This window comes from Somniosus microcephalus, chromosome 5 (assembly GCF_052327205.1).
Source record: "Somniosus microcephalus isolate GS21.2 chromosome 5, FLI_Smic_1.0, whole genome shotgun sequence".
NCBI lineage: Eukaryota > Metazoa > Chordata > Chondrichthyes > Squaliformes > Somniosidae > Somniosus > Somniosus microcephalus.
Window position 1 is genome coordinate 275009417 of NC_140991.1, and position 72089 is coordinate 275081505.

General features: G+C 48.2%; 1 pseudogene; it reads right to left on the reverse strand.

Moving 5' to 3' along the window:
• Positions 1-23946: 23946 nt before the first annotated feature.
• On the reverse strand, positions 23947-52179 carry LOC147117744 (uncharacterized; annotated as a pseudogene).
• Positions 52180-72089: the final 19910 nt, after the last annotated feature.

The window sequence follows — 72089 nt, forward strand, 5'->3', positions numbered from 1 at the left end:
GTTTAAGGTGGTGGTTTGGGTGCCAATCAAATGGGCTGCTTTTTCCTGGATGGTGTCTGTAAAGTCTGTGGGTTGTGCAGTTAATTACGACACAGACTTCAGGAGTAACATACAACAGGACTTTACTATTCGAAGGTCAGGGCGAATCTGCCCTATAAATCATGCCACAGCACTTATATACCGGTGTGGTCACCGTCGGTATTACCGTATACAGAAGCCAAACAAGTAGTGCCACACCTAAAATAGTTCTCTTAAAGGTGAACGGTTACATACAATAGTCTCTTAAAGGTAGACGGTTACATACACTACAATCCTCCCTTTTTAGCTTACAACATACTATTTCTCATTAACATACATATATTCAACTTCAGGTAAACAATTTACAGATATAGTCTCTGTGGGAAACAGTTCACAGGTTCAGTCTCTGTGGGAACAGTGTATAGATTCAGTCTCTAGTCTTGACTCGGTCCGAACAACATCGCTGTGGTGTAGCCGGTTCACATTGCTAGCGTGACTCCTCCACTAGTCTTCCCCTTGACGTAACAGCTTGAACTCCCGTCCTGCTGAACCAGCAATGCTGACTTTTACAAACAGCTGTATTGCCTTGGTAATTTTCCTTACTTTCCACTGATTTATCTCCCTTTGTAGGGCCCACATGCATGATCTGGTAGGAGTGATAATGATTTTGATGGTTATCATCTTCTGCTTCTTTTTCTTTTCTGCTTCTTGGAGACTCTCGGGGCTCCCTTATCAGCTGCCAGCTGTAGCGCCACCATCTCTCTATGTTCCTTAGACTTTAAGTGCTTCATCCTGATTTCTGCACTTTGGGAGTTTTCATCACAAGCTGGGCAGACCAGATCCTCGTAATATTCAGTGTCACTCAACAGGTCATGGTAATATTCGGTGTCGTCCTGAGCTAGTCTAGCGAGAGGGCCTGCTACTTCTTCCGTACCCAACTGGACGTTAGCCGACTGTTGTTCCCTCCCTAGACATCTTTTCTGAAGAGACTTCTTCATGCGTTCATATTCATCCCGCTCTTCCTGGGTTTCCTGCAAATCCTTCACTAATGACCTCGTTTGTGATTTCAATACTTCCCCTTCCCTCGGGGATTGATTGATCAGGCTATTCAATCCTTCTACTGGAGCAGCTGTTTCAACATTCTGCTGTTCACATTGACGTGATTCAGCGTACTTTTGGCATCCCTGTAAAATCTGTGTTGCAACCTCAGCTATTTCCATAACTTTTGAGAGCTCCGAACTCCTTCCCTTTGAAGATTGAAGCTCGTGTTCAGATTGTTCCCATTGTAGAGTCTTGTCCTTCAGCATATGAAGGAGTTGGCTGACCGTTAACTCTTCCACGGGAACACTGTGGGTCAGAGTCTTCTCCATTTCATCCACCTTTTCCTCCAATGCTTTCACCTTCTTTTCCTCTTGTACTTTGGCTTCCAGCGCTCGGAGAAGTTGCGCCTTGATGCTCTCTAGCTCATGTTCAGAGGCCATTCTTACAGTCTCTGTGTTTCTTACAGTTCCCTTTTCTTCCACTGAACGGATTCCCAGTTGAATCTGTTCTTCAAGTTGTTGAATCTCGGTCATTGCCGCCCCATATTTGTCTTGGGTTTCCTTTAATATTTTTATGAGTTCTTGTACATCTTGTCTTTCAGGTTCTGCCATGTCTTTCACCTCTAATTTCTCATCTATGGATGGAACTTCTACCGATGAGTCTGTCTTGGCCTTGAGCTCATCAAGAATTTCCTGCAGCCTTTGGACTTCTTGCTCATGTTCAACCTTCAGTTGCTCATATGCTTCCACTGAAACTAGCTTTTCGGAGGTTGCCGAGTTAACCCCTTCCAGAATTGTAGCCTGGGCCTGTTCATACTGTTCTTTCAACTTCTCACACTCTGCTTGTAAGGAGTCGTAGAGAAGAACTGGAATAAAATCCTGGCTTCCTGAAGATTCCTCTTCATTTGCTTCTTCCTGCAAATATTCTAACTCCTGAACAGCATAAGGGAGATGTGATCGGTAATTGGTCACGATGGCTCTATGGTCACTCTCTGCTTGAGCTAGCTGCTCCTGTTGTCTTTCCAGATTCTCCCATTCGGTGTCATAGAACTTTTTCATTGTTTTCATCTCTTGTACGAGACGGTAACTCAATTGTTCTAATTGTTGTCGTAATTTGAAATAAGTTTGAGTCCGAGCTCGGTGTTCTTCCGTCATGGATATGTCCGTAACTTGAACAGGCTCAGAATTTTCTGTCGAACTAGGTTGTCGTTGTTCGGTGGAGTTCTGTTCTGAAACTTTGTTCTTCTCTGGAGCATAAGCCTTTATGCATGCCTTCGTTTTTCCAACCTTCGTCGGCAAGTCCATTTCAGCCTTGTCTTTCATATTTGGGTTGGTCTTATCGTCATCCGTTTCAGAATCTGAGCTGATTGTCTGCACCGAGTCCTCACTCGTTATGGCTTTTAGATAGTGCCATTCCATGTCTATTTTCTTGATCCACTCCCGTCCTAGAAGTGGTGGTCCTCCCTCATGTAGTACGTATAAGTTCATTCTTGGGTGTTCTTTACCCCTATCTCTCACTTTGACTCTTATCTTTCCCATGGGGTATACTTTATGCCCCGTGTATGTCTGCAATACGAACTTGGTATCTCTTAAGGGTATATGTGAGAATAGCCGGTGGTAATCCCTTCGATTTATGACTGATAGAGCTGATCCAGTGTCCAACTCCATTTTCACTTGGATTCCAGCTATTTTTAGCATGACCCAGATAGTTTGTAGGTCAGCTTCCTTACTCACATTGTGAATTCTCAGACTACCCAGCTCCTGGCCGTTTGGGTCTGAGTCTGAATTCTGTTCGTCTGAACTCTTCTCAGCCACCTTGTGTACCTTGTTGTACTTTTCCTGTGATGGCTTCCTTTGGTTGTTGGTCTTCTTCCCTGACCGGCATACCTTAGCTATGTGACCCAGTTTGCCACATTTCCTACATTCCTGGTTCTTAAACCAGCATTGGTTCTGGTCGTGTGTTGTCTTCCCACAACGATAGCATTTTGTTGTTGTCGAGGTAATTTGATCCACACTTAGTGCTGCTGTCTTTAGCTGCATTTCCGCAGTTCCCTTCGCTGCGGCTTCGTGCGATGCTGCAATAAGGACAGCCCTGTCAAGTGTAAGGTCGTTCTCTTCGAGTAGTCGCTTTTGCGTTCCTTCCTTTGCCAACCCGCACACGAACTTGTCTCGCAATGCCTCTGTCAGATTCCCTCCAAACTGGCAGTATTTCGCTAGTCTACGCAGTTCGACCAAGTATTCTGCGTTGCTTTCGTCTTTCCGTTGCGTTCTCGCATAGAATTTGAATTGTTCCGCCAACATCAACGGTGTAGGGTTCAAGTGGTCCTTCAGGACAGCCACAATATCATCGAAAGTCTGATCCGCCGGTTTAGCTGGTGCTAGTAGATGCTTCAAGAGCCCGTATGTCTTTGCGCCCATCGAGTTCAGCAAGGTTATAGCTTTGTCATCTTCTTCTATTTTATTGGCCTCACAATAGATCTCAATGCGTTCCACGTACGTGGCCCAGTCTTCTACCTCGGAATTAAAATCGTTGATGTTACCACGCTTAGGCATCTTCCTCTCTTTGGGAACAACACAAGTATTTCTTTAAATTATTATTTCTTTTTTTTTCTCTAAGATGGCGGTTTTCCCGCGAAAATGGCGCTTTCCCGCTCTTATCTTCTCTCCCCGCCCACTTCAATGGCGGTTTCCCGCTTCTGTCTTCTTCCCCGCCTAATGGCGGCTTCCCGCGTTTCTTCCCTGGCGCGAGGGGTACACTTTCCCCACGGGCGACGGCCGCTGGCTTTCAGGTTCACAGCCTGCGCGTCGGCTTCAAGGCTTTCCCTTTTTTTTTATTTTATGGCAGGGCGACCGGCTCTGGGTACCCCATTGACGGCGAACAGGTTCAGCCGCTGGGCTGGCTCTCGCATAGTTCCCCTTGCTCGGCTCTGTCTCTCTCCCGCTCGCTCGGCTCTACCGGCGCTGGGTACACCCCGTTGACGGAGGACAGTTCAGCCGCTGGACTGGCTCTCGCACAGTTCCCCTTGCTCGGCTCTGCCTCTCTCCCGCTCGCTTGGCTCTACCGGCGCTGGTTACACCCCGTTGACGGAGGACAGTTCAGCCGCTGGACTGGCTCTCGCGCAGTCTCTCTTGGTCGGCTCTGCCTCTCCCGCTCGCTCGGACCCCAATCGCGCCTCCCAGCCCTCTCGCAGTCCGGTGCTTCTCTCCCCGGCTGCGGCTGAGTTTCTCTCTTCCCGCGCCTACGCTCCTGGTCGCAGCGCTTCATGGCTTCGGTCACCGCCCGGCTTTTCCCGCCGGTCGCGGTCTCTCACGACACCGTTGGACCCGACTTTTTGTCCGGCTCCTTTTCCCCCTCGACCGTGGTCGAGTGCTCAGCCCTTAACCTCCGGCTATTCTTTTCACTTTCCCCTACTCACAGTCACCGTGGCAGAAGGGACAGTCAGTGCCTGTTGCAGATGGAAGTTTTCTGTCGCTACAGTCTTCCTCCTTTCTATTGTTGCAGTCTTGAGTTTTCTCCCAGCCGAATGACAAGGGCGGTTGCCTCTTTTCGACGCTCTTTCGTTGCTTTGAAAGTAATGTTGCCGCAGGGTACGATCGGACTCGTCACCACTGTAAAGTCTGTGGGTTGTGCAGTTAATTACGACACAGACTTCAGGAGTAACATACAACAGGACTTTACTATTCGAAGGTCAGGACGAATCTGCCCTATAAATCATGCCACAGCACTTATATACCGGTGTGGTCACCGTCGGTATTACCGTATACAGAAGCCAAACAAGTAGTGCCACACCTAAAATAGTTCTCTTAAAGGTGAACGGTTACATACAATAGTCTCTTAAAGGTAGACGGTTACATACACTACAGTGTCGAGCTTCTTGAGTGTTGTTGGAGCTGCACTCATCCAGGCAAGTATTCCATCACACTCCTTACTTGTGCCTTGTAAATGGTGGAACTGCTTTGGGGAGTCAGGAGATGAGACACTCGTCACAGAATACCTAGCCTCTGACATGCTCTTGTTGCCACAGTATTTATCTGGTTGGTCCAGAAAGTTTCTGGTCAATGGTGACCCCCAGGATGTTGATGGTGGGGGATTCGGTGATGGTAATGTTGTTGAATGTCAAGGGGAGGTGGTTAGACTCTCGCTTGTTGGAGATAGTCATTGCCTGGCACTTCTGTGGTGCGAATGTTACCTGCCACTTATCAGTCCAAGCCTGAACGTCGTCCAGGTCTTGTTGCATGCGGGCATGGACTGCTTCATTATCTGAGGAGTTGTGAATGGCGCTGAACACTGTGCAATCATCAGCGAACATCCCTATTTCTGATCTTATGTTGGAGGGAAGGTCATTGATGGAAGCAGCTGATGGCAGTTGGGCCTAGGACACTGCCCTGAGGAACTCCTGCAGCGATGTCTTGGGGCTGTGATGATTGACCTTCAATCACCACAACCATCTTCCTTTGTGTTAGGTATGACTCCAGCCAGTGGAGTGTTTTCCCCCTGATTCCCATTGACTTCAGTTTTACTAGGGCTCCTTGATGCCACACTCAGTCAAATGCTACCTTGATGTCAAGGGCAGTCACTATCACCTCTGGAATTCAGCTCCTTTGTCCATGTTTGGACCAAGGCTGTAATGAGGCCGGGAGCCGAGTGGTCTTGGCGGAACCCAAACTGGTCATCAGTGAGCAGGTTATTGGTGAGTAAGTGCCGCTTGATAGCACTGTTGATGACACCTTCCGTCACTTTGCTGATGATTGAGTGTAAACTGATGGGGCGATAATTGGCCGGGTTGGATTTGTCCTACTTTTTGTGGACAGGACAAATCTGGGCAGCTTTCCACATTGTTGGATAAATGCCAGTGTTGTAGCTGTACTGGAACAGCTTGGCTAGAGGCGCGGCTAGTTCTGGAGCACAAGTCTTCAGCACGATAGCCGGGATGTTGTCGGGCCCATAGCCTTTGCTGTATCCAGTGCGCTCAGCCGTTTCTTGATATCACGTGGAATGAATCGAATTTGCTGAAGACTGGCTTCTGTGATGGTGGGGACCTCAGGAGAAGACTGATATGGATCATCCACTCGGCACTTCTGGATGCAAACGCTTCAGCCTTGTCTTTTGCACTCACATGCTGGGCTCCACCATCATTGAGGATGGGGCTATTCATGGATCCTCCTCCTCCCGTTAGTTGTTTAATGGTCCACCACCATTCATGACTGGATGTGGCAGGACTGTAGAGCTTTGATCTGATCCGTTGATTGTGGGATCGCTTAGCCCTGTCTAGAGCATGCTGCTTCCGCTTTTTAGCATGCATGTAGTCCTGTGTTGCAGCTTCCCCAGGTTGGCACCTCATTTTTAGGTACACCTAGTATGCTCTTCTACACTCCTTATTGAACCACGGTTGGTCCCCTGGCTTGGTGGTAATGGTAGAGTGAGGGATATGCTGGGCCATGAGGTTACAGATTGTGGTGGAATACAATTCTGCTGCTGTTGATGGCCTATAGCGCCTCATGGATGCCCAGTTTTGAGCTGCTAGATCTATTCCATTTACACGGTGGTAGTGCTACACAGGGTGTCCTCAGTGTGAAGACGGGACTTCATCTCCACAATGACTGTGCGGTGGTCACTGCTACCAATGCTGTCATGGACAGATGCATCTGCGACAGTTCGATTGGTGAGGATGAGGTCAAGTAGGTTTTTCCCTCACCACCTGTCACAGACCCAGACTGGCAGTTATATCCTTCAGGACTTGGCCAGCTCGGTCAGTAGTGGTGCTACTGAGCCACTCTTGGTGATGGACATTGAAGTCCCCCACCCAGAGTACATTCTGTGCCCTTTTGCTACTCTCAGTTTCTTCCAAGTGGTGTTCAACGTGGAGGAGTACTGATTCATCAGCTGAGGGAAGGCAGTAGGTGGTAATCAGCAGGAGGTTTCCTTGCCCGTGCTTGACCTGAAGCCATGAGATTTCATGGGTTCCGGACTCCCAGTGTCACTCCTTCCTGACTATACCGCCACGCCTGGTGGGTCTGTCCTGCCGGTGGAACAGGACATACTGATGGAGGAGTTTTGGGACATTGGCTGAAAGTTTGTCTGTGGGACAGCTCTCCCAATTTTGGCACAAGTCCCTAGATGTTGGTGAGGAGGACATTGTAGGGTTGACTGGGCTTGGTGTGCGTTGCCATGTCCATAGCCAGTGCCGGGTGGTCTGTCCGGTTTCATTCTTATTATTTTGTTTTGTAGCGGTTAGTTATAACTGAGTGGCTTGCTCGGCCATTTCAGAGGGCAGTTAAGAGTCAACCACATTGCTGTGGGTCTGAAGTCACACATAGGCCAGACCAGGTAAGGACGGCAGGTTTCCTTCCCTAAAGATAATTATTGAACCAGATGGGTTTTTACAACAATCTGATAGTTTCACGGTTACCATTACTGATACCAGCTTTTTATTCCAGATTTATTTAATTAACTGAATTTAAATTTTCCAGCTGCTGTGGTGGGATTTGAACTCACGTTTCTGGATCATTAGGTCAAGCCTTGCTGGATTACTAGCCCCATGACATAACCACTACGCTACCGTTCCCAGTTACTTGCTCTTCTTGAATGATCTCCCTTGTAATGGGTTTTCTCCAATGACTTGATTCCAGCGCTAAGCCGTTGCGTTGCTTCGGCCTGTGCTGCAATAGCTGCTGCCACCTCACCCATGACGCGCAGCATGAGGTCTGGGTCGCCATGGTCTCTCTGCGAGTCGACCATCCTCTGCAAACTGCCAAGGATGGGCTCGATGGTGTGAGCAGAGCTGAGTGCAATGTTGGAGGCGGACAGCTCCACGCTCCTAGCCAGTGCATCCATGCTCTCGGGCACCCATGAGCTCAAGGTGCATGCTCATCACCTGTGTGGTCAATGCCTCCACATCGAGGTGTTCATCTGAGTCCTGTGCAGCAGAACTCACGCGCAAACTCACCCTCCGGGGAGATGGCCTTCAAGCTTCCCTTTCCCCATGGCATTGCTCCAGCCCGCTGGGTCCCAGAGCTTCATCCACATCAGACCCATTTCCTCTGCTCCCCTCCAGCGACCGCATCGCCCATTATCGGCTCTCTCGTCCTTGGGAGACACAGGCAATGAGGCTGTGGCTTGTTGTTCCTCCTCCTCTCCTGCGTCGCTGCCAATGGGAGGCTGAGGAACAAGCTGCTCAGATGATGGCTGATTATCTGAAAGCAGGAAGGTACAAGGGTGGGGTTAAGGTCAGGGGAGGGGGCGCTGGAAGGGAACAAGGAATGGAGACAGTAAACTCAGATAGAAAATGGGAATGGCTTGTGTTGTGAGGGGGAAGTGGTATGAGAGAAGATGGAGTGATGATGAACATACCGTTGTTGTCCCCAAGGGGGTCGACCTCTCGATGGCCTCAGTGTCTACGACCTGGGCCCCAATGATGCTGCGCACTTGCTCCTCCAGGTCTGTAAGTGGATGCAGCTCCACCTGACCTCTGTCCGTGCATTGCTGCTCCCTCCTGTTATGAGCAAGCTTAGCCTGCAAGAAAAAGGACAGCGTGTGAGTGAGTGTGCAGCCATGTGTTTGGCAGATGTGCCTACCGTAGTTGAATAGCTGTTAATTTATGCAAGGTGTGAGATATGGATGTGACTTTTAGTAGATGGGCATAGTTGGTGGGTGAGTGTTGGGGATTTGGCAGTTTATACAGTGTGTGCACAGAGTGAGGTTGAGATGGTGGGATGTAGAGGTTTTGGAAGCATGCGCTCACCCTGACCACCCAAGTGAGGTCGGTGAACTTCTTGCGGCACTGGGTGAGAGTCCTGTGGGCCACACCTCTGGCCGAGATATGCTGGGTGAATTCCCTTCACATCCTCCTGAAGTCCTGCGGTAATGGCCTCCTGCCAGTGTCCGGGAACATCACTGCCCGTCGGCATTCTACGGCCGTGACCAGAGCCTCCAAAGCCTGGTCGCTGAACTCTCGCCCTGGGCCTCTGATCAGCCATGAGATTTGTCAATGATGGTTTGCAGCTCCTTGCAGGCCCAGGTCACAAGCAGCAATGATCAGAGTGAGGCTGTGCATCATGATTGAACCTCCCCTTTAAGAACTAGAAGGTGCCAGTCTGTCTGAGTACTTGTAATTGACAGTGCCTGAACTTGAATAGCGCTCTGCGGTAGTGCCCTGCTCTCCGACGTTAGCGCCCTAAGAGGAGCTTGATTTAGTGTTCCACTTCCCTCTTGGGGCACGAAAACTGAATTTCGTGGTCGCCGACGCTAATTAGCACCGGGCGCTAAAGTTAGCACCCAGGCGATGTTCGCGCCGCAAAATGGTCAATACTGAATTGTGCCCTAAAAGGGCGCTAACGGGGCGCAAAGCAACTAGTGCCTGTGCGCAGCACCACTAACACCTCCCGCGAAATTCAGTGGAAGGTTAGCGGCGGCGGTAACTGTTAGCGCCCCGTGGCGCTGCGCCTCCTGCAATGACATCATTGCCGTGCGCAGCGCCCCGCTCGTGCCCCGGCTGCGTTCTTCGGTAGCGCCCCCTGACTTACCGCCGGACAGGGTCAAGGGGGCCTACCTGCGGCCGGGGCGGCACAAATTAAAGGGGAGGTGCCGGGCGGCCATTTTTGTTGCTGGTCGCCTGCCAGCACCTGCCCCCATTGCTGTCCCCGGCCTCCTGTGCAGCCCCACCACGGGGTGTTGGCTACGCTCCGTGAGCTCGGCACTTCTCTTGCATGCCGGGCTTTTTTGCCGGCACTCTGATCCCTGGTGGTCCAGCTGGGCCCTGGGTCGCACTGCGCCAGGCCCCTCCCCTTTAATAAGGGGAGGAAGGCCTGCAGTATCAGCGAAGATTCACCAGACTGCTACCTGGGATGGCAGGAATGACGTATGAGGAGAGATTGGGTCGATTGGGCTTATATTCGCTGGAGTTTAGAAGAATGAGAGGGGATCTCATTGAAACTTATAAAATTGGAACAGGACTAGGCAGACTAGATGCAGGAAGGATGTTCCCGATGGTGGGGGAGTCCAGAACCCCAGGGGTCACAGTCTAAAGATAAGGGGTAAGCCATTTAGGACAGAGATGAGGAGGAATTTCTTCACCCAGAGAGTGGTGAACCTGTGGAATTCTCTACCATAAAAGGCAGTTGAGGCCAATTCATTAAATATATTCAAGAAGGAGTTGGATATATTTCTTAAGGCTAAAGGGATCAAGGGATATGGGGAGAAAGCAGGGACAGGGTACTGAATTTGGATGATCAGCCATGATCTCATTGAATGGCGGAGCACGCTCGAGGGGCCGAATGGCCTACTCCTGCTCCTATCTTCTATGTTTCTATGTTAAGTACCGTGGCGAGATATGCCGCAGCGCATGGTGCTGCTACATGTAGTGCTGCGATATTCACTCACAGCGCCCCAAGAGGGAGGCGGGGCGCTTCCTCTTGGGGTGCTACCAGTGAACTCCGGGCGCAGGGGTGCTAACGTTTTCGGGGTGCGAAAAGTAGCGCCCCGGCGAAGTTAGCGCCCCAAAGTGAGCGCAACCCAATTTGCCCCCTATGATTCTATGGAAGATTCTATGGTGGAATTGTGTAACAGCTCTAACTCGGGTATGAAGTACTGGTCCTTTACATAAGATAAGAACATGAGAATTAGAAGCAGGAGTAGGCCATACAGCCCCTCGAGCCTGCTCTGCCATTCAATAAGAGCATGGCTGATCTTTGAGCACTCACATCACCTGTCTATGTCCCTTTGCAGGCTCTTTGTGTCCTCCTCACTGCTTACTTTCCTATTTAGCTTTGTATCATCAGCAAACTTGGATACATTGCACTCGGTCCCTTCAGCTAAGTTATTTTTATTCATTATGGGATGTGGGCATCGCTGGCAAGGCCAGCATTTATTGCCCATCCCTAATTGCCCTTGAGAAGGTGGTGGTGAGCTGCCTTCTTGAACCGTTGCAGTCTGTGTGGTGAAGGTACTCCCACAGTGCTGTTAGGGAGGGAGTTCCAGGATTTTGACCCAGCGACGATGAAGGATCGGCAATATGTTTCCAAGTCAGGACGGTGTGTGACTTGGAGGGGAACCTGGAGGTGATGGTGTTCCCATGCGCCTGCTGCCCTTGTCTTGCTAGGTGGAAGAGGTTACAAGTTTGGGAGGTGCTGCCGAAGAAGCCTTGGCGAGTTGCTGCAGTGCATCTTGTAGATGGTACACACTGCAGCCACGGTACACCGGTGGTGGCGGGAGTGAATGTTTAAGATGGTGGATGGGGTGCCAATCAAGTGGGCTGCTTTGTCCTGGATTTTTATAGTTATTAATTCATTGATATAGATTGTAAATAGCTGAGGCCCAAGCACTGATCCTTGCGGCACCCCACTAGTCACAGCCTGCCAACCGGAGACTGACCTCTTTATCCCTATTCTCTGTTTTCTGTCCATTAACCAATCCTCTATCCATGTTAATATATTAGCCCCAACCCCATAGGCCCTTTCCTTGCGTAGCAACCTTTTATGGTGGTAAACCACTGTTTGTATTCCTGTTTGTCCTGTTTGTATTCCACTGTGTACATGCCTGGACATGCCTCGGCTGACTCCTCCCACAGGTCCTAGTATAAAGGTGACTGCTCCCCAGCCCTTGGTATCCTGGACCGGTCGACCACTCGAGGCAGACCTCCATTCTGTTGTTAATAAAAGCCTTTAGTTACTCTTCTAACTCTCAGTCTTTTATGAGTAATTGATAGCGCATCAATTTTATTAACAACATTTTTATAATGGAGAAGATCCTCACACCAGCATGCCTGGACTTAGATCATCGGGAGGCGGACTCATCCACCAAGTTTACTCACTGGCTTAAGTGTTTCGAAAAATTCCTGACCGCCTCCGAAGCAATCAAATCGGACGAGGACAAACTGGATGTCCTGACCTCCAAAGTGAACCACCGAGTGTACTCGGTCATCCAAGACGCGACCTCGTACGCGGATGCTATCAAGCTCCTCAAGGACCAGTACACGCGCCCAGTGAACGAAGTGTACGCCAGGCACCTCCTGGGGAGTCGTAAACAACAACCTGGGGAATCGACCGTGGAATACCTTCAGGCACTGTCTGTGCTTGGCCGGGCCTGTGGTTGTAAGGATGTAAAGGCCGCCGTGTACACAGAGGAACTTATCCGGGACGCTTTTGTAGCGGGCCACAGATCCAATTACACACGACAGCGACTGTTGGAGCAGAGTAACCTCGACCTCAACAAGGCCTCTGAACTCGCACTATCGTTGGATGCAGCCTACCAGGGCATGGATGCCTACTCCTCTGCACCGTGGACGCCGCGGGGAATGACAGCCTGGGACACGGTAGGACCGCCTCATAGCGCCGTGCCACCCCAGCCACACCCCAACAACGGCCCAACTACCGCAGCAGTGTCCCAAGGCCAGACAGCAGTGCCCCAAGGCCAGAAATGCTACTTCTGTGGCCAGGCAAAACACCCCAGAGCGCGCTGCCCGGCGAAAAACGCGATCTGCTCGGGCTGCGGGAAGAAGGGACACTACGCTAGCGTCTGCAGGGCCAAAGCCACCCCGAACCCCAGCAGCGCCGCGTGTGGGCCATGCGGGCCGCCATTTTGGACCTCCCCGGCCGTGTGCGAATCACCGGTACAGCAGCCATTTTGGACGCCTCCAGCCACATGGGGATCATGGACGCCGCCATCTTGGACGACAGCCGGGACGCAGCAGGCCCCCGACACCGCCTCATCTGATACCCGCAGCGACACACCGACCCCTACGCTGGCATCCGTTACACTGGACCAAGCGAGACCGCACCAACTGGCCAGTTCCACAATGGACATTAAGGTAAATGGTCACGATACAATCTGCCTTTTTGACTCTGGGAGCACGGAGAGCTTCATCCACCCCGACACGGTGCGGCGTTGCTCTCTCCCAGTCCTGCCTGCGCAACAGCGGATTTCTATGGCCTCCGAGTCCCAGTCGGCGGACATCGGCGGCTACTGCGTGGTGACACTCGTAGTAGACGGGACCGTGTACGATCATTTTAAACTTCTGGTCCTGCCTGACCTCTGCGCTGCCGTCCTGCTGGGGTTAGATTTTCAGTGCCACCTTAAAAGTGTTACGATGGCGTACGGTGGACCCCTACCCCCACTCACAGTCCGCAGCCAGCAGCTTCCAAATTGCCCGCCGCGCACCAGGTGCAACCTCTCCACACTCAGAGTCACCCCCCCACCACTGTTTGCTAACCTCACCCCCGACTGTAAGCCCATCGCCACAAAGAGCAGGCGATACAGTGCCGGGGACAGGGTTTTCATTAAAACCGAAGTGGAGCGGCTCCTGAAAGAAGGGATTATTGAGGGCAGCACCAGCCCCTGGCGAGCCCAGGTTGTGGTCGTTAAGACCAGCGAGAAGCAGCGCCTGGTCATCGACTACAGCCAGACAATAAATCGCTACACCCTGCTGGACGCCTACCCACTCCCCCGTATAGCTGATATGGTCAACCAGATCGCGCAGTACCGCGTCTTCTCGACCATTGACCTGAAATCAGCGTACCACCAGCTCCCCATCCGCCCTGAGGACCGCCAGTACACTGCCTTTGAGGCAAACGGCCGCCTCTATCACTTCCTTAGGGTTCCCTTTGGCGTCACCAACGGGGTCTCCATCTTCCAAAGGGAGATGGACCGGATGGTAGATCAAAATGCGTTGCAGGCCACTTTCCCATATCTGGACAATGTGACCATCTGCGGCCGTGACTTGCAGGACCATGACGCAAACCTCGAAAAATTCCTCCGCACCGCCCAACTCCTAAACCTGACATATAACAAGGAGAAGTGCATATTCCGCACAAACCGCCTCGCCATCCTTGGCTGTGTTGTGGAACACGGAGTCATCGGCCCCGACCCCGACCGGATGCGTCCCCTTATGGAACATCCACTGCCCCACTGCCTCAAGGCCCTGAAGAGGTGCCTAGGGTTTTTCTCCTATTACGCCCAGTGGGTCCCCTACTATGCGGACAAGGCCCGTCCGCTGATCAAGTCCACCTCTTTTCCCTTGACGGCAGAGGCCCGCTTAGCCTTCCACCGTATCAAGGAGGACATTGCCAAAGCCACCATGCACGCAGTGGACGAATCCATCCCCTTCCAGGTGGAAAGCGACGCGTCCGACTTTGCCCTGGCCGCTACCCTCAATCAGGCGGGGAGACCCGTGGCCTTCTTTTCACGAACCCTCCAAGGCCCGGAGACCAGACACTCCGCTGTTGAGAAGGAGGCCCAGGCGATTGTGGAGGCTGTGCGTCATTGGAGGCACTACCTGGCCGGAAAACGATTTACCCTGCTCACTGACCAGCGTTCAGTTGCTTTTATGTTTAACAACAAGCAGAGGGGCAAAATCAAAAATGACAAGATCTTGAGGTGGAGAATCGAACTTTCCACCTACAACTACGAGATCTTGTACCGGCCCGGGAAGCTAAATGAACCCCCGGATGCGCTATCGCGTGGCACCTGCGCCAGCACGCAGATCGATAGACTACGGGTCCTCCACAATGACCTCTGCCACCCGGGGGTCACCAGGTTCTTCCACCTCATCAAGGCCCGCAACCTGCCTTACTCTACTGAGGAGGTCAGGACCATGACCAGGAACTGCCAAGTCTGCGCTGAGTGCAAACCACACTTTTATAGACCAGACAGGGCCCACCTGATAAAAGCCACTCGCCCCTTCGAGCGCCTGAGCGTTGATTTTAAAGGGCCTCTCCCCTCCTCCGACCGCAATGTGTACTTCCTCAATATTATTGATGAGTACTCCCGTTTCCCGTTCGCCTTCCCCTGCCCGGACATGACCAGTGCCACGGTCATTAAATGTCTGAACAACCTCTTCACCCTGTTCGGCTTCCCCAGCTATATCCATAGCGACCGGGGCTCATCGTTTATGAGCGACGAACTCCGTCAGTACCTGCCAACTAGGGGTATTGCCACAAGCAGGACCACCAGTTACAACCCCTGGGGGAACGGACAGGTGGAAAGAGAAAATGCGACAGTTTGGAAGGCCGTCCTGCTAGCCTTAAAGTCATGGGGCCTTCCAACCTCCCGCTGGCAGGATGTGCTCCCCGATGCGCTCCACTCTATTCGGTCACTGCTCTGCACTGCCACTAACGCCACCCCTCATGAGAAAATGTTTGTCTTCCCAAGGAAGTCCACATCAGGGACATCGCTACCGCCATGGCTGACGTCCCCAGGGCCGGTCCTACTGAGAAGACACGTGAGGACCCATAAAACGGACCCCCTGGTCGAGAGGGTCGACCTCCTCCACGCCAACCCCCAGTATGCTTACATCGCATACCCGGACGGGCGGGAGGACACAGTCTCCATAAGAGACCTTGCACCCTCGGGGACCACAGTAACCCACTACCCACTACCACCCCCCCCCACGATCCGATATCCAGCCCCAGCAGACGGCAGGCCTGGGCCCCGCGACCCGCTCGACATCTACGAGGACGACACGCCTGTGCCACAGCCTACGCTGGACTCGACGCCGGAAGCTTCACTACCCCTGCCGTCGCCACGCCGATCACAGCGGCAGACAAGACCTCCGGAGAGACTCCAATACACTAACTTTTAATACACTTCACCCCGCCGGACTCAATTTTAAACAAGGGGTGAATGTGGTAAACCACTGTTTGTATTCCTGTTTGTCCTGTTTGTATTCCACTGTGTACATGCCTGGACATGCCTCGGCTGACTCCTCCCACAGGTCCTAGTATAAAGGTGACTGCTCCCCAGCCCTTGGTATCCTGGACCGGTCGACCACTCGAGGCAGACCTCCATTCTGTTGTTAATAAAAGCCTTTAGTTACTCTTCTAACTCTCAGTCTTTTATGAGTAATTGATAGCGCATCAATGTGCCATCTTATCAAATGCCTTTTGGAAATCCAAATATACTACAAAATAACTGATTCCCCTTTATCTACCCTGCTAGTTACATTCTCAAAAAACTCTAATAAATTTGTTAAACACCATTTCCCTTCCATAAAACCATGTGGACTCTGTCTAATCATGTTATGATTTTCTAAGTGCCCTGTTACCAGTTGCTTAATAATGGATTCCAGCATTTTTCCGATGACTCATGTCAGGCTAACTGGCCTGTAGTTCTCTGTTTTCTCTCTCCCTCCTTTCTTGAATAGCGGGGTGACATTTGCTACCTCCCAATCCACTAGGACTGTTCTAGAATCTAGGGAATTTTGGAAGATCACAACCAATACATCCACTACCTCTGCAGCCACCTCTTTTAGAACCCTAGGATGTGGGCCATCAGGTCCAGGGAATTTGTCGACTTTTAGTCCCATTAGTTTCTCAGGTATGTTATCTCTATTGATATTAATTACTTTAAGTGCGTCACTCTTATTAGCACCTTGGATTCTCACTATTTTCGGTATGCTTTTTGTGTCTTCTACTGTGAAGACAGATACAAAATATTTGTTTAAAGTCTCTGCCGTTTCCTTATTCTCCATTACAATTTCACCTGTCTCAGCCTCTAAGGGACCAACGCTTACTTTCACTACTCTCTACTTTCACTACTCTCTACTTTCACTACTCTCTACTTTCACTACTCTCTACTTTCACTACTCTCTACTTTCACTATTCTCTACTTTTGCTACTCTCTTCCTTTTTACATACTTGTAGAAGTTTTTACAATCTGTTTTTATATTTCTTGTTAGTTTACTCTCATATTCTCTTTTCTTCCTTTTTATCAATATTTTTGTCATCCTTTGCTTGTTTCTAAAGCTCTCCCAGTCCTCAGGATTCTTCGCAACATTATAAACCTCTTCTTTTAATCTGATACTATCCTTAAATCCTTTAGTTAGCCACGGATGGATCACTATTCCCATGGAGTTTTTATTTCTCAATGGAATGTATATTCATTAAGAATTTGGAATATTTCTTCAAATGTTTGCCACTGCTTGTCTACATTTTAATCTAATTTCCCAATCTACCTTAGCCAACTCATCCCTCATACCTATGTAAATGGCTTTATTTAAGTTTAAAATTCTCATTTTGGACTTAAGTATTTCACTCTCAAACCCAATGTGAAACTCTTTCATATTATGATCGCTCTTCCTCAGAGGATCCTTTACTATGTGATTACTAATTAGCCCTGTCTGATTACACAATACAAGATCTAAAATAGCCTGTTTCCTGGCTGGTGATTACGTCTGTGACAAGTGTCTGCTGCTACAGGAACTCCAGCTCCGTGTTGATGAGCTGGAGTCTGAGCTTCAGACACTGCAACACATCAGGGAGGGGGAGAAGTACCTGGACTCTGTGTATCAGGAGGTGGTCACACCTATGAAGTTAATTAATTCAGATGTAACCCATGGTCAGGGACAGGACGGTGTGACTACGAGTGAGGCAGGTACGGGGATCCAGGAGGTAGAGCTGGAGGAGCCGCAGCCCTTGCTCTTGTCCAGCAGGTTCGAGGTTCTTACTCCCTGTGGGGACCGGAGCAGGGACTGCAGGGAGGATGAGCAACCTGGTCACAGCACCGTGGAACGGGGGGCCATTCAAGAGGGGGGAGTAACTAGAAATGTTGTAGTAGTAGGGGATAGTATTATTAGGGGGATAGATAGAGTTCTCTGCAGCCGAGAGCGAGAGTCCCGAAGGCTGTGTTGCCTACCTGGTGCCAGGGTTAAGGACATCTCCTCTGGGCTGGAAAGAAACTTGCAGTGGGGGGGGGGGTGGATCCAGTTGTCGTGGTCCATGTTGGTACAAACGACGTAGATAGGACTAGGAAGCCGGTTCTGTTAAAGGAGTATGAGCAGCTAGGGGTCAAATTGAAAAACAGAACCTCAAGGGTAATAACCTCTGGATTATTACCTGAGCCACGAGCGAATTTGGCTAGGACAAATAAAATTAGAGAGTTAAATGCGTGGCTCAAAGACTGGTGTGGGAGAAATGGGTTTTGCTTCCTGGGACACTGGCACCAGTACTGGGGCAGGAGGGAGCTGTTCCGTTGGGACGGGCTTCACTTGGCCAGTGCTGGGACTAGCGTCCTGGTGGATCATATAACTAGGGCTGTAGAGAGGGCTTTAAACTAACTAGTGGGGGGGAGGTTCCTAGAGAGCAAATAATACAAATGACAACAGAGAAGGTCATACACTTAGGTAGCAGTGGGGAAATTAAAAACCAGAGGGTGTCATGAAGGGGCAGAAGGTATGGAGTAAAAGGTAAAGTAATAAAAGGGCAAAAGCAGGAACTAAGTGTCACAAAACATATTTGAAAGTTTTCTATCTGAATGCACGTAGCATTCGTAACAAAATAGACGAGTTAATGGCACAAATAACTACATATGGGTATGATCTTGTGGCCATTACAGAAACATGGCTGCAGGGTGACAATGCCTGGGAATTAAACATACCAGGTTATTTAACGATCAGGAAGGACAGGCAGGAAGGAAGGGGAGGTGGGGTGGCTATGTTAATAAAGGAAGGAATCACTGTAATACAGAGAAATTATATTGGGTCAAAAGATCAGGATAATGAAACAGTTTGGGTGGAGGTAAGGAATAATAAGGGGAAAAAAACACTAGTGGGCGTAGTCTATAGGCCTCCAAACAGTTGCAACTATGTTGGACGGAGTATCAATCAGGAAATAGTTGAGGCTTGTAATAAGGGAACATCTATAATTATGGGGGATTTTAACTATCATATTAATTGGACAAATCAAATTGGCCAGGGCTGCCTTGAGGATGAATTCATTGAGTGTATTAGGGATGGGTTTCTTGAGCAGTATGTAACTGAACCGACCAGGGGGCAAGCAACCTTAGATCTGGTCCTGTGTAATGAGACAGGATTAATTAAAAATGTCCTAGTAAAGGATCCCCTTGGAATGAGTGACCATAACATGGTTGAATTCCATATTCAATTAGAGCGTGAGAAGGTTGGATCTCAAACAAGCATGCTAAGCTTGAATAAAGGAGACTATGAAGGTATGAGAGCGGAATTGAATAGAGTGGATTGGGAAAATAGATTAAAGGGTAAGACGATACATGATCAGTGGTGTACATTTAAGGAGTTATTTTACAACTTCCAAAAAAAAATATTCCACTGAGAAGAAAAGGGTGTAAAAGAAAAGACAGCCATCCATGGCTAAGTAAAGAAATTAAGGATAGTATTCGACTAAAAACAAGGGCATATAAGGTAGCCAAATCTAGTGGGAGGATAGAGGATTGGGAAAACTTTAAAAGACAGCAAAAAATAACAAAAAGATTGATTAAGAAAGAGAAGATAGATTATGAAAGTAAATTAGCAAAAAATATAAAAACAGATAGTAAGAGTTTTTATAGTTATATAAAAAGAAAAAGGGTGGCTAAAGTAAATGTTGGTCCCTTAGAGGATGAAACCGGGAAATTAATGGTGGGAAATATGGAGATGGCAAAAACACTGAATGAATATTTTGTATCAGTCTTTACAGTAGAAGACACTAAGAATATCCCAACACTGGACAAACAGGGGGCTATGGGGGGGGAGGAGCTAAACACGATCAAAATCACTAAGGAAGTGGTACTCGGTAAAATAATGGGACTCAAGGCGGATAAATCACCTGGACCTGATGGCTTACATCCTAGGGTCTTGAGGGAAGTGGCGGTAGGGATTGTGGATGCATTGGTAATAATTTTCCAAAACTCCCTGGACTCAGCAAAGGTCCCGGCAGACTGGAAAACTGCTAATGTAACACCCTTATTTAAAAAGGGCAGTAGACAGATGGCTGGAAACAATAGACCGGTTAGCCTAACATCTGTGGTAGGTAAAATTTTGGAGTCCATTATTAAGGAGACAGTAACAGGACATTTGGATAATCATAATTTAATAGGACAAAGTCAGCATGGTTTTATGAAGGGGAAGTCATGTTTGACAAATTTGTTGGAGTTCTTTGAGGAAGTAACATATAGGGTGGATAAAGGGGAACCAGTGGACGTAGTGTATTTAGACTTCCAAAAGGCGTTTGACAAGGTGCCACACAAAAGATTATTGCTTAAGATAAAAAATCACGGGATTGGGGGTAATATTCTGGCATGGATAGAGGATTGGCTATCTAACAGAAGGCAGAGAGTTGGGATAAATGGTTCATTCTCAGAATGGCAATCAGTAACTAGTGGTGTTCCGCAGGGGTCGGTGCTGGGTCCCCAACTCTTTACAATCTATATTAGCGATTTGGAGGAGGGGACCGAGTGTAACATATCAAAGTTTGCAGATGATACTAAGATGGGAGGGAAAGTAGTGAGTGAGGAGGACATAAAAAACCTGCAAGGGGACATCGACAGGCTAAGTAAGTGGGCAGAGATTTGGCAGATGGAATACAATACTGGAAAGTGTGAGGTTATGCACTTTGGCAGGAAAAATCGTAGAGCAAACTATTATCTTAATGGCAAGAAACTGGAAAGTACTGAAGTACAAAGGGATCTGGGGGTCCTGGTGCACGAAACTCAAAAGGTTAGTATGCAGGTGCAGCAAGTGATTAAGAAGGCCAATGGAATGTTGGCTTTCATTGCTAGGGGGATAGAATATAAAAATAGGGAGGTATTGCTTCAGTTGTACAAGGTATTGGTGAGACCGCACCTGGAATACTGCATACAGTTTTGGTGTCCATACTTAAGAAAAGACATACTTGCTCTCGAGTCAGTACAAAGAAGGTTCACTCGGTTAATCCCGGGGATGAGGGGATGGACATATGAGGAGAGGTTGAGTAGATTGGGACTCTACTCATTGGAGTTCAGAAGAATGAGAGGCGATCTTATTGAAACATATAAGATTGTGAAGGGGTTGGATCAGGTGGATGCAGGGAGGATGTTCCCGATGATGGGTGAAACTAGAACTAGGGGGCATAGTCTTAGAATAAGGGGCTGCTCTTTCAAAACTGAGATGAGGAGGAACTACTTCACTCAGAGGGTGGTAGGTCCATGGAATATGCTGCCCCACAAAGCTGTCGAAGCTACATCATTACATAAATTTAAAACAGAAATAGACAGTTTCCTAGAAGTAAAGGGAATTAAGGGTTACAGGGAGCGGGCAGGAATTTGGACATGAGTCTAGGTTCGGATCGGTCATGGCCCTGTGGGTAGCGGAGCGGGCCCAGGTGCCGTGTAGCCTGATCCTGCTCCTATTTCGTGTGTCTAATTCTGTTAGATTCAGGAGATGGTTCTGTGATATTAGATTGGCGGTTAGGATCAGATCAGCCATGATCTTATTGAATGGCGGAGCAGGCTCGAGGGGCCGATTGGCCTACTCCTGCTCCTATTTCTTATGTTCTTATGTTCTTATGGTTCCATGACATATTGTTCTAGGAAACTGTCTCGAATGCATTCCATGAACTCATCCTCCAGACTACCTTTGCCAATTTGATTTGCCCAGTCTATATGAAGATTAAAGTCCCCCATGATTATTGTATTACTTTTGTTACAAACTCCAATTATTTGTTGATTAATACTCTGTCCAATGTTATAGCTACCGTTTGGGGAACAAAAACTACTCTCACCATTGTTTTCTGCCGTTTCTTATTTCAGATCTCCCATTAATTTTTATTAGCACAGTGGAATGGCAGAATGTAAAAGGGTTAAAGGCTAACACACATGTGCAACAGAAAAGCAGGTCTATAAATTTATCCCACCAGTATGGGCAGCGCAATTAGCTGTGGCTCAGTTGGTAGTGTTCTCGCCATTGAGTCAGGAGGTTGTGGGTTCATAGTCCCACCCCAGAGATTTGAGCACAAAAAGCTAGGCTGACACTCCAGTGCAGTGCTGAGGGAGTGCTGCACGGTCGGAGATGCCCTCTTCCAGATGAAACGTTAAACCAAGGCCCCACCTGCTCTCTCAGGTGGACATAAAAGATCCCGTGGCACTATTTCAAAGAAGAGCAGGGGGTAACCTCACTAGTTGCAACCTGCCAACCCAAAAATCACCCGTTTATTCCTAATCTGTTTTCTGTCCGTTAACCAATCCTCTATCCATGCTAATATATTGCCCCCACTCCCATGAGTCCTAATTTTGTGTAATAACCTCTTGTGTGGCACCTTACCGAATGCTTTTTGAAAATCCAAATACACTATATCCACTGGTTCCCCCTTATCTACCCTGCTAGTTACACCCTCAAAAAACTCTAATAGATTTGTCAAACATGATTTCCCTTTCATAAATCCGTGTTGACTCTGCCCAATCATATAATTTTCTAAGAGCCCTGTTACCACGTCCCTAATAATAAATTCTAGCATTGACCCTACTATGGATATCAGAATTTTAATATTAATGGATGGAGCATCATGCGGGCTGCAAATTGGGCTAACTTTCTTGTGTATTCAAACTGCCGACAAGCAGTCCTATCATGTAAAGCTCCAGAACACGCCTTCTAAATCCATTAAGGACTGTCCTGTTCAATGACCTTCCTTGGCAAATTATAATCTTATCTAAGTGAGCAATAATATATCTCCAGAGGCTGATAAAAGATGAAACAGGCCGACACTTCAGAACTGGAAAATTAAAAAAACAAATTGGCTTTATTAAAAACTGGTGGCTTGGATCCAGAGCCGAACATTGTTACTGGGACAGTTAGCCATGGCTTAGTGGGTAGTACGCTCACCTCTGGGTCAGAAGGTTGTGGTTTCAAGTCCCACCCCAGAGACTTGAGCACAAAATCCAGGCTGACACTTCAGCGCAGTACTGTGGAGTACTGCGCCGTCAGATGTACCGTCTTTCAGATGAGACATGAAACCGGCAACAGAAGAGCAGGGGAGTTCTCCCCAGTGTCCTGGCCAATATTTATCCCTCAACTAAACTCACTAAAAACAGATTACCTGGTCATTATCTCAATCCTGTTTCTGGGACCTTGCTGTGTGCAAATTGGCTGCCGTGTTTCCCACATTATAACAGCGGCTACACTTCAAAAGTACTTAATTGGTTGTAAAGCACCTTGGGACATCCTGAGATTATGGAAGGCGCTATATAAATGCAAGTTCTTCCATTCTTTCTTCCCTCTGCCTCACAGGCTGATCACCCTGGGCTTTGTGTAGCTTGGGGCACTTTCGCAGTACACATGGCAGCATTTTGTTCATGTACAGACCCAGTTTATGCAGTCTCTTGTCATGTTTTCCTTGGGTGAACGTGTTCTGTTTGATTTTTGAATGTGTTTCCTCAGCATTAATGGCAACCATCAGATAACTGATCTTGCATGCTGGTGGTAATGGGCTGCTGCCAACTGGGGCACAATAGGGTAACTGTATGATAGGAATGGTGTAATTGATAACAGCTTTCTAAAATCATTGCTAATTTAAGCTGGTTGCTAAATAATATCTCTTTTGTTTTAATGCCTTGCAGTGTAAGCCTCATCCATTCTTTATTGAACATCTGACTAATCGTTGCAGGCCAGATTTTCAGATCAGCTTTATTTTAATGGTACAATCAACCACTGTTAAAATTTAGGTGTGATTCTTGACAATGAGCATTGGCAGGAGGAGATCACAGGCATGTCTAAGTGTGTTCTCACACAATTCACATACTTCCCAGTAGAGATCACCAGACTAGCGGTCGGAACCCTTACTGCTTTTTCCTCTCCCTACCCCAGTGACCAGTTGCAGCTAACTTTCTTTCGTTCAAGTCCTAATAAAAATAACAACAAAAAATAAAGAACTTGCATTTATATAACGCCTTTAATGACCTTGGGATATCCCAGAGCATTTTACAGTTTTTTTTGTTTCAAAAATATACTTTATTCATAAAAATTTTGTTCAAATACATTACAGTACAATCCAAAGGTCCTATTTTATATTGTACAGTCCAGGTTCAATACAATACATGGCAGTCTCATTCGTTTCATGCCAGTTACATTAAAAAATGTATTCAAATACATTACAGTACAATCCATAGATCATATTTTACATCTTACAGTCCAGGTTCAATACATTACATGGCACTCACTTTCGTTTCATGCCAGTTACATTTCAAATGTTATGTACAATTACATTTCAACAATTTGATACATACGGCCCAAGGGGTTTTTATACTGGTTCCAGTCCCTCGGTGTACACTGGCGGGAGGGCTTTAAACTGTGGCCCTTCCCCATTGTGCCTTTGCGGCGGCGGCACCAGCCTTTAGTGCGTCCCTCAGCACGTACTCCTGGACCTTGGAATGTGCCAATCTGCAACACTCGGTCATGGACAACTCCTTGCTCTGAAAGACCAGCAAGTTTCGGGCAGGCCAAAGGGTGTCTTTCACCGAGTTTATGGTCTTCCAGCAGCAGTTGATGTTTGTCTCGGTGTGCGTCCCTGGGAATAGTCCGTCGAGCACAGAGTCCTGTGTTACGGAGCTGCTCGGGATGAACCGCGACAACGACCACTGCATCTCTTTCCAGACCTTCTTTGCAAAGACACATTCCAGAACGAGATGGATGACGGTCTCGTCCCCACCGCAGCCGCCTCGAGGACAGTGTGCGGTGGAGCTGAGAGTCTGGTAGTGCATGAAGGATCTGACGGGGAGGGCCCTTCTCACCACCAGCCAAGCTACGTCTTGGTGCTTGTTTGTAAGTTCTGGCGATGAGGCATTCTGCCGAATCACTTCGACAGTCTGCTCTGGGAGCCATCTGACAGGATCCACCATCTCCTTTTTTCATAGGGCCTCCAGGATGTTACGTGCTGACCACTGCTTTATGGCCTTGTGGTCAAAGGTGTTTCCCTGTACAAACTTTTCCACGAAGGACAGGTGGTCCGGCACGGTCCAACTGAATGGAGTGTTCCGCGGCAGCTTAGCCAGACCCATCCTTCGCAACACCGGGGACAGATAGAACCTCAGCACGTAGTGACCCTTGGTGTTTGCGTACCGAGGGTCTAGATGTCGTGTATTGATTGCGAGTTTGACACCAGTCAATACGGTAATGTAATGTGCGAGTTTAACACCAGTTAATACAGTAATGTAATGTGCATTGCATTATGGGAATTACCGGGGAAAACGGCAGTCCGCCATTTTACAGAATAAAGAGAACATCGTAGTTATAAGCTTGTCTGCCTGATTCTATGCTTTAATGCGTTCATACAACATTGGCGATGAGGATAACGAACGGAATCATTTTAGATAGGTAGTTGCCCAAGTTTTAGCTAGCTAGGATGGAGAAGACCAGCATTCAAAATTTTGCATGCTTCGCCGAGCCAGTCACGTTGGGTCCAAGATGGACGAGGTGGTTAACGTCTTTTGAGCTTTATGCCGACGGCAAAAGACTCATTATTGACGATACCTCTACAGCTGCCACAAAGCAGAGGAGAAGAGCTCTACTTCTACACCTAGCAGGACCAGATGTCCAGGATATCTTTTCGACTCTCCCAGACACAGGAGAACCAGCAGACTACACGGTGGCGGTTAGTGCTTTGAATCACTACTTCGTGCCCCAGGTCAATGCAGCATTTGCTAGACAGACTTTTCATAAGTTGTCCCAGAAGGCAGGTGAGACTGTGCAACAATTTGCTACTCGCTTGTGGCAGGCTGCTAAAGACTGTGCTTTTGGGGGGGCTGCGGATAATCAAATAAGAGACGCTATCCTGAGTAGGTGCACGTCAGCCTATGTGCGGAGGAAATTGCTAGAGGAAGGGCAAGGTCTAACGCTCGCCCGCACGTTACAATTGGCCTCACAATGTGAAAACGTCGAGGAGCAGATGTCAGCCATGTCATGTACAGAGAAGGCGGAGATAGATACTGTTCGTCGTGTTACACAGAAAAGAGGGTATTATGCAAAAAGCTCGACAGAGAAACCAAAGGGAAATGGCGATAGGAATGAAAGCAAATGTTACAGATGTGTACACACAGACCACATGGGCAGAGATCCGAAATGCCCAGCACACGGACAAACGTGTCATAAGTGCAAGGGAAAGGATAATTTCTCCAAAGTATGCCGCACAAAGGGTCCAAAGAAACACAGTGTGAACAATGTAGAGGAACAAAATGACTTTGCATTTGCTGTTACCAGAAATAACGTGAGAGAGAGACTTACCTTTTGTGTGGGGGGAGTAAACCTGAGAATGTTAATTGATTCGGGTGCAACTAATAATGTGATAGATGAGAATACATGGGAAGGATTAAAGTCAGAACACATTAAGTGTCAGTCACATGTCCCTAAGACAGAGAGAAAGTTATTCTCTTATGCTTCTAGCCGACCACTGTCAGTTAAAGGTGTATTCACATGTGGGGTTACAATAGGTAAGAGAACTGAGCAGGCGGAGTTCATTGTGGTTAAAGGCCATGGAGAGCCATTGCTAGGAAGGGAGACAGCCATGAAACTGGGAGTTTTAAAAATAGGCGCAGATGTCTCAGCTGTGGTAGATGTGTTGTGTATGTACCTTTAAGAGAATAACTGGTCTCAGACTGCAGTACCGGCAGTGACCACCCCAGTATAAAAGGCGCTAGTGAGCCTCTGTTGTTTTCAGTTTCACTATTGACTTCCATCAGTAAAGACTTGTTTTGTTCAACTCCTGCTGTCCGTGTCTCAATCATTCACGGACGTAATACTGGCGACGAGCAGATACGAACCTACCTACAGTCTGCACCACCTCCTGGGATCCATTCCTACAGCGAAGTGAGCCGAGGTCGAGGCCAGAAAGAAAAGAAAGTAAGAGGCAGTAGAAACGGGCGTCAACCGCGGGCATCCGCCCCTGTGTTTGCGGAGTTGAAGATTGCTGGAGAAGCTGTCGGAAGCGGGGCCTGGTTCCTGTTGATGGTGCTTCAGCTAATCGGGCTGGTGGCAGGTAGTGCACTGATCCTTCCTGGGCTGCGGCGGTCGCGAACTTGAGCGGGTGGTTTGCAACGGGGCCAAGCAGCGTTGTCGGGAAGAAGAGAGAGAGAGGGTGGAGCACACAGGGTGCGGCCAGTGCTACGAAGCCGGGCTGCGTATAGACCCGCGAAGAGGGAGGCAAGAGTCCCACAGGGTTGTTCCACGACGGGAAAATAATAAAAAAAGAAATATTAAACGCGCAAGAAACCGCGAGGAGCTGCAGGTTGCAACGGGAACCGCGGAAAGCAGCGCTAACAACAGCGGGGAAGAAGGCAAAGCACGGGAGGCGCCATTTTGTTAAATCGGGGAAGAAGGCAAAGCGCGGGAGGTGCCATTTTAGATTTGCAAGATGCCGAAGACTGGCTGTATCACTGCTTTTGATAATACAATAGAGGACTGGACCACGTATGTGGAAAGAGTCGAGGTATATTTCGAGGCAAACGAAAAAGCGGAGGAGAAAAAGGCATCGATATTGCTAAACTTAATGGGCGCTAGAACGTACGGCCTATTGCGGGACCTGATTACTCCAGCCAAACCGAAGGTGAAGAGTTTTAACGAAATTGTTGCTGTCCTACAGGAACACCTAAACCCTGCACCGCTGTTGATAGCAGAAAGATTTAAATTCCACAGGAGAACTCAGCATAAAGATGAGAGCAATGCTGAGTACCTTACGGAACTACGCAAGCTATCAAAGCACTGCCAGTTCGGAGCAGGACTGGCAGATACCCTACGGGACAAATTTGTCTGTGGACTCCTGAGTGAAGGAACACAGAAGAAGTTACTCTCAGAGAAAGAGCTGACGCTAGATAAGGCTTTCAGCATGGCAGTATCGTATGAAGCAGCAGCCAGGGGAGCTGCAGAAATTCAACAAAAACCACAGGAATACGGCACCCACGAAATGACACGGGGATTTGCAAAATGTTATCGCTGCGGCAGAACTAACCATGACCAGAAGGACAGCTGGTCCAAAGACAAAATATGCAGGCAATGCGGGAAGATGGGACACAATGAACGAGTTTGTAGGTCTGGGAAGAAGACCAGCGACAACAAAAAGGCTACTAAGGAACCGTACAAGAAAGTACAAAAGATGACGGACAGTAGTTCCGAAGACCAGATGAGCGATAGTGAATCCGGGAACAGGAGACTAAGCTGTCTCAAACTTCACAACGTAATCGCAAAAGAGGATCACCGAACCATTTGGGCCACCCTCACGATAGCAGGGTCCCAAGTTAAAATGGAACTGGATACAGGATCAGCGCTAACCGTCATGAATCGACGAGACTACGAGCGGCTATTTTCACACATACCCTTGAGAGAGACATCCATCATCTTGACGACATATACGGGGCAAAAAGTATACCCCAGAGGAAAAATAAGGGTGCCTGTCGAATACAACGGCAAGAAAATACGGAAATTGTATCTCTACATACTGCCAAATGGTGGACCACCGTTATTGGGACGGGAATGGATCAGGAAGATAAACTTAGATTGGCACACCATTCATGCAATGACGGTAAAAAAGATGAAGACGTCACTCCTGGATGATTGTCAACAATCTTAGCTAACGCCAAAGAGGTATTTCAACAAGAACTGGGCACGCTTAAAGGCGTAACCGCCTCGATAAAAATAGAAGAGAATGCAGTTCCCAAGTTTTTCAAAGCAAGACCGGTACCATATGCAATTTGCCCAGCCGTCGAGGCAGAGCTGGAGAATCTGGAGAAGGCAGGCGTGTTGTCTAAGGTCGATTGGAGCGAGTGGGCGACACCCATCGTTCCTGTCATGAAGAAAACGTTAAGCAATAATTCTGGGGAGCCAAGGAAGATTCACATCTGTGGGGATTTCAAGGTGACGGTGAACCCAGTCCTTCACACAGTACAATATCCTCTTCCAAGGATAGAAGACATCTTCGCCTCACTGTCTGGAGGGAAGCGTTTTACAAAAATTGACCTAGCACAAGCATATTTGCAGATGGAGGTCGAAGAGTCCTCTAGGAAGTATCTCATGATAAACACTCACAAAGGTCTTTACCAGTATCATCGATTGGTATTCGGAGTAGCATCGGCTCCGGCAGTATGGCAAAGAGCGATGGAACAAGTCCTGCAAGGGATTCCGGGGACTCAGTGTTACTTGGACGACATCCTTGTGACAGGTGAAGATGACAGTGAACACCTTAGCAACCTAGAACAGGTGCTCACTAGACTACGGGAACATGGGCTGCGAGCCAACCGCCCCAAGTGCAAATTTTTTAAGAAACAGATATCGTATTGTGGCCACGTGATTGATGAACAGGGGTTACATAAGTCCCCTGACAAAATTGAAGCAGTTGTTAAGGCCCCAGTGCCTGAAAATGTGTCGCAACTGAGGTCATTCCTCGGATTGGTGAATTACTACCATACGTTTTTGCCGAATTTGTCGACAATTCTGCACCCACTGAACGCCCTGCTACGAACGGGGGTAGCATGGAAATGGAGCGATGATTGTAAGCGGGCCTTTCAGAAGAGTAAGGACTTAATCACTTCAAGGGAAGTATTGGCTCACTACAACCCAGCACTGCCGATCAGACTGGCGTGTGATGCGTCTCCCTACGGCATTGGGGCGGTACTGTCACATAAATTCCTTGATGGTTTAGAGAGGCCGATAGCTTTTGCGTAATGCTCGTTAACTTCTGCCGAGCGTAACTACGCCCAGATTGACAGAGAGGCCCTCAGCCTAGTGTGGGGGGTGAAGAAGTTCAATCACTACCTGCACGGTCAAAAATTTACTCTACTAACCGATCATCAACCTCTTGTCTCCATTTTCAACCCTCAGAAGGGCGTACCGATAATGACAGCACAACGGCTGCAGAGGTGGTCCCTTTTCCTAGGGGCACACCAATATGACATCGAGTACAAAGGAACTAAACAGCATGGAAATGCTGATGGATTGTCACGCCTACCATTGCCGATGGTGGAAGAAGAAGACCTTGCAGTGGATCCAATGGAGTTATTCCACTCGACCATAGTCGAATGTCTCCCTGTGACGAATGCAAACATAGAAAAGGAAACACGGAATGACCCGACACTATCACGGGTCTATGATTTAACGGTGAAGGGATGGCCAGCACATGGCGAACCACTGCTGCCAGCATTCTCGCCGAGAAGAGAACAGCTGTCAGTGTGCAGAGGAACCTTGATGTGTGGATCCAGAGTAGTAATTCCACCTAAGTTGACAGATAGAGTGCTCAATGAGCTTCATGAGGGTCATCTGGGTGGGGTAAAAATGAAGAACTTAGCCAGAGCGTTTGTGTGGTGGCCGGGAATCGATAGAGAAATCGAAGAGATGACCAAGAGCTGTGCAGGATGCCAGAAGGTCCAAAACGCCCCACCACAAGCTCCTCTGCATCCATGGGAGTGGCCCTCATCTCCATGGCAAAGGGTGCACATTGATTTTGCTGGTCCCTTCGTGGACTCGATGTTTTTAATTGCGGTGGATGCACATTCAAAGTGGCCAGAGGTAATAAAAATGTCCTCAACAACCACGGAAAAAACTATCACAGTTTTACGAACCATATTCGCCAGGAATGGGCTGCCTGAACAGATTTGCTCTGACAATGGACCACAGTTTGTGTCTGAAGAGTTCCGGAGGTTCTTAAAGAACAATGGTGTTAAGCATTACACATCTGCCCCATATCATCCAGCCACTAATGGATTGGCCGAGAGGTTTGTCCAAACATTCAAGAAGGCTATCAAGGCAATGTGTAATGAAGATATACCCCTACAACACAAAGTGGACAACTTCTTGTTTGCCTACCGGAATGCGACACATGCGGTTACCAACCAAACTCCAGCCATGATGTTCTTCAATCGAAGACTACGATGCCGCTTGGATTTGGTTAAGCCAAACGTCCGAAGAGATGTGGAGAACAGGCAGTTTCAGAATATGAATGAAAGGCCGACCAGGAGTTTTAAGATAGGTCAACCAGTTTTGGCCCGGGACTACCGCACTGAGAAATGGCAGCCAGGAATGATTTGTACACGACAAGGACCTCTCATGTATACCGTGGACGTTGGGGAGAGCATTGTAAGACACCATGCTGACCAGATTCTAGAGTCACTGGAAAACGTCAACTCCACACCACGATCTGATACACCTGGTAATGAAATCGACGTTCCAATTGCACCTACCGCAGAACTGGTAATATTGGAAGCAGATGAACCAAACAACGATATTGATCCTGACTCAACATTGCCAGAAGAACCTGATACCCCAAAGAGGCATTATCCAGACAGAATCAGGAAGCCTCCTCAAAGACTGAACTTATAATTGCTTAAACTTAACCAATGTATCTAGCAACCGTAATTGTGATTATAATTAGTTATCATTTAGTTGCTAAATGAATGTTATGTACTGTTTATCTAAAAGGGGAGGAATTGTTGTGTATGTACCTTTAAGAGAGTAACTGGTCTCAGACTGCAGTACCGGCAGTGACCACCCCTGTATAAAAGGCGCTAGTGAGCCTCTGTTGTTTTCAGTTTCACTATTGACTTCCATCAGAAAAGACTTGTTTTGTTCAACTCCTGCTGTCCGTGTCTCAATCATTCACGGACGTAATAAGATGTAAGACAGTTACTAGAACAGCGGTATCCAAAGGTGTTCCAGGGAGTAGGAAGGCTGAACACAAAACAGATCAGTTTGTATATCGACCCACAAGTGAAGCCTGTGGCCCAGCCACTCAGGCGTATACCATTCAACTTAAGGGGGGCAGTAGAGGCCAAAATAAAACAATTGAGGGACATGGACATTATCGAACCTGTAACTGGGCCCACCCCATGTGTAAATCCTGTGGTTATTGTACCAAAAGTGGATACGGATGTAAGGTTATGCCTAGACATGAGACGAGCAAACCAGGCAATTGTGAGGGAACGATATCTAATCCCCACCGTGATGAGATACTCCAAGGTATGAACGGCTCGACGGTGTTTAGTAAGCTAGACCTGAAATGGGGTTATCACCAGCTAGAACTGACCCCTGAGTCATGAGAAATCACAACGTTTGCAGTACATAATGGAGTATACAGGTACAAGAGGCTGATATTCGGTGTATCTTCAGCTAGTGAGCAATATCATGATGAGATAGCTAATGCCTTAGCTGGAATAGAGTGTGTTGAAAACATCTCAGACTACATTATCGTGCATGCACACTGTAATGTATGTACCTTTATTAAGGGGGGGAACTACTTTGTACAGCTCATGTATACTGTAGTACCGGCAGTGACCACATCTGTATATAACGTTGAGTAGTAATCTGTACAGTTCAGTTGCAGTCTGAGCCACGTTGAGTAAACACCATTTGTACCGTTCTCTGCAGTCTGTGTCTGATTATACACGGACGTAACATTGGCGACGATGCAGATTCGAACCTACCTGCAACTCTGCATCACCTCCCAGGGATTCGCTCCTGGAGAACAGTGGAAGAAGGTCAAGTCCAGAAGCACGGGCGTCGACCACGGGCAACCGCCCAGTCATCCAGCAGAGATTTGAGCATCGCAGGGGAGGCTGTCGAGAGCCAGGCTTGGCTTTCCAGTCACAGTGGTCCAGCGAAACGGGCTGGCAACAGGTACTGCGCAGACCCTTCCCAGACAACGGCGGGCTAGAGCCCGACCGAGCGGCACAGAAAAAGGCCGAGCAGCGTCGATGGGGGAGAGAGAGAGGGCAGAGCGCACAGGGCGCAGCCGGTGTTCAGGACCGAGCGGCGTCAACGGGGGAGAGAGACGAGAGAGAGCAGATCGCAGCCGGTGTTCAAGTGCCGAGCAGCGTCAAAGGGGGAGAGAGGCGCGCAGGAAAATGTGAGGTGCTGCCATTGCCACGAGGACCACAGAGAGCGGCGTTGGCAGCAGCGCAGGAGCAGTGCACGAAACCCACAGGGTGTCGCCATTTGCCACAAGGACCGCTGAGAGCGGCGTTGGCAGCAGCGCGGGAGATGCCATTTTAAGCCGCAGTGGGGAAGAAAGGAAAGCACGGGAGACGCCATTTTAAGCCAGTCTAACCACACCCCAAAATGCTGAAGAGTGGCAGTATCACAGCGTTCGACAATGAAGTCGAAGATTGGACGACATATGTCGAACGCATAGAAGTATACTGCAAGGCGAATGAAGTGCCAGATGACAAGAAAGCGCTGGTATTGTTGAATTCAATGGGTGCAAAAATGTATGGCTTACTACGAAACCTAGTAACCCCAGAGAAGCCAGTAGAAAAGGATTTTGAAAACATAGTGTCAATCCTACAGGACCACTTAAACCCCACACCGCTGCTGATAGCATAAAGATTTAAGTTTCACAAAAGGAACCAGCATAAAGATGAAAGTAATGCTGTGTATTTAACGGAACTGCGCAAGCTATCGAAACACTGCCAGTTTGGAACGGGACTAGCAGATACTTTAAGGGACAAGTTTGTGTGTGGGCTTCAAAGTGAAGGAACCCAGAAACGGCTTTTATCTGAAAAGGACCTTACGCTGGAAAAGGCTTTCAGCATTGCAGTATCATATGAAGCAGCCGCACGGGGCGCTGCAGAGATACAACAAAGACCGCAAGAATATGGCACAAACGAAATGTCATATGGAACAGAGAAGTGCTATCGCTGCGGCAGAACAACACACGACCAGAATGATTGCTGGTTCAAAGACAAAGTGTGCAGACAGTGTGGAAAAGTAGGACACATAGCACGAGTCTGCAGGTCGGGAAAGAAAACCAGCAATAAGAAACCGACCAAAGGAAAGTACAAGAAGGTACATAAGATAACGGAGAATAGTTCAGACGAGCAAAAGAGTGATAACGACTCCAAAAGCAGGGAACTGAGTTGTCTGAAACTACATAATGTGATCACAACAGAGGATCACCGAACCATTTGGGTCACTCTCAAGATAGCAGGAGTCCAGGTAAAGATGGAATTGGACACAGGATCAGCCCTAACAGTCATAAACCGACAGGACTACGAGCGGCTATTCTCACACATACCCTTGAGAGACACAAAAATTATTTTGAAGATGTACACGGGGCAAAAAGTCTACCCCAAAGGAAAAATAAGGGTGACCGTTATATATAACGGTAAGGAAACACCAAAACTAGACCTGTATGTATTGCAAGATGGAGGACCACCATTACTGGGACGTGAATGGATCCAGAAAATACAACTGGATTGGCATTCCATACAGGCACTGACTGTGGCTGACAAAAAGGATGACGACGTCATACCTGGGCGACTGTCAAAGATCCTAACTGACGCGAAAGAAGTGTTCCAGCAAGGACTCGGAACGCTAAAAGGCATAACAGCGACGATTAAAATTGAAGAAAACGTAAGTCCAAAATTTTTAAGGCCAGACTGGTACCTTATGCGATCCGCCCAGCCGTCGAAGCAGAGCTGGAGAGTCTGGAACGTTCAGGTGTACTGTCCAAGGTAGTCTGGAGCGAGTGGGCTGCACCCATCGTCCCTGTGATGAAAAAGTAGTTGAGCAGCACGCCTGGGGAACCAAGGAAGGTTTGCATCTGTGGGGACTTTAAGGTAACAGTGAACCCGGTCCTTCACACCGTACAATATCCACTTCCGCGGATTGAAGATATTTTCACCTCGCTATCTGGAGGGAAACGCTTCACTAAGATTGATCTGGCCCAGGCGTATCTGCAAATGGAGGTAGAAGAAGCATCAAAAAAATACCTCACAATCAACACCCATAAAGGTCTCTACCAATACAACCGGCTGGTATTCGGGGTAGCATCAGCTCCGGCTATTTGGCAGAGGGCAATGGAACAAGCCCTGCAAGGGATCCCAGGAACCCAGTGTTATTTGGACGACATCCTGGTCACGGGCGAAAATGACAGTGATCACCTTGCCAACCTGGAGCAGGTGCTCACTAGATTGCAGGAATATGGGCTCCGAGCTAACCGCCCCAAATGCGAGTTTTTTAGAAAACAGATCTCGTATTGTGGCCACGTTATCGATAAAGAGGGGTTACATAAGTCCCCAGAGAAGATTGAGGCAGTAGTCAAGGCTCCAGCACCGGAAAATGTGTCACAACTGAGGTCGTTCCTCGGGCTGGTAAACTACTACCATAAGTTCTTGCCAAATTTGTCTACAATACTACACCCACTAAACACCCTACTGCAAACTGGGGTGCCATGGAAGTGGAGTGACGAATGTAGACGAGCTTTCCAGAAGAGCAAAACACTAATCACATCGAAAGAGGTATTGGCCCATTACAACCCAGCATTACCAATTCGGTTGGCATGTGATGCGTCACCCTACGGCATTGGAGCGGTGCTGTCGCACAAATTCTCGGACGGCTCAGAGAGGCCAATAGCCTTTGCGTCACGATCACTAACCTCAGCTGAGCGTAACTACGCCCAGATTGACAGGGAGGCCCTCAGCCAAGTGTGGGGAGTGAAAAAGTTCAATCACTATCTGCACGGGCAGAAATTCACCTTGCTGACTGATCACCAGCCTCTTGTCTCCATTTTTAATCCAGAGAAGGGCGTTCCGGTGATGACTGCGCAACGACTACAAAGATGGTCACTTTTTCTAGGGGCGCACCACTATGAGATTGAATATAAGGGCACGAAACAGCATGGAAATGCTGATGGGCTATCACACCTGCCACTGCCTACTGCGGAGGAAGCACCAGCAGTGGATCCTGTCGAAATATTGCATTCGACTATAGTTGAATACCTACCGGTAACTAACGCTTGTATCGAAAAGGAAACCCGAAATGACCCGACACTGTCTCGGGTATTTGATTTGACGGTGAAGGGATGGCCAGTACATGGCGACTCACTGTTGCCAGCATTCTCGACAAGGAGAGAACAGCTGTCAGTGTGCCAGGGGACCTTGATGTGTGGAACCCGAGTGGTAATTCCACCCAAGTTAAGGGATAGAGTGCTCAATGAGCTTCATGAGGGTCATCTGGGAGGGGTAAAAATGAAAAGCCTAGCCAGGGCTTATGTGTGGTGGCCGGGAATCGATAAACAAATCGAGGACCTGACCAAGAGCTGCTCAGGATGCCAGAAAGTCCAAAATGCACCACCACAGGCCCCTCTACACCCATGGGAGTGGCCCTCCTCTCCATGGCAACGGGTGCATATTGATTTTGCTGGTCCATTCATGGACTCAATGTTTTTAATAGCCGCGGATGCGCACTCGAAATGGCCTGAGGTCATCAAAATGTCCTCCACCACCACAGAGAAAACTATTGCAGTCCTACGGACCATTTTTGCCAGGAATGGCTTGCCAGGATAGATTTGCTCCGACAACGGACCACAGTTTGTGTCCGAAGAGTTCCGGAGGTTCTTGAAAAAAATGGGGTAAGGCATTACACATCCGCCCCTTATCATCCAGCCACAAATGGATTGGCTGAGAGGTTCGTACAAACCTTTAAGAAGGCAATAAAGGCTATGTACAATGACAACATTCCGCTGCAGCACAAGGTGGACAATTTCCTGTTCGCCTACCGGAATGCGATACATGCAGTCACCAACCAGGCCCCAGCCATGATGTTCTTTAACCGAAGGCTAAGATCGCGCTTGGATTTGCTCAGACCAAACGTACGAAGAGATGTTGAGAGTAAGCAATTCCAGCACATCCATGAGAAGCCAACAAGGAGCTTCAATGTAGGGCAACCAGTCTTGGCACGCGACTACCGAACAGAAAAATGGCAGCCAGGAACGATATGCACACGGCAGGGCCCACTAATGTACACAGTGGACGTTGGGGAGAGCATCGTGAGACGCCATGCTGACCAGATCCTAGAGTCACAGGAACAAGTCAACCCCATGCCTCGCCCATACGTACCTGGTGATGAACCCGACGTACAGGTAGCATCTACCCCAGAAACAGTAGCATCGGAAGCTGATGAACCAACCGACGACAGGGGGCCAGAATCGCCTCCGCACCAAGAGCAAGACACTCGGGAAAGGCGCTATCCAGAAAGGATCAGGAAGCCTCCCCAAAGACTGAATTTATAAATAGACAATTTTCAGCTAATGTTGCATGTTAAAAGTGTTAATTGTAATTAGTTTGATATTTAATTGTTAAATGAGTGTTATGGTACTGTTAATCTAAAAGGGGAGGAATTGTAATGTATGTACCTTTAAGGGGGGGAACTACTTTGTACAGCTCATGTATACTGTAGTACCGGCAGTGACCACACCTGTATATAAAGTTGAGTAGTAATCTGTACAGTTCAGTTACAGTCTGAGCCACGTTGAGTAAACACCGTTTGTACCGTTCTCCGCAGTCTGTGTCTGATTATACACGGACGTAACACACACGACCAGGAAATGCACGACAGGCGCCTGCACGCTGTCATGACCAGACTAATGCAAAGTGGATTGACACTAAACTCAGAGAAGTGCCAATTCAACATGGACCGATTGATTTTCATGGGAATCCTGTTGTCTGAAAAGGGCATCGGACCAACAGCAGAGAGAGTGCGAGTGGTGGCGGAAGCTCGGGAACCAGAGAATGCTACAGAGGTGAGGAGTTTCTTGGGACTCGTTGGGTACAGTAGCAGATTCATCCCGCAGTTTGCAACGCTATCAGAGCCATTGCGACGTCTGATGAGAAAAGACACACCATTTAAATTTGGATCACTACAGAGACAGTCATTCAGTGCACTCAAGGAAGAGTTGGCCAGAGCCGGCACTTTAGCATATTTTGATAAGGACGCACCAACCAAGGTGATAACAAATGCCAGTCCTGTAGGTTTAGGCGCAGTACTAGTTCAGGACCAACAGGGACAAAAGGTGCCAATATGCTATGCAAGTCATAGTTTAACAGACTGTGAGAGGAAATACTCTCAAACAGAGAGAGAGGCCTTAGCTCTTGTATGGGCTTGTGAGAGGCTGCATTCATATGTGAATGGCCGAAAATTTAACTTGGTAACTGAGCATAAGCCATTACAAGTGATATATGGCCCACACTCTAAACCCTGTGCCCGTATAGAGAGATGGGTACTTAGATTACAGCCGTATGATTTTAAGGTGATACACATTCCAGGCAAGCAAAACATTGCAGATCCACTGTCACGATTGCTGGGGGAGACAGCGAAACAGGAGAGACATTCTCATGGCTCAGATGAATACGTGAGATTTATAGCTGTGAGTGCGACACCAAAAGCACTCACTACTAGAGAAGTGGAGGAAGCCTCTGCTACCAACCCAGAGCTGATTGAGGTACGGAAGGCAATCACAAACGGACATTTTGAGAACTGTAAAGCTTATGCAGCAATTGCAAACGAGCTGTGCGTAGTGGGGTACCTAGTTCTTCAGGGAACACACATCGTGCTACCCACAGTGTTACATGCACGAGCCCTGGTGTTAGCACATGAAGGACACTTGGGAATAGTTGGAACAAAGCAACATCTCAGAACCATGGTTTGGTGGCCTGGCATGGACAAGGCAGCTGAAAAACACTGTAAAGCGTGCCACGGCTGTCAGATAGTAGCCAGACCCGACCCACCTGAACCGTTGAGACCAACACCATTACTGGAGGGCCCCTGGCAGGATGTAGCTATAGACTTACTGGGACCCTTGCCATCCAACCACTCCATTCTTGTGGTAGTTGATTATTATAGTCGCTACTATGAATACGACATCATGACCTCCACAACAACAGAGAAGGTTATTGATAGTTTAGAATCAATCTTCAGCCATCATGGTTTGCCAATCACCTGCAAATCGGATAATGGTCCCCAATTCAGATCTGAATTATTCAAAGAATACTGTGAAAACAACAGGATCAAACAGATGAAAACGACAGCAAAATGGGCTCAGGCTAACGGAGAAGTTGAGCGCCAGAATGCATCGCTGATGAAGAGAATCAGAATTGCTCAGTCAGAAGGACTAGATTGGAAACGTGAACTTAGAAAATATGTGACTGTGTACAGGAGCATTGGCCATGCCACGACAGGAAAGAGCCCGGCAGGGCTGCTCTTTGTAGTATCCGAGTATCAATGATACACGGACTGCAGGAGAACAATAAAACAAGTATTTACTGAACAGGGGGTAAACGTCAGACTGAAGTACAGAAGCCTGCTAGGGCTTTTTATACAGGTGTGGTCACTGCCGGTACTGCAGTATAAAATCAGTTCTTCTCTTAAAGGTACATACACAACAATTCCTCCCCTTTTAGATAAACAGTACATAACATTCATTTAACAACTAAATAATAACTAATTACAATTACAATTTTCTTTGTACTATATACATCAACTGAAATAATTATTTATAAGTTCAGTCTTTGAGGAGGCTTCCTGATCCTGACTGGATAGCGCCTTTCTCGAGTATCCTGTTCTTGCGGCGGAGTCGATTCTGGCTCATTGTCATTGGTTGGTTCGTCAGCTTCCAATACCACTGCTTCTGAGGTAGACACAATCTGTACTTCGGGTTCATTACTAGGTGCACATGCTCGTGGTATAGGTTTGGCTTGTTCCTGTGACTCTAGAATCTGGTCAGCATGGCATCTCACGATGCTCTCTCCAACATCCACTGTGTACATTAGTGGTCCCTGCTGTGTGCATATCGTTCCTGGCTGCCATTTTTCTGTTCGGTAGTCGCGGGCCAAGACTGGTTGCCCTATCTTGAAGCTCCGGGTTGGCTTCTCATTGATGTGCTGGAATTGCTTATCCTAAACATCTCGTCTTATGTTTGGTTTGAGCAAATCCAAGCGACATCTTAGCCTTCGGTTGAAGAACATTATGGCTGGAGCTTGGTTGGTGACTGCATGTGTCGCATTCCGGTAAGCAAACAAGAAATTATCTACCTTGTGTTGTAGTGATATGTCGTTGTTATACATCGCCTTTATTGCCTTTTTAAAGGTCTGAACAAACCTCTCAGCCAATCCATTTGTGGCTGGATGATATGGGGCAGATGTGTAATGTTTCACCCCATTATTCCTCAGAAACCTCCGGAAATCCTCGGACACAAACTGTGGCCCATTGTCGGAGCAAATCTGTTCTGGCAAGCCATTCCTGGTGAAGATGGTCCGTAGGACTGCAATAGTTTTCTCCGTGGTGGTGGAGGACATTTTGATGACCTCTGGCCATTTCGAATGGGCATCCACAGCGATTAGAAACACTGAGTCCATAAATGGACCAGCAAAATCAATGCGTACCCGTTGCCATGGAGATGAGGGCCACTCCCATGGGTGTAGAGGGGCCTGTGGTGGTGCATTTTGGACTTTCTGGCATCCTGAGCAGCTCTTGGTCAGGTCCTCGATTTGTTTATCGATTTCCGGCCACCACACAAATGCCCTGGCTAGGCTTTTCATTTTTACCCCTCCCAGATGACCCTCATGAAGCTCATTGAGCACTCTGTCTCTCAACTTGGGTGGAATTACCACTCGGGATCCACACATCAAGGTCCCCGGCACACTGACAGCTGTTCTCTCCTTGGCGAGAATGCTGGCAACAGTGAGTCGCCATGTGCTGGCCATCCCTTCACCGTCAAATCATAGACCCGAGAGAGTGTCGGGTCATTTTGGGTTTCCTTCTCTATACTTGAGTTTGTAACAGGCAGACATTCGACTATGGTCACATGGAATATCTCAACAGGGTCCACTGCAGGTGCTTCCTCTACCGTAGGCAACGGTAGGCGCGACAGCCCATCAGCATTTCCATGCTGTTTCGTACCCTTGTACTCTATGTCGTACTGATGTGCCCCTAGAAAAAGTGACCATCTTTGCAGCCGTTGCGCCGTCATCACCGGAATGCCCTTCTTTGGGTTAAAAATGGAGACCAGGGGCTGATGATCAGTCAGTAGGGTGAATTTCTGCCCGTGCAGATAGTGATTGAACTTCTTCACCCCCCACACCAGGCTGAGGGCCTCCCTGTCAATCTGGGCGTAGTTATGCTCGGCTGAGGTTAACGAGCGCGACGCATAGGCTATTGGCCTCTCTGAACCGTCAAGGAATTTGTGTGACAGCACCGCTCCAATGCCGTAGGGAGACGCATCACATGCCAACCGAATCGGTAGTGTTGGGTTGTAGTGAGCCAATACTTCTTTTGAAGTGATTAGGCATTTACATTTCTGAAAGGCACGCTTACACTCATCACTCCATTTCCATGTTACTCCAGTTTGCAGCAGGGCGTTCAGTGGATGCAGAATTGTAGATAAATTCGGCAAGAACTTATGGTAGTAGTTCACCAACCCGAGAAACGACCTCAGTTGCGACACATTTTCCAGTGCTGGAGCCTTGACTACAACCTCAATCTTTTCTGGCGACTTATGCAACCCTTCCTCATCAATCATGTGGCCACAATACGAGATTTGTCTCCTGAAGAACTCGCATTTGGGGCGGTTGGCTCGTAGCCCATATTCCTGCAATCTAGTGAGCACCTGCTCCAGGTTGGCAAGGTGTTCACTGTCATTTTTGCCCGTAACCAGAATGTCGTCCAAATAACACTGGGTCCCCGGGATCCCTTGCAGGACTTGTTCCATCACCCTCTGCCAAATAGCCGGGGCTGATGCTACCCCAAATACCAGTCGATTGTACTGGTAAAGGCCTTTGTGAGTGTTTATCGTGAGGTATTTCCTAGATGCTTCTTCCACCTCCATTTGTAGATACGCTTGGGCCAGATCAATCTTCGTAAAGCGTTTCCCTCCAGATAGTGAGGCGAAAATATCTTCTATCCGTGGAAGTGGATATTGTACTGTGTGCAGGACTGGGTTCACAGTTACCTTGAAGTCCCCACAGATGCGAACATTCTTCGGCTCCCCAGGCGTGCTGCTCAATGATTTCTTCATTACAGGAACGATGGGTGTGGCCCACTCGCTCCAGTCCAGCTTGGACAGCACACCTGAACGCTCCAGATTCTCCAGTTCTGCTTCATCAGCTGGGCGGATCGCGTACGGTACCGGTCTGGCTGTAAAAAATTTTGGGTTTGCGTTATCTTTGATTTTTATCATTGCCTTTACTCCTTTTAGAGTCCCAAGTCTTTGTTGGAACACCTCTTTCGTGTCAGTTAGAATTTTTGACAGTCGTCCAGATGTGATGTCATCATCCTTTTTGTCAGTCACAGTTAGCGCCTGAATGGAATGCCAATCCAATTGTATTTTTCGGATCCATTCACGTCCCAATAATGGTGGTCCTCCATCTTGTAGTATATATAGATACAGTTTCTGTGTTTCCTTGCCGTTGTATTTAACTGGCACCCTTATTTTTCCTCTGGGGTAGACTTTTTACCCCGTGTATGTCTTCAATACAATGGACGTGTCCTTTAAGGGTATGTGTGAGAATAGCCGCTCATAGTCTTGTCGATTCATGACTGTTAGGGCTGATCCTGTATCCAATTCCATCTTTACTTGGGACCCTGCTATCATGAGGGTGACCCAAATGGTTCGGTGATCCTCCTTTGTGATCACGTTGTGTAACTTTAGACAACTTAGTCTCCTGCTCCCGGAGTCATTATCACTCTCCTGATCTTCCGAACTACTGTCTGTCATTTTTTTTACTTTCTTGTACTTTTCCTTAGTAGTGCTTGTAGTGTTGGTTTTCTTTCCCGACCTGCAGACTCTTGCTATATGTCCCATTTTCCCGCATTGCCTGCATACTTTGTCCTTAAACCAGCAGTCCTTCTGATCATGGGTTGTTCTGCCGCAGCGATAGCACTTTTCTGCTCCATACGCCATTTCGTTAGTGCTGTATTCTTGTGGTTTCTGTTGTATTTCCGCAGCTCCCCGTGCTGCTGCTTCGTAGGATACTGCCATGCTGAAAGCCTGTTCTAGCGTCAGGTCCTTTTCCGAAAGTAGTCGTTTCTGGGTTCCTTCACTCTGGAGCCCGCAGACAAACTTATCCCGTAAGGTGTCTGCCAGTCCTGCTCCGAACTGGCAGTGCTTTGATAACTTGCGTAGTTCCGTAAGATAGTCAGCATTGTTCTCATCTTTGTGCTGGTTTCTTTTATGGAACTTGAATCTTTCTGCTATCAGCAGTGGTGTAGGGTTTAGGTGTTCCTGTAAGATATTAACAATCTCTTCGAAACTTTTCTCCATTGGTTTAGCTGGGGTAATTAAATTCCTCAATAGGCCGTACGTTCTCGCGCCCATCAAATTTAATAATACCGACGCCTTCTTTCCATTGGCCACCTCATTGGCATTGCAGTACACTTCAATTCTTTCCACATACATGGTCCAGTCTTCTACCTCGTTGTCGAAAGCAGTGATACTGCCACTCTTCGGCATCTTGGGTTATTTAAAATGACGCCTCCCGCGCTTTTTCTTCTTCCCCAATGGAATAAAATGGCGCCTCCTGCGCTTTTCCTTCTTCCCCTTGCTGCCACGCTGCTCTTAGCGTTCTACAGGGTAATGGCGACGACCCGCGGCTTCGGCGCGTCTCACTTTTCCTTCCCCTCGTTTTCTTTTCTCTACGCTGCCCGGTTCTTGAGCACCGACCGCGCCCTGTGCGCTCCACCCTCTCTCTCTCTCTTTCCTCCCGACGACACTGCGCGGCCCCTTTGCAGAGCCGCTCGATCGAGCTCGAGCCCGCCGCAGTCCGGAAGGGTCAGCGCACTACCTGCTACCAGCACGATTTGCTTGAACACCTTGACTGGGGAGCCAAGCCCAGCTCTCCACAGCCTCTCCCGCAATTCTCCGAACACCGATGGATCCTTGGGCGGTTGCCTGCGGTTGACGCCCGTTGCTCTGCCTTCGACCTCCAAGAAGCTTCTTCTCAGGGAAAGATCCCCGTGAGGTGATGCAGTACTGCATGTGAGTTCGAACCTACCCGTCGCCAGTGTAGTGTCCGAGTATCAATAATACACGGACTGCAGGAGAACAATAAAACAGGTATTTACTGAACAGATGGTAAACGTCAGACTGAAGTACAGAAGCCTGCTAGGGCTTTTTATACAGGTGTGGTCACTGCCGGTACTGCAGTATAAAATCAGTTCTTCTCTTAAAGGTACATACACAACACTCTTTAAACGGAAAATGAGAGGAAAGCTGCCAGACATCACAGAGTCGCGCGCAGACATGGAAGTACGTGACCGGGACACAGAACAAAAAGGCAATCCAAACTGTATGCAGATGAACAGCGGAGTACACAATACTCAGAGGTGGAAGTTGGCGACACGGTGCTGGTACGGCAGGTCAAAGTGGACAAGTTCACCACTCCGTTTAATGCCACACCCCACAAAGTTTTGAGTAAAACAGGGAGTCAAGTATTAGTAGAATCTCCAGACGGAGCTCGCTACTCGAGAAACACTACGTTTGTAAAGACATACAGAACCAATGGACCAAAGGAGACACTCCATGAGCAGGAGGAAACACAAGGGACTGAGGACAGTATAGTAGACCCTGATACACATACCACTGTGACACAGGCAATGCCCACTGACACCAACATGTCAGACATACCCAATACAGCCAGACCTCAAAGGGTTAAAAGAAAACCCCAAAGACTGTCTGATTATGTCACAACATAAACTGTGCGAGAACTGCATGGGTGATGTTAAATGTTTAAACCTGGGAATTATTTAGTTGTGTGGTAAGACACAAGTTTGTAAAAAGTTTATAAACCAAATAAGTTATGCAGGTTATTGTAAGCAACTGTTTGTAAACTGCAAGTTTGTTTCCAAGGATAAGGGGGATGCTGTGGCGGAGCCACCAAGGGTCTCAGAACAATTAGTAATAATCCCTTTAACTACAGTGTAGTGCAGCCGCGGACTGCACCTTTAAACTGTACTGTATTGTACTTTCCTGCACTCCACGTGATGACGTCATGACGCCGATCACGTGACTGCCAGTGGCGCGAAGAACGCGATGACGTCATGACGTCAGCTTCCAGAATTTTCCAGCAGTCGTCGAGTGCCCTGCAAGCTGATTAGACCTGTGTACCGTTTCTCCTGTAGTTTCCCTGTTAACTTCGTTGTTCATTAAAACCTGTTGATTTGATTGATCGAGTCGAATACCTTTATTCAGATAGGAACCTCCGTTCCTACATTGGTGACCCCGATCTCGTCGGACAACTTTCGTCGAGGATGAACACGAACGCCGTCGCCCATAAACTGCCGCAGTTCTGGGAACAGCAGCCAGCAGCATGGTTTTTCCAGGCAGAAGCACAGTTCGCTCTCCGGGAGGTCACAGCGGATTCGACCCGTTATTATTGTGATGAAATTTCCCCATTCTCCACCACGCTGCCTAGTATGCAGAGGCGCGTGGTGTTGAAAACGCACTTGTCCTCGTTGTAGGTGAGGTTGAGTTTTTGTGCGGTTTTCAGAAACCTCGCGAGGTTTGAGTCGTGGTCCTGTTGGTTGTGGCCGCAGATGGTGACGTTGTCGAGATAGGGGAAGGTTGCCTGCAAGTGGTGGTCATCGACCATGCGGTCCATCTCCCTCTGAAAGACCGAGACCCCATTCGTCACCCCAAAGGGGACTCTGAGGAACTGGTAGAGGGGTCCGTTTGCCTCGAAGGCGGTGTACGAACGGTCCTCTGGTCTGATAGGGAGCTGGTGGTACGCTGACTTGAGTTCGATGGTGGAGAACACCCGATATTGGGCGATTTGGTTCACCATCTCGGATATGCGGGGTAGCGGGTAGGCGTCTAGTTGGGTATAGATGTTGACTGTTTGACTATAGTCAATCACCATCCGCTTCTTCTCGCTACCCCTCACCACCACCACTTGGGCGCGCCACGGGCTGTTGCTGCGTTCAATAATGCGCTCCTTCAGGAGCCTGTCTGCCTCGGTCGCGATAAACCGCCTGTCCTCCCAGCTGTACCTCCTGCTTTTGGTCGCTATTGGCCGGCAGTTAGGGGTAAGGTTCGCGAATAGCGAAGGCGGCTTTACCTTCAGGGTAGCCAGACCGCACACTGTGAGGGGCGGCTGGGTCCCACCGAAATTGAGCGTGATGCTTTGGTGGTGGCACTGAAAATCCAGGCCCAAGATCATGCTCACACATAAATCCTTCATAATTAACAGTTTCAAATTATTATATACAGTGCCTTTAACGGACAATCGTACCGCGCAGTAACCCGCAATAGTCGATATCTGGGTTTTATCGGCCATAGAGATCTTGCCCTGCGTAGGGACTATAGTTAGAGAGAGTCGTTGTACCAGATCAGGGTGAATGAAGCTCTCCGTGCTCCCGCTGTCAATTAAACATTTAACCTTGCACCCGTTTACCTCGATGTCCACCATCGATTTGGATAGTGGGTGCGGTCTGGACTGGTCCACTGTGATCGACGCCACTGTAGGGCCCTGATCGGGACAAGATGGTGGGCCCCACGAGGCCGGGTAAGATGGCGTCCACGATGTCTGCTCATGAGATGGCGGACCCCACGAGGTCGGACAAGATGGCGTCCAAGATGGCCGCTCCCACGGCGCGCATGCGGCGGTGGCGGTTTTGCCTGCGGGGTTCCCTCTGCATACCTTCCCAAAGTGCCCCTTCTTACCGCACTTACAGCAGGTGGTGCCTTTCGCCGGGCACAGGTTCCTGGTGTGCTTCGGCTGCCCGCAGAAGTAGCATTTGGGGTCCCGATGCGTCGCGGCGGTCGTAGGGCTTCTGGGGGGAGAGCAGGGCCCCGACGGTGTTGGGCTACCGGGCGGGGAAGCAGAGGCGGCGTGGGCTGCGCGGCCTGACGAGTAGGAGTCAGAGTTCTTCTGAGCCACATCCAGCGATCGCGCTGTGTCCATAGCCTGTGTCAGATCTAGGCCCGTTTTCTCTAGCAGTCTCTGCCGGATGTAATTAGAGCTAAGGCCTGCGATAAAGGCATCCCGAATAAGCTCGTCTGTGTATACCGTGGCTTTCACGTCTTTGCATTTGCAGTCTTTGCCAAGCACTTTTAGGGTGACTAGAAAGTCCTCTAGCGACTCTCCGGGTCGCTGTGTGCAGGTAGCAAGCAGGTGCCTGGCGTACACCTCGTTGGTAGGCCGCTGATAGTGGGCCTTTAGAATGTTGCAGGCATCCAGGTAGGTGGCGGCGTCTTGGATGAGTGGAAAAACCCGGTGGCTTACCCGATTCTGCAGGATCCCGAGTTTCACATCTCCGGTGGCTTTAGAGGCTGTGACGGCTTTGGAGTTGGCCATAAAGAATTCCAAGCACTGGAACCAGTGTCCAAACCATGCCAATGCATCCGAAGCATGCGGGTCCAAATCCAAGCGTTCCGGTTTCAAAAGTTGATCCATCGTTAAAAGTTTGCTAATAAAATTGATGCGCCTCAATAACTTCAAGACTCAAAGTTAGCTGAATAAAACAAGGCTTTTATTAGCAAAGAAAAGATGCCTGTGTCTGCACCTAGCTTCACCTAGCATGTTGCTGTTCTGCTGCAAGACAAGCCTGGGCTTGTCTTAAGTAAGGCCAGGTATGGGCGGAGCCGACACCCAAAGGGAGCGGTGCACTATACACAATACAAGGTAACACACCGGAGCAGGCAATACAATATATGTAGTTAACTACAGAGTCTGATGAATGACATATTTCATCACAATTATTATGTGGTTTCCGCTCTCGACAGTGCCACGGCCGCGCGGGTCGTCAGCCTTCTGGGCAGCCCACCGGAGGAGGGCAAGTACGAAGCGCTTAAAGCCCGTTTGCTACAGGTATTTGATCTTAATAAGTCGGAGCGTGCACGCAAGCTTATTTCCATGCCCAGCCTCGGGGACTCAAAACCGTCAAAACTGATGAGCCAAATGCTCACGCTGTTGGGTGCGGAACCCCAATGTTTTTTATTCCGTGAGCTTTTCCTCTGCCAGCTACCCGATCCGGTTCAGGCGGCCTTGGCCAACACTGCCATCACAGACGGTGCGGAACTCGCTGCAGAGGCAGACAAGATATTTACTGTTACTCAGCAATGTTGTGCAGCCACGAGGCGCCTTTCCCCCACGCGAGCAAAGCCCAGCCCTCCCCCAGCAGGATGGTGCGCGTACCACGTCCGTTTCGGCGCCAAAGCTCGAGGCTGCCGGCCGCCTTGCAGTTTCCCTCAAGAAACAAAAACTCCAACAAGCCCGCGCCCTCCCGGACGGACGACAAGGTCTGAAAAGCACGGCAAGTCAGCTATGGCGGTGGGCTCAGCAGGCAAACTCATTTACGTTACGGATTCCGTTACGGGCCGACGATTCCTGTGCGACACTGGTTCACAGTGCAGCATCCTGCCAGCTTCCAAGCTGGACCTACTATCCGGCAGCCAGGGGCCTTCCTTCGTGGCAATAAACGGCACCGCCATGCATACATTCGGTAAACGGACGGTAAACTTAACCTTCGCCGGTCAGCGTTTTGTCTGCGACTTTATTACAGCTAAGGTCTCACAGGCCATCCTGGGAGCTGATTTTTTCTGTGCCAACGGTCTGCTGGTCGACGTCCAACACTGCTGACTCATTAATGCGTCCACTTTCCACGCAGTGCCCTGCCACCGCAGCACCGCCGTGTCCTGGTCGGTGGCCTGTGCGGTTCCGTCGCAAGACGGGTTTACACGCCTGCTCGGCGAATTCCCGGAGCTCACCAGGCCTACTTTTTCAGCTGCAGTCACACGGCACGGGGTGGAGCACCATATCTCCATGACCGGAGCACCCGTTTACGCTCGGGCGCGGCGATTAGAAGCCGGCAAGCTGGCAGCCGCAAAGGCTGAGTTCCAGACCATGGAGCGCCTCGGGATCATCCGGCGCTCGGACAGCCCTTGGTCCTCCCCACTGCATATAGTACCCAAACCAGGCGGCGGATGGCGACCCTGTGGGGATTACAGGCGCTTAAATGACGCCACGACACCGGACAGGTATCCTATTCCCCACATCCAAGATTTTTCGGCATATCTGGCTGGCAACTCTATATTTTCTAAGGTGGATCTCGTTCGTGGGTATCACCAAGTCCCTCCAGACGTCCCCAAAACGGCGGTCATCACTCCATTCGGCCTTTTAGAGTTGCTCCACATGCCGTTCGGTCTGAAAAACGCAGCTCAAGCATTCCAGCGGTTGATGGACTCTGTCTTACGGGATCTGCCCTTCCTTTTTGTTTATTTGGACGACATCCTAATAGCCAGCAAGGATACGGCAGCTCACATGGCCCATTTATGTACACTTTTTGCCCGGCTCAGCCAACATGGCCTTATTGTCAATCCGTCCAAATGCACGTTTGGAGTATCCAGTATTGATTTCCTGGGACACAGGATTACCCCAGAAGGTGCCGTCCCGCTAGCCACCAAGGTAGAGGCAGTTACCGCATTCCCGCGGCCTCACACAGTCAAACCCCCTGCAAGAGTTCTTGGGGATGGTAAATTTTTACCATCGTTTCGTCCCCAAGGCGGCCCGGTTAATGCAACCTCTGTACGAAGCACTAAAAGGAAAGTCGGGCAAGGATGTTCTCACTTGGCACCGCAAATGGACCAGGCATTCCGCGATACCAAGGCGGCGTTGGCAGATGCAACTATGCTAGCACACCCACTCCCGGGCGTGACTATTGCCCTCACTACGGATGCCTCTGACTACGCCATCGGAGCAGTTCAAGAGCAGTGGGTCGACGGGAGTTGGCGGCAGTTAGCCTTTTTCAGCCGCCAACTGCGCAAGAACGAGCGAAAGTATAGCACTTTTGACAGAGAGTTGCTAGCCCTGTTTTTGGCCATCCGGCATTTCCGTTTCCTTCTAGAAGGCCGTCCGTTCACTGCATTCGTGGACCACAAGCCGCTCACCTTCGCCATGGCCAAAACGGCGGAACCTTGGTCAGCTCAGCAGCAGTGCCACCTCACGTTTATATCCGAATTCACAACGGATTTGCGGCACGTGTCAGGCAAGGATAATCTCGTGGCGGATTGCCTTTCCCGGGTTCCAGTCCAGGCAGTCCACCTGGGCATCGATTTCGTTGGACTGGCAGAGGATCAACTGGCAGACCCAGAGGTACAAGCGTTTAGGACCACGCCTTCCAGTTGGCAGGTTGCAGACGTGCCGTTTCAAGCGGCAGGAACCACGCTCTTGTGCGACACATCCATGGGAGTGCCCCGGCCCATTGTGCCGGTCGAATGGCGCAAGAAAGTATTCCAGGCAATCCACGGGTTATCTCACCCGGGGATGCGGGCTTCTCAACGGCTCATGTCCCGCAAATTTGTTTGGAAAGGCATGCATTTGGACGTCCGGGACTGGACAAACAATTGCGTTGAATGTCAAAAAGCCAAAGTCCACCATCACGTCAAGGCTCCGGTGGCCAACTTCCCGGGGCCTGAGCGCCGCTTCGACCACGTTCACGTGGACTTAGTAGGCCCCCTTCCCGGGTCACGTGGATTCACACACCTCCTGACGGTGGTAGACCGGACCACCAGGTGGCCAGAGGCGATTCCCTTGGCCGCTACCACCGCAGCAGACGACGCCAGGGCGTTTCTTTCGCCGTGGGTAGCTCGGTTCGGGGTGCCATCGGACATCTCCTCGGACCGCGGTCCGCAATTCACATCAGAGCTGTGGAACGCAGTGGCACAAGGCCTGGGTACCAAGCTGCACCGTACCACCACGTACCAACCGCAGGCGAATGGTCTGTGCGAAAGGTTCCATTGGTCTCTCAAAGCATCCCTCCGTGCTAGCTTGAGGGGACCCAACTGGGTGGACAGGCTCCCATGGGTGATGCTAGGCCTCCGGACAGCCCCAAAGGAGGATCTTCAGTCTTTATCGGCTGAGCTGGTTTATGGCCAGACACTCAGAGTGCCAGGTGACTTTCTCCCTCCACACAACGAACCATGGTCTGCAGCTGAACAGCTCCTGCTACATCAGGAGGCGGCCAGGAATTTCCTGCCCATCCCAACCTCGCATCATGACCTGCAGAGGCCTCATGTCCCGACAGAACTCATGAGTTCGGACTATATCTTTATTAGACAGGATGGTCACAGAGACCTGCTCAAGCCGCCGTATACCGGACCGTTTCGTGTCATCTCATCAGGGGAAAAGTTTTTCACAGTCGAAGTCGGTGGAAAGTCCGATACCATCTCTATCGACCGGCTTAAACCAGCACACCTAGATCGGAGCGAGCCTGTCGTGGCTGCCCAACCGCCTCGCCGCGGCCAACTGCCGTTGACCGCCAGACCAGCCGTGCACCAGCCCACCGTCGAACAGCCCGATTCGGCCTCAGACGCGCCTGCACCTCTGACTACCGTTTCTGCCTCGCCCGAGACGCCACTTCTGCCGCAACCCAGCACTGGTTCGTTTACTAACGCTCCGTTTCCGCTGCCTGAGTTTCGTCGCCGTTCGGCCAGGATCATTAAACCTCCTGCTCGGTTGACAATGTCTGTTAAAGTGGATTCTGGGGGGGCGCCTGTGGCGGAGCCACCAAGGGTCTCAGAACAATTAGTAATAATCCCTTTAACTACAGTGTAGTGCAGCCGCGGACTGCACCTTTAAACTGTACTGTATTGTACTTTCCTGCACTCCACATGATGACGTCATGACGCTGATCACGTGACCGCCAGTGGCGCGAAGAATGCGATGACGTCATGACGTCAGCTTCCAGAATCTTCCAGCAGTCATCGAGTGCCCAGCAAGCTGATTAGACCTGTGCACCGTTTCTCCTGTAGTTTCCCTGTTAACTTCGTTGTTCATTAAAACCTGTTGATTTGATTCATCGAGTTGAATACCTTTATTCAGATAGGAACCTCCGTTCCTACAATGTCGTGTATTGATTGCGAGTTTGACACCAGTCAATACGGTAATGTAATGTGCGAGTTTAACACCAGTTAATACGGTAATGTAATGTGCATTGCATTATGGGAATTACCGGGGAAAACGGCAGTCAGCCATTTTACAGAATAAGGAGAACATCGTAGTTATAAGCCTGTCTGCCTGATTCTATGCTTTAATGCGTTCATACAACACTATGCAGCCGCACACAAAGGTGGCAATCAGGATGAGGGTGACGTTGGGTACGTTCTTTCCCCCTTTATCTGGAGATTTGTACACCATGTCCCTCCGGACACGGTCCATTTTTGATCTCCAGATAAAGTGGAAGACGGCTCAAGTGACTGCGGCGGCACAGGGTCAGGGTATGGGCCACACCTGCGCCATGTCCAGCAACACCGAGAGCACCTCGCACCTGATGACCAGGTTCTTGCCCACAATCAATAGGGAGCACTGCTCCCACATTCCCACTTTCTGTCTTACCTTGGCGATACGCTCCTCCCAGTTTTTGGTGCACGCCCCGGCTGCTCTGAACCATATTCTCAGCACCTTCAGGTAATTTGACCTGACGGTGAAGGGAACAAAGGGTCGGTCGGCCCAGTTCCCAAAGAACATGGCCTCGCTTTTGCTGCGATTAACTTTCGCTCCCGAGGCCAGTTCAAACTGGTCGCAGATGCTCAGCAATCTGTGGACCGACAGCGGATCCGAGCAAAAGACGGTGACGCCGTCCATGTACAGGGAGGCCTTCACCTGAGTGCCTCCGCTGCCTGGGATCATCACCACTCTTATGCCTGTATCCCTCCTGATGGACTTGGCAAAAGGTTCGATACAACACACGAACAAGACAGAGGAGAGAGGACAGCCTTGACTGACTCCAGATTTGAACGGAAAGCTTTCTGATTACCACCTGTTGATTAGAACTGCGCTACTGATGTCTGTGTAGAGCAGTTGGATCCAATTGCGGATTCCCTCCCCAAACCCCATTTTAGAGAACATGTCCATCATGTACGTGTGTGATATTCTGTCAAAAGCCAGATATTCTGGTCCAAGCTGATTAAGCAGGTGTCCACCCTCCAGCCCCGCACGTAGGCGATCGTATCCCTGAGTAGTGCGAGGCTATCAGAGATCTTCCTGCCGGGTATGGCGCAGGTCTGATCCGGGTGGATCACCAGCTCCAGAGCAGACTTGACTTGACTTGCACCCAGCAAAGTCCCACAAACAGCAATGTGATAATGACCAGATAATAGTGATGCTGGTTGAGGGATAAATATTGGATGGACCCCGGGGAGAACTCCCCTGCTCTTCTTCCAATTAGTGCTATGGGATCTTTTACGCCCACCTGAGAGGGCAGATGGGGCCTCGGTTTAACGTCTCATCCGAAAGAGTTTTCAACAGGCCCTATTCAATTTTGAAATGCCATTATAATAGAATTTGTTCCTGTTAAATCTGTGAATCATGAGGTATGGTGTTCTTCAATAAATAGACAGAGACTGCAGATGAACAATCAACAGGTGTTTACTGGATGAGGGTATTCTAAAAACTAACAGTACAGATCCCTACTCAGGGTTTATATACAGGTGTGGTCACTGCCGGTACTACAGTATACAGGAGCTGTAAAAGTAGTTCTCCTCTTAAAGGTACATACACTACAATTCCTCCCCTTTTAGATTAACAGTACCATAAAATTGATTTAACAGTTAACACTTTTAACATGCACATTAACTGAAATAGTCCATTTATAAATTCAGTCTTTGGGGTGGCTTCCTGATCCTTTCTGGATAGTGCCTTTCCTGAGTGTCTTGCTCTTGGTGTGGAGGCGATTCTGGCCCCCTGTCGTCGGTTAGTTCATCAGCTTCCGATGCTACTGTTTCTGGGGTAGATGCTACCGGTATGTCGGGTTCATCACCAGGTACGCGAGACATGGGGCTGACTCGTTCCTGTGATGCTAGGATCTGGTCGACATGGCGTCTCACAATGTTCTCCCCAACATTAGTGGCCCCTGCCGTGTGCATATCGTTCCTGGTTGCCATTTCTCTGTTCGGTAGTCACGGGCCAAGACTGGTTGTCCTACATTGAAGCTCCTTGTCGGCTTCTCATTGATGTGCTGGAATTGCTTATTCTCAACATTTCTTCGTACATTTGGTCTGAGCAAATCCAGACGAGATCTCAATCTTCGGTTAAAGAACATCATGGCTGGGGTCTGGTTGGTAACTGCATGTGTCGCATTTCTGTAGGCTAACAGGAAATTGTCCACCTTATGCTGCAGTGGAATGTCGTCATCGCACATGGCCCTTACTGCCTTTTTAAAGGTTTGTACGAACCTCTCAGCCAGTCCATTTGTGGCTGGATGATACGGGGCGGATGTGTAATGCCTTACCCCATTCCTTCTCATAAATTTCCGAAACTCTTCGGACACAAACTGTGGTCCGTTATCAGAGCAAATCTGCTCTGGCAAGCCGTTCCTGGCAAATATGGTCCGTAGGACTGCAATCGTTTTCTCCGTAGTGGTGGAGGACATTTTGATCACCTCATGCCATTTCGAGTGTGCATCCACTGCTATTAAGAACATTGAGTCCATGAATGGACCAGCAAAATCAATATGCACCCTTTGCCATGGAGAGGAGGGCCACTCCCATGGGTGTAGAGGGGCAAGTGGTGGTGCATTTTGGACCTTCTGGCATCCTGAGCAGCTCTTTGTTAGGTCCTCGATTTGCTGATCGATCCCCGGCCACCACACATAAGCCCTAGCAAGGCTTTTCATTTTTACCCCTCCCAGATGGCCTTCGTGAGGCTCATTGAGCACTCTCTCCCTTAACTTGGGTGGAATTACCACTCGGGATCCACACATCAATGTCCCCTGGCATACTGACAGCTGTTCTCTTCTGGATGAGAATGCTGGCAACAGTGAGTCGCCATGTGTTGGCCATCCCTTCACCGTCAAATCATATACCCGAGACAGTGTCGGGTCATTTCGGGTCTCCTTCTCTATATCCGCGTTAGTTACTGGCAAGCGTTCAATTATAGTCGAATAAAATATTTCGACAGGGTCCACTGCTGGTACTTCCTCCGCATTAGGCAGGGCAGGTGTGATAGCCCATCAGCGTTTCCATGCTGTTTCGTGCCCTTATACTCTATTTCATATTGGTTCACCCCTAGAAAAAGGGACCATCTTTGTAGCCGTTGCGCAGTCATCACCGGAATGCCCTTCTTTGGATTAAAGATGGAGACTAGTGGTTGGTGGTCAGTTAGCAAGGTGAACTTCTGCCCGTGCAGATAGTGGTTGAACTTTTTCACCCCCCACACTAGGCTGAGGGCCTCCCTGTCAATCTGGGCGTAGTTGCGCTCGGCTGAGGTTAGTGACCGAGACGCAAAGGCTACTGGCCTCTCCAAGCCGTCCGGGAATTTGTGCGACAGCACCGCTCCAATATCATAGGGTGATGCATCACACGCCAACCGAATTGGTAGTGCTGGGTTGAAATGAGCCAACACCTCTTTTGATGTGATCAATTCTTTGCACTTCTGGAAAGCTCGTTTATATTCGTCATTCCACTTCCATGGTACTCCCGTTTGCAGTAGGGTGTTCAGTGGGTGTAGTAACGTAGACAAATTCGGCAAGAACTTATGGTAGTAGTTCACCAGCCCGAGGAACGACCTCAGTTGTGACACATTTTCTGGTGCTGGAGCCTTGACTACTGCCTCAATCTTTTCAGGGGACTTATGTAACCCCTCTTCATCAATAACGTGGCCACAATACGAGATCTGCTTCTGGAAAAACTCGCATTTGTGGCGATTAGCTCGGAGCCCATAATCCTTCAATCTAGTGAGCACCTGCTCCAGGTTGGCGAGGTGATCACTGTCATTTTCGCCCGTGACCAGGATGTCGTCCAAATAACACTGGGTCCCTGGAATCCCTTGCAAGACTTGATCCATTGCCCTTTGCCAAATAGCCGGAGCTGATGCTACCCCGAACACCAGCCGGTTGTATTGGTAGAGACCTTTGTGAGTGTTGATCGTGAGGTATTGTTTCGAGGCTTCTTCTACCTCCATTTGCAGGTAAAACCTTCCAGCTCTGCTTCGACGGCTGGGTGGATCGCATAAGGTCTGGACTTAAAAAACTTTGGGCTTGCATTTTCCTCTATTTTGATCGTCGCTGTTATGCCTTTTAGTGTTCCGAGTCCCTCCTGGAACACTTCTTGTGTGTCAGTTAGCATTTTTGACAGTCGTCCAGGTGTGATGTCGTCATCCTTTTTGGCATCTACCGTCAGTGCTTGTATGGAATGCCAATCTAACTGTATCTTCCGGATCCATTCACGTCCTAGTAGTGGTGGTCCTCCATCTGGCAATACATATAGGTCCATTTTTGGTGTTTCCTTGCCGTTGTATATCACGTTCACCCTTATTTTTCCTTTGGGGTAGGCTTTTTGCCCCGTGTACGTCTTCAAGACAATCTCTGTATCTCTCAAGGGTATATGTGAGAATAGCCGCTTGTAGTCTCTTCGGTTTATGACTGTTAGGGCTGATCCTGTGTCCAATTCCATTTTCACTTGGACTCCGTCTATCTTGAGCGTGACCCAGATAGTTTGGTGATCCTCCATTTTGATTACATTATGTAGTTTCAGACAACCCAGCTCCTTGCTTCCGGAGTCTGTATCACTTTTCTGTTCGTCTGAACTACTCTCCGTCACCTTATGTACCTTTTTGTACTTCTCCTGTGGAGATTTCTTGCTGCTGGTTTTCTTTCCCGACCTGCAGACTCTTGCTATATGTCCTGCTTTTCCACACTGTCTGCACACTTGGTCCTTGAACCAACAATCCTTCTGGTCGTGTGTTGTTCTGCCGCAGCGATAACACTTCACTGCTCCATATGACATTTCATTGGTGTCATATTCTTGCGGCCTCCATTGTATCTCTGCAGCGCCCCATGCGGCTGCTTCGTGTGATACTGCCATGCTGAAAGCCTTGTCCAGCGTAAGATCCTTTTCTGATAGAAGCCGTTTCTGGGTTCCTTCACTTTGAAGCCCACACACAAACTTGTCCCTTAAAGTATCTGCTAGTCCCGTTCCAAACTGGCAGTGTTCCGATAGCTTGCGCAGTTCCGTTAAATACTCAGCATTACTTTCGTCTTTATGCTGGTTCCTTTTGTGAAACTTAAATCTTTCTGCTATCAGCAGCGGTGTGGGGTTTAAGTGATCCTTTAGGATTGCCACTATGCTTTCAAAATCCTTATCCACTGGCTTCTCTGGGGTTACTAGGTTTCGCAGTAAGCCATACGTTTTTGCACCCATGGAATTCAACAATACCAGTGCTTTCCTGGCATCTGGCACTTCATTCACCTTGCAGTACACTTCAATGCGTTCTACATATGTCGCCCAATCTTCGACTTCATTGTCGAACGCTGTGACACTGCCACTCTTCGGCATCCCTGGGTGTGGTTAGACTGGCTAAAAATGGCGTCTCCCGCGCTCTCCCTTCTTCTCCGCTGGCTCAAAATGGCGTCTCCCGCGCTTCCTTTTCTTCCTGCGCTCTCCCTTCTTCTCCGCTGCGGCTCCAAAAATGGCGTCTCCCGCGCTCTCCCTTCTTCTCCGCTGCGGCTCAAATGGTGTCTCCCGCGCGTCCTTTCTTCCCTGTGGACGCTGCTCAGCCCTTGAGCACTGGCTGCGCTCTGCGCGTTTTCCTGCGCGCCTCTCTTGTTGACGCCGCTCGGTCCTGAACCCCAGCTGCGCTTTACCCTCTCTCTCTTTTTGTTTTCCGTCGACGCCGCTTGGTCTTCAACCCCCAGCTGCGCCCTGTGCGCTTTACCCTCTCTCTTACCCCGTCGACGCTGCTCGGCCTTTTCTGTGCCGTTGGTCGGCTCCAGCCGCCGCTGTCCGGGATGGGTCTGCGCCGTACCTGTTGCCAGCCTGTTGCGCTGGATCGTCGCGACTGGAGAACCAAGCCCAGCTCTCCACAGCCTCCTCTGTGATGCTCAAGTCTTCTCCGGATGGTCGATGCCAGTATTTCTGGACTCGGCCTTCTTCTTTCACTGTTCTCCAGGAGCGAATCCCTGGGAGGTGATGCAGAGTTGCAGGTAGGTTTGAATCCACTCGTCGCCACTGTTAAATCCGTGAATCTTGAGGTATGGTGTTCTTCAATAAATAGACAGAGACTGCAGATGAACAATCAACAGGTGTTTACTGGATGAGGGTATTCTAAAAACTAACAGTACAGATCCCTACTCAGGGCTTATATACAGGTGTGGTCACTGCCGGTACTACAGTATACAGGAGCTGTAAAAGTAGTTCTCCTCTTAAAGGTACATACACTACAGTTCCTGAGTGTATCCAAAAACCTTGGTGATGCCCCTTTAACTGAGAGTGGTGGGTTTCGAGTCTAATCTTTGGGTTTCATCCACACTCTCCGAATGGTCCTATTGTGAATATAGAATGTCACCACCAAACGTCTACAGAACAGGCAGCCACTGTGACTTCATCCAGCATTACAGACACATGGACAATAACTCCATTCACATGACATTTATTTTACTAGTGTCCTGAGATCAAGCAGCAGTTTGACCCCCCCCCCACCCCCGCCACATTCCCCAGAAGTTAGGGAACTGACCTCCATTGTGAATATGATTTAATACGAGGATATTGGGGGAGAGAGGATCATTTATTTCTGCAGAGATCAGGGATCCCTTGTTGTGGCTGTGGTTACACATCATGATTGCGAATTGAAAGGGAAACCACAGGTTAAGGACTGCTGAGGGTTTAACACACACAGGATATTTGACCAGATCCACCACAGATACCTGCTGCAGTAAGGTGCTGAGTCTCAGGAGGGAGTATTCCATGTGAAAGTCTGCCCGCCTGTACTTTCTCCAAGTGACTATTCCCTTTCCTCCTCCTGTGTGATCCTGAACAGTGAGAGTCCATGAAGTATTGAACAATGGGTGGCATCACAGGCAGTCCTATAGTCACTTGCTGGGGTTAATTTTGACTTTGGGTAATAGCGTAAAATGGGCAATATCAATTCAGCCACCCATTATACATCTCCTCCGAGGTAGTGGCAGTGGCTCAGTGGGTAGCATCTCGCCTCTGACTCAGAAGGTTGTTCAAGTTCCACTCCATAGACGTGAACACAAAATCTAGTCAGACACTCCACTGCAGTACTGAGAGAGTGCTGCACTGTCGGAGGTGCCGTCTTTAGGGCGAGGCGTTAAATGGAAGCCCAGTCTGTCCTCTCAGGTGGATGTAAAAGACTAAATGGTCCATCAAGCCTGCTCCACACTCATGATGGCTGGAGCATCATGACCAGACAATTCCTATCCCCTCCGCAGCCATGTGATCTCCAGGTAGAGGCAAAAAACAGAGACAATCCCAGGGCTGATAAGAAAAAAAAGAAAGACTTGTATTTATATAGCATCTTTCACGACCACCGGACGTCCCAAAGCGCTTTACAGCCAATGAAGTACTTTTGAAGTGTAGTTGCTGTTGTAATGTTGGAAACGTGGCAGCCAATTTGTGCACAGCAAGCTCCCACAAACAGTAATATGATAATGACCAGATAATCTGTTTAGTGATGTTGATTGAGGGATAAATATTGGCCAGGACACTGGGGATAACACCCCAGCTCTTCTTCAAAATAGTGCCAGAGGACCTTTTACGTCCACCTGAGAGAGCAGATGGGGCCTCGATTTAACATCTCATCTGAAAGACGGCACCTCTGATGATGCAGCACTCCCTCAGCACTGCACTGGCGTGTTGGCCTAGATTTTTGTGTTCAAGTCTGTGGAGTGGGACTTCAACACACAACCCTCTGACTCAGAGGGAAGGGTGCTACCAACTGAGCCACGCCTACACCGTATGATAAGGAAAACAAATACTCTGTAAAATTCCTCTCTTACCCCCTCAGGCGATCAAAACTACTCCAGGAGATCACATGGAGATTGGAATATTCCTTTTTCGTGCCAATTGTTAGGGCACTTTTACCTTATTGTTATAATATGTGTATACCTCAATAGTTTACTCAGAAACCCACTGCTCTGCCAAGTGCTTTGAACCATGCACTTGCGACCTTGTTGTGAAATCCAGATTTGCAATGCGATATTATTGTCCCTGCTTCCTGCCGTGCATTCTGGGAAGGATGACGCCCCTCTCCTGCCAGCTTGTGGTTAGCACTGTTCGGCAGCTCTTTGTGAACAAGTGATTTAGTTAATAAGGGAAAGGTGTTTGTGAAGAGTGTAAAGTACACAGCTGCAGAATAGAGGATGGAGGTAGTGGGGGTAAACGGTCTTTGGGATTTGAAAATGTGGCATCTGAAACTAAGATGAGTGTCGAACAGGGTACTAAGATCTAGTTGCGCCTGAGATAGAGGGCAGGGGGTGGAATCAGTGACAAGGGAGATGGGGGGGTTTATGGCAGGGCTAGAAGATGGTAGCTTCTGAAGTTTGCTTTACCCGTTATGTTGCCAGTACACTTGAAATGTAAGGACATTTAATAAAATGATAAGTTCTAAAAGGAGCCAAGATTATCATTGAGAGATCGACTATTGCCTCTAACTGCATCAAATTTCCCCCTCTCAAGAATCCTGCTGATGTTGATTTAATAGATGCTCTTAGTGAGTCTGCCCCACCCCATTCAGTCAATCCTTGCTCAGCCCCTATTGGAATGATATAATTCATTGGTTTCTATTTGCCAACCAGAATCTCAACCTTGTGACTTAATCTTTAAATTAACGAAAGCTGCCAAGTTAAATAAAACAAAGAGAGCAATGGTGCTCATTGTATAAGCTTCGACAAAGCAGAAAAGCAGTGGGCCGAGGAAGCATTTTACAAATGCCACTTCAGTTACACATTTGTGAGACTGACAATGCACCAACATAGTCCCACAGTTCACTTAACAAAACCTAACCACAATTCACTGTGTGGGTGGATAAAACCTCAAACTAATACATTCCTCGTCACTTAACTCACAAACTGGTCCAATGTAGTCATTTTGGTTTGATTTACAATGTCAAAGGAATAGATTTATAATGAGTTTAACATGTGTTTTTATCTATCTATCTATCTGTCTGTCTGTCTATCTAACTATCTATCTATCTGTCTGTCTGTCTGTCTATATGTCTGTCTATCTACCTATCTATCTGTCTATCTTTCTACCTATCTATCTACCTATTTATCTCTCTCTCTCAGTCTGTCTCATAGGTCCCACTACAATGCCACATTTAAACAACAAGTATTACATAACACATGAGTCATTGTTATATCTTGCTATCACACTGGAACCTTACTTATCCAATGGGTATGTCATTTTATTGGCCTTTAGTTTTCAATTTTTTTTTCAATAAGCAAAAATGAAGAAATGGAGGACCTCCCGTCACGGGCTCACATCATTACAGAGGAATAAGGCAGTTGTGGATCTTGATTTTTGTTAGTTTTGTTTTGTTTACTAATGCTTAATACATGCTTAAGTTTATTGGGGGAGAAATTCCCCTCGAGCCCCGTTTAGGCGGTAAATCAGAAAAGCTGGATAAGTTAGCGCCAGGCAATAACCTCTTCCAGCCTCTCTGAAATTCCCATGTTTTGCTCCAATAGGGAAGTGGAGCGCTAAATCAAGTGCTCTACTTCCTTCTTGGAGTGCACGAGGAGGGGAAGTTCATGTCCCGGGACGCACCTGGGGTGATGTGCTGAGCAGCGCCACGAGTGGCCAAGCATGGCGCTGCCGCGTTGCAGGGGCTCTTCCCTGAATTAAAGGGAAGGGCCCCACGCCGTGAACTCTGCAGTTTTAAAAAAACTTACCTGGAGCAGTGGTGCCACGCGATCAGCCTGACACTCAAGCAGAGTGCCGGCCTGACTGATCGCGGCACGGACTCCGCATCCGGAGGCGCAAAAATATATATTTTTAAATATCTGACTTTTTTTCAGGACGGCCAGCCACCTCACCTTTAATTCCCGCCCCGCTAGCGGCCGGCCGCCCTGCTCACATCCTCTGCTGCAGTCGCTGCCATCGACCGGCGCTGCTGCAGGGGGCAAAGGGGAATGTTTGTGCCGGGGTGCTACGCCCAGAGATGATGTCACGATCTCCGGGCGCAGGAGATCAGGGTGCAACCCGGTAGCGCCGCCGCTAACCTCTCGTGGAATTTGGTGGGAGGCGCGGTCAGTGCCGTGCCCGGGCAAAGCGGGCAAAGAGGCCCTTGCGCCCCATTAGTGCCCCTCACGGGAGGTGCAAAGGAGGGGAATTTCTCCCCCATTGTGTTTTAGTGTTGGTGGACTTTCCTCATTCACTTCTGCTTTGACATTTGACTTTTGGGGAACATCCCAGCTCTGACCTATTTTCATCATTCTTTCACTGCACTGTTCTTGAGCCACATGCACACATGCTCTTTTTCATTTGATACCCAATGCTTACCTTGCATAGAAAATTCCAGAAGGTTCTGGGCCTTCATCAAGCTCCAGCTTTCAGTTATTCATCCAACTGAACAAGATGGACAAATCATGATTAAAAATATCTAGGTATAGAACATCATAAAAAGAAATAAATACTTGCGTTTTCATAGCGCCTCCCTCAGTACTACATTGAAGTGTCAGTCCAGATTACATGCTCAGGTCTCTGGAGTGGGACTTGAACCAACGCCGAGAAAGAATAAATCAAGACGGAGTTGCATTTATATAGCGACTTTCATGACCTCAGAACGTCCCAAAGCGCTTTACAGCCAATTAAGTACTTTTGAAATGTAGTCTCTGTTGTAATATAAGAAATGCGGCAGCCAATTTGCACATAGCAAGCTCTGACAAACAGCAATGTTATAATAGCCAGATAATCAGTTTTTTACTGATGTTGATTGAGGAATAGATATTAGTCAGGACACCAGGGATCACTCCCCTGCTCGTCATCGAATGGGATCCTTTACGTCCACCTGAGAGAGTGGATGGGGCCTCAATTTAACGTGTCATCCGTAAGGTGGCACCTCCGACAGTGCAGCACTCCCTCGGTGCTGCACTGGAGTATTAGCCTACATTTTGGTGCTCAAGTCTCTGGAGGTGAGAGTGCTACCCACTGAGCCACCGCTGACATCTCAACATCAACTTCTTTTCCACCTTGTATCGAATGGTGTATTAGCCATTTGAAAATTGGATCTAGGAGTGCAACTGGACCTGTCTATTCAGAATAGCATGGTTAATAACCAGTGAATAGTGTACAGGGCTGTATTCTGGCAGGCGGCTTCCGACCTACGAGGGTCAGTTACATCCCTTCTGGCAGAACAAAGTGGGCAGGAGGGTTAATCGGAATTGTGAGTGGGGATTTGCCTTCGCTAGATCTCCAATCAGCCCACCTCAATTGCAAATGCTCAGACAGGGAATATTGTAGCTGCATTATTTTTATCAATTAATTAATTTATTTGAGGCCATATTATTTCTGACCATTTGTGCCAAGGGTTTTGTAGCTGCCATCTTCAGTTGGTGTAATTTCTATTGGGACCATGGGTTTCCTTATGATTTCTACTGGGACCATCGGTTTCCTTATGATTTCTATTGGGACCATGGGTTTCTTTATGATTTCTATTGGGACCATCGGTTTCCTTATGATTCCTATTGGGACCATCGATTTCCTTATGATTTCTATTGGGACCATGGGTTTCTTTATGATTTCTACTGAGACCATGGGTTTCCTTATGATTTCTATTGAGACCATTGGTTTCCTTATGATTTCTATTGGGACCATTGGTTTCCTTATGATTTCTATTGGGACCATTGACTTCCTTATGATTGCTATTGGGACCATCGGTTTCCTTATGATTCCTATTGGAACCATGGGTTTCTTTATGATTTCTATTGGGGCCATTGGTTTCTTTATGATTTCTGTTGGGATCTTCGGTTTCCTTATGATTCCTATTGGGATCATCGATTTCCTTATGATTTCTATTGGGACCATGGGTTTCTTTATGATTTGTATTGGGACCATGGGTTTCTTTATGATTTGTATTGGGACCATGGGTTTCTTTATGATTTGTATTGGGACCATGGGTTTCTTTATGATTTGTATTGGGACCATGGGTTTCTTTATGATTTCTATTGGGACCATGGGTTTCTTTATGATGGTTGCCAGCAGGTCCCCTCTCCTCTTTTGCTTTCACAACTCGCTTCACCTGGTGCTGCTTCCTCAAGCTCACCAACTGCATCCTCAAACTGAGTGCTGTGCGACTCTATGTCTAGCCCACAGACTCCATTTTGTGCCGCCATACTTATTGTACCAGCCACTTTTTTTTGCCCCAAGCAGCCATTTCAAACAAAATATTATTCATTCTCAGGATGTGGGTGTTGGCAAGGCCGACATTTATTGCCCATCCCTAGTTGCACTGAGAAAGTGGCGATGGACGTTCTTCTTGAATCGCTGGTAGCAGTTTGATCCAAACCGAATGATTTACTAGGCCGCTTCAGAGGGCACTTAAAAGTGAATCACATTGGTGTGGGACTGGAGCCACATATAGACCAGACCGGGTAAGATTGGCAGGTTTCATTTCCTAAATGACATTGAAAGGCTTGAACAAGCACTAAAAACGGGTTACAGCCACTTTTTAAAGGCAGACACAATTTTTGGCCCTATATATCCAAGTTTGTCAATGGCACAAAGATGGGTGGTATAGTAAGTAGTGTAGACAGGAGCAGGTCAAAATCCTGGAACTCCCTCCCTAACAGCACTGTGGGAGAACCTTCATCACACGGACTGCAGCGGTTCAAGGCGGCTCACCACCACCTTCTCAAGGGCAATTAGGGATGGGCAATAAATGCTGGCCTTGCCAACGACGCCCACATCTCATAAAAAAAAGGTTTCTATACGTAGCATTTGCCATTAAGTGAACTTCATCAGCTCTTGTCAGCAGCTTTAAGTGAAGGGATATTTACTAGTCCTAGCCCCTTTAGGGCAAACCCGGATCAGGCGTATTTCTCAGACGTTCACTTTCAATTAAAGTTTGAGGTAGCCGAATCCCAAAAATGCTTAATTGGGTCTAAAGGTCCAGGCTATCTCTCGCTAAAGGAAAGGAACAACCCAAGAATGTTACCGTCCTCCAGATAGCGCTTTTAATAAGTTTAGCTAGACTGTAACGTTCCAGATATTATGAGGGTCCAGAAAACTCCCTCAGAACTCTGCAACTCCTCACCAAAGAGTGTACGGAGATTGAGTTTGCGAGTTTTTGATACAGAAGTCTTATGTGAGACAATTCTAAAAATATATAGATTTATTAAAGAACCGACATTCAATTTACAGTTGGTGAGTCAATTGCAACATTAATCGTTCTAATCGAGAAAAAATGCTATCTTATTATTAACAGAGAATCTTACTTTTAAATCTTAACTTCGCTACAGTATTATAGTTCTTAAAGTTCTTATACAGGATATTCACCGATATAAAATACCTTTGATCCCCGAGGTACAAAGAGTGGTAGACTACAGAGCCGCCTCTGAAGCCGAGAATCGCTTTGCCCGATTAAAGCGAGTCTGTTATCCCATTTGAGAGTTCAATATTTATACCCTTTTCCAGTGGTATTTCCTTTAAGGTTTTCTGCTATTGTAAGCTAATTATCTCTAGTCATTTTTCTGCCAACCTCAGCAACTCTTACTGCCACCTCAGCCAGAATCATATCTCATCTCTAGGTGTTCTAAGTTTATCATATAAAAACGGTGTGACGGCAGGTGTTCATTACTTTATGTCCTCTTTACGAGGGCAGATGTTCCTTATCTTATGTGCTTTTTTACAAAGTGTAAATTAGAACACCTTATCCAGTGTGAACCATTGTTTCATTCCCAAAAGTTAAGCTTGTCAGTGCCCTTCACCTTCTGTTTCAATAAGGTTATTTATTCAGGGTCAACAACTGTCTTATCTCAATAGCCAGAATGCTTTCACAGCTATTTCATAGTTAGGTTTCTGAATTTCCAAACCCAGTTAGTCATGTTTTAATAAGGCCAGAATGCTACATAAGATAGTGTATTTTTCTGAACAGGTTATATGGCTTAATTTTTCACATAAGGGCTGTCATTTCCAGTGATTTTTCACTCCTCCCTCAGCTAACTCCATGCATCAGGCTCAATATGAGCTGGGACCTTGTCCCCTTTATTAAAATGAGGCTGATCCCACAAGTCCCAGTGTGTTAAGCACTCATTCAATTGGATAGATGGTGATCCCATTACAACTGCCTCCCACAAGGCCTGCATGGAGCCAAAAATTGGTGTTATGGCGATTATATCCTGTAATGTCAAAATCTAAGATCTGCTCTAAGCTAGTCATTGGGCTCACCAGGATTATTGCAAGAGTATCTTACAGTTATGATGAAAGTCTATAATGAATTATATAGACTCCACGCACATTAAAAGAAGTTAGGGAAGAGATAGCAGGGGCACTATTACATATATATAAATTCATTAGAAAAGGGAATAGTGCCAGAGGACCTGTGGACAGCTAATGTCATTCCTATATTTCAAAAGGGAGATAGAACAAGTCCAGGGATTTATAAATCAATTAACTTAATGTCAGTGGTAGGAATGCTAATGGAATCCTTACTCAAAGATGTAATAGAAAAACATCTAGAAACTGAAAATATAATGGAGTAAGTCAACACGGATTTCAAAAGGGAGGCTCATGCTTGACTAACTTTATTGAATTCTTTGAAGAAGTAACAGAAAGAGTGGATAAGGGTAATGTAGTAGACATAATATAATTATGGGGGAAAATTCAGTTGCTTTGCACCTCCGCTAGCGGGGCGCAAAGCAACTAGCGCCCGGGCGCAGCGCCGCTAATGCTTTCCATGAAATTCAGCGGGAGGTTAGCGGCGGTGGTAGCCAGTAGTGCCCCGCAGTGCCGCGCCTCCAGTGATGATGTCATCTCCGTGTGCGGCGCCCCGCTCGTGCCCCGGCCACAAACTTCAGTTGCGCCCCCTGACATACTGCCGGACGCTATGTCCGACAGGGTCAGGGGGGTGTACGTGCGGCCGGGGCAGCAATATTTAAAGGGGAGGTGCCGGTCGGCCATTTTTTTTGCTGGCTGGCTGCCAGCACCTGCCCCCACTGCCGTCCCCTCTTGAGTGCTGGGCTCTTTTGCCAGCACCCCGCTCCCTAGTGGCCCAGCTAGGCCACGGTTCACGCTGTGCAAGGCCTCTCCCCTTTAATAAGGGGAGGAAGTCCTGCAGTACCGTGGTGCGATGAGCCGGCATGCATGGCGCGGCGGCACATAGCACCATGTTATTGGGCTGGAGTTACCCAAGAGGGAGGGGGTGCGCTTCCAGTAGCACCCCGCCTCCTGCTTGGGGCACTACCATCGAATTTCGACCCAATTTTTGCCCCATAGACTTCCAAAAGGCTTTCGATAAGGAACCACATAGTAAACTCATGACCAATGTTCCCTTTGAGCTGTGCTGCCATGCGGCCATGCAATGCTCTGGAGCTCCCGTGCAGCTGGCTCATTGGCATTTAACTAGAAGAACCGTGCATGCGTGGAATTTTGAACGGGTCACACAAGCCCGTTAAAGGGGCCGCGTTGCCCCCAAAAAATTAGAGGGAACATTGCTCATGACTAAGGTCAGAACATGTGGAGTCAGGGAACGAGTAACAGAATGGATTGAAACTAGCTACAAAACAGAAAACAGAAAGTAAGAGTTAAGGGTAGTTACTCAGACTGGCAAAAGGTGGGAAGTGGTGTTCCACAAGGATCGGTGCTGGAACCATTGCTGTTCACCATTTACATAAACAATTTGGACTCGGGAATCAGAAGTACAATTCCAAAATTTGCGGACGACATCAAATTGGGGGGCATGACAAAATACAGGAAGACATTAATAAACTTGCAGAATGTGTGTGTAATTGACAAATGAACTTCAATATAGAAGAGTGTGAGGTGGTACATAGATACATAGATACATAGAAGATAGGAGCAGGAGTAGGCCATTCGGCCCTTCGTGCCTGCTCCGCCATTCGATGAGATCATGGCTGATCCTTTAATTCAGTATCCCGTCCCCGCCTTCTCTCCGTAACCCTTAACCCCTTTTGCCCGTAGAAATATATCTAATTCCCTCTTAAATATATTTAATGAGCTGGCGTACACTGCCCTCTGTGGCAATGAGTTCCACAGGTTCACCACTCTCTGAGTGAAGAAATTCCCCCTCATCTCTGTCCTAAATGGTTTAGCCCTTATCCTTAAATTATGTCCTCTAGTTCTGTTCTCACCCGCCAAGGGAAACATTCCTTCTGCATCCAGTCTGTCTAGACCTGTCAGAATTTTATACACTTCTATGAGGTCCCCTCTCAATCTTCTAAACTCCAGTGTGTACATCCCTAAACTACATAGTCTCTCCTCATAGGTCATTCCCGCCATTCCTGGTATCAGCCTGGTGAATCGCCGCTGCACCCCCTCCATGGCAAGAACATCCTTCCTCAGATGAGGCGACCAAAACTGTACACAGTACTCGAGGTGTGGTCTCACCAGTGCCCTGTACAGCTGCAGCAAGGTATCCCTGTTCCTGTATTCTAACCCTTTTGCTATGAAGGCCAGCATACCGTTTGCCTTCTTGACCGCCTGTTGCACCTGCATGCTCGCCTTCAGTGACTGGTGTACAAGAACACCCAGGTCTCTCTGTACTTCCCCCTCTCCCAATCTATTGCCATTTAAATAATAATTTGCCCTCCCGTTCCTGCACCCAAGGTGGATAACTTCGCACTTGTCCACATTATAGTGCATCTGCCATTTATCCGCCCAATCGCCCAGTCTATCCAAATCGCTCTGGAGCTTCCTGGTCTCTTCCTCTGAGCCCACCCCCCCTCCTAGTTTAGTGTCGTCTGCAAATTTGGAAATGCTGCATCCGACTCCCTGATCCAGGTCATTAATGTAAATTGTGAACAGCTGGGGGCCCAGGACAGATCCCTGTGGTACCCCACTTGTTACTGCCTGCCATTCAGAAAATGAGCCGTTTATTCCAACTCTCTGTTTTCTATCTGACAGCCAGTTCCCTATCCACGCCAAAACTTTCCCCTTTATCCCATGAGCCTCAATTTTCCATGCTAATCTTTTATGTGGGACCTTATCGAAGGCCTTTTGGAAGTCCAGGTACACCACATCTACTGGCTCTCCCCCATCTATTCTACCAGTTACTCCCTCAAAAAATTCCAATAGATTAGTCAAGCACGATTTACCCTTTGTAAATCCATGTTGACTCTGTCCTATCCTGTCCCCATTTGCTAAGTGCTCCGCTATTTCATCCTTAATGATGGACTCCAGCATTTTGCCCACAACTGATGTAAGGCTTACAGGTCTGTAATTACCTGCTTTTTCCCTACCCCCCTTTTTGAATAGTGGGGTAACGTTAGCTACCCTCCAATCCATCGGCACTGTTCCCGAGTCTAATGAATTCTGAAAAATCATCCTTAGTGCATCCGCTATCTCTAGGGCCACCTCCTTCAGTACCCTAGGATGCATGTTATCAGGCCCTGGGGATTTGTCCACCTTCAATCCCTTTAGCTTCCTTAACACCATATCCTTAGAGATATTGATTTGCGTCAGTTCCTCCTTTGCCAATGTCCCTATTTTTCCCGATATCCCAGGGAGGTTTTTTGTGTCTTCCTTCGTTTTGGTAGGAAGAATAAAGAGGCCACATACTGTTTTGAAATAAGTGTCTACACGGGGTAGAGGAGCAGAGGGATCTGGGGGTACAGATACACAAATCATTAAAAGTAGCGACACAGGTTAATAAGGCCATAAAAAAGCAAACAAAGCACTGGTGTTAATTTCTAGAGGGATAGAATTGAAAAGCAGAGAAACTATGTTAAACTTGTATAGAACCTTAGTTAGACCACACTTGGAATATTGTGAATAGTTCTGGTCTTCATATTATAAAAAGGATATAGAGGCACTGGAGAAGGTGCAAAAAAGATTTAATAGAATGATACCAGAACTGGGAGGTCATACCTGTCAGGAAAGATTGATCAGGCTGAGACCCTTTTCTCTAGAAAAGAGAAGACTGAGGGGTGACTTGATGGAGGTCTTTAGATTATGAAAGGGTTTGACATGGTAGATGCAGAGAAGATGTTTCCACTTGTGGGGGAGACCAGAACTAGGGGCCATAAATGTAAGATAGGCACTAATAAATCCAATTGGGAATTCAGAAGAAACGTCTTTACCCAGAGAGCGGCTAGAATGTGGAACTCGCTACCACAAGTAGTTGAGGTGAATAGCATAGATGAATTTAAGGATTTAAGGGGAAGCTAGATAAGCACATGAGAGAAAAAGGAATAGAGGGATATGTTGATGGGGTTAGATGAAGAAGGGTGGGAGTAGGCTCATGTGGAGCATAAACACTAGCATGGACCTGTTGGGCCAAATGGCCTGTTTCTGAGCTGTTACTACTATGTAACTGTAATGATATCAGCAAATAGAGATGGTATTTGCCTGTTCGATTATGATGCCTTAGCAGCATGATTGCAGGTATTGATTGCTTGTGCCTGACCAGCAGAGGTCATGTGACTGAGACAAGCAAGGCAAGGGAGTTTAGTTTCAGTTTCGTTCTAGATGCATCACAGCATCATGTCTCCTGTAAAAGCTGTATAAAAGAGTTGAACAAAGCTTTAGATTAAAAGACATTCTCTTTCATAAATGTCTCCTCATTGAACCCACAAAGAAATCAATACATGGTGTCAGAAGTGGGATTGAAAGAGATGAAGAGAAAAAATCCAAAGTTAAATTAGCTCTCCACAGATTAGCAAGCCAAAAGAGAACATCGTTACTTACCATTAGAGAATAGCTAACGAAGTGAAAAATGGAAGGTTTACGCCCACCGGCGATGCTTCAGTTGACAGGTAATGTGGCTGAAAATTGGAGGAGATTCAAACAACGTGTGGGGTTGTATTTATCAGCAATCGGAGCTGACGAGAAAAGTAATAAAAAGAAATCGTCACTGTTCTTACATGTCGTGGGTGATGAAGCGCTGGAGGTGTATAATAACTTCACATTCGCTGTTGATGGAGACAAAATGAAGCTAGATAAAATAATGGAACAGTTTGAGGCCTACTGCATACCTAAACATAATGTGATGTTTGAGAGGCACAGATTTTTCACATGTGTTCAGAAAACGGGTGAGACTATTGATCAGTATGTGACTGAACTGAGAAACAGAAGCAAATCGTGTGAATTTGGGGGACTGACAGACTCACTGATAAAAGACAGGCTGGTGTGTGGTATTCCGGATAATGGTCTAAGGGAAAGACTGCTAAGAGAGCAAGATCTAGACCTGGGAAAAGCCATAGCACTGTGTAGGGCTACAGAGACTGTGAAGTTGCAGGCAAAGGAGCTGTTCAGTGACAATAGCTGCAACGTGGATGCAGTGAGAATGAACGGACACAAAACGTTTAACAAAAAGAGCGCCAATGTGAAAAAAGAGGCGTGGCCAGCGAACGAAAATGAAAGGGACAATCGAAAGACATGTAGTCGATGCGGTACACAGCATCCACCAAGAAAGTGTCCAGCATATGGTAAAACATGCAATAGTTGCAACAAGAACAACCATTATGCCCGTTGCTGCAAGAACCAAGTGCAACAAAGCAAGGTCCATGCAGTAGATGAAAGCGACATAGAGGAGTTCTATGTAGATGTTGTGTCTGAAAACAAAAAAGAAGAAAGAGACTGGATGTTGACACTAAAAGTGAATGACATACACATTCCATTTAAATTGGATACTGGAGCACAAGTTAATGTGATATCAGAGACTGATTTTAAGAAAATTAGACCCAGACCAAAGATACATGGAATAAAAGTGAAAGTGACAGTATACTCAGGTACTGATATACCAGTGAAAGGAAGATGCATTGTCAAAGTAACACACAAGGACAGAGAGCACACGCTAGCATTAATCGTGGTGCCAAAGGATGTGCAAGCCATACTAGGTTTAAAAGCCTGTGAGAGACTGAACCTGGTAAAGAGAGTCCTCGTTGTGGAAAGCGAAGGAGAGACAGTCTATGATGAACTGAATGTTGCGTACACACCGGGTAAGCTGATGTATACAGCAGACACGTTGTCCAGAGCTGTTGACCCAGGAGAGCCCACAAACACAGTGAAAAGACTGATGTACAAGGCAAAAGACAGTGGAACTGACTTCTACCAAAGCATGCTTGTATACCGCACAACGCCGCTCGAGTGTGGTATGTCACCAGCCCAACTCCTGATGGGACGTCGACTAAGGTCAAACCTACCCATCCCGGAGAACCTCCTGAAAACAAAAGAGGGGGAGAAAGTGAGGAAGTTCAAAGAGCAACAGAAAGAAAAGCAAAAGTACTACTATGACAGAGGAACACAAAACCTACCTGAACTCCACACTGGTGACCAAGTAAGGTTGAAAGACAAAACAAACACATGGACTCAGAAGGGAACTGTCCTGAGTGAAGTTCAACCAAGGTCATACACCATTCAGACAGATGAGGGTGCTGTTCTGAGAAGAAATCGTCGAGATCTTCTCATGGGACCAGCCACAGCAGGTCAAGAGACTGATACTGTTGAACAACCTGATCACACAGCTGAGAACCAATCATCTGAGGCAACAACTCAGATTCAAGGACAATCAATCAGAAAATCCTCAAGAGACGTGAAGCCTCCTGAGAGACTCATTGAGCAAATTTAAGGACTATTGTTATAGAAGGAAGTAATGTTATCTTATTCTTTCTTCAAGTTCTAGTTTAT